The sequence below is a fragment of the Pholcus phalangioides genome, unplaced genomic scaffold (assembly GCF_987345545.1).
Source record: "Pholcus phalangioides strain wild (caught in Gottingen) unplaced genomic scaffold, Ppha-v1.0 ptg000006l_1, whole genome shotgun sequence".
In the NCBI taxonomy this organism is placed as follows: Eukaryota; Metazoa; Arthropoda; class Arachnida; order Araneae; family Pholcidae; genus Pholcus; species Pholcus phalangioides.
This window is the reverse complement of record NW_028301599.1, coordinates 3,163,964-3,236,052: the sequence shown is the minus strand read 5'-3', so window position 1 is coordinate 3,236,052 and position 72,089 is coordinate 3,163,964. Positions and strand designations below refer to the sequence as shown.

The 72,089-nt window shown below is 36.2% G+C and overlaps 3 protein-coding genes across 6 annotated transcripts; 2 read left to right on the top strand and 1 right to left on the bottom strand.

Moving 5' to 3' along the window:
- Positions 1-12,616: 12,616 nt before the first annotated feature.
- On the bottom strand, positions 12,617-25,669 carry LOC149085674 (uncharacterized). Of its 3 annotated transcripts, none has more exons than XM_089232469.1 (3): positions 25,457-25,669; positions 16,708-16,801; positions 12,617-14,972 (listed from the first exon to the last, which is right to left on the bottom strand). In XM_089232469.1, the coding sequence occupies exon 3, from the start codon at positions 14,923-14,925 to the stop codon at positions 13,225-13,227; it is 1,701 nt and encodes a 566-aa protein (XP_089088595.1). In that variant the 5' UTR covers positions 14,926-14,972; positions 16,708-16,801; positions 25,457-25,669; the 3' UTR covers positions 12,617-13,224. The 3 variants fall into 3 exon arrangements, with proteins under 3 accessions (XP_089088595.1, XP_089088597.1, XP_089088596.1); XM_089232471.1 differs by having other exon boundaries at positions 25,418-25,518; XM_089232470.1 differs by having other exon boundaries at positions 25,219-25,503.
- Positions 25,670-26,255: 586 nt separating this feature from the next.
- On the top strand, positions 26,256-52,907 carry LOC149085673 (uncharacterized). 2 transcript variants are annotated; one of them, XM_089232467.1, is made up of 8 exons: positions 26,256-26,440; positions 31,196-31,399; positions 32,715-32,878; positions 37,270-37,403; positions 41,240-41,363; positions 42,692-42,885; positions 44,484-44,709; positions 52,658-52,907. In XM_089232467.1, the coding sequence occupies exons 4-8, from the start codon at positions 37,327-37,329 to the stop codon at positions 52,865-52,867; spliced, it is 831 nt and encodes a 276-aa protein (XP_089088593.1). In that variant the 5' UTR covers positions 26,256-26,440; positions 31,196-31,399; positions 32,715-32,878; positions 37,270-37,326; the 3' UTR covers positions 52,868-52,907. The 2 variants fall into 2 exon arrangements, with proteins under 2 accessions (XP_089088593.1, XP_089088594.1); XM_089232468.1 differs by lacking the exon at positions 37,270-37,403.
- Positions 52,908-64,297: 11,390 nt separating this feature from the next.
- On the top strand, positions 64,298-68,640 carry LOC149085672 (uncharacterized). Its single transcript, XM_089232466.1, has 2 exons — positions 64,298-64,369; positions 64,557-68,640. Exon 2 carries the CDS (start codon positions 64,603-64,605, stop codon positions 66,217-66,219), a length of 1,617 nt encoding a protein of 538 aa, XP_089088592.1. The 5' UTR covers positions 64,298-64,369; positions 64,557-64,602; the 3' UTR covers positions 66,220-68,640.
- Positions 68,641-72,089: the final 3,449 nt, after the last annotated feature.

Here is a 72,089-nt window from a genome sequence, read left to right as displayed (position 1 = left end):
AGGCAATTTTCCTTTATTTTTGATAGATTTTGTGAGGGAAAAACTTTCACCCCTATGAAATTTTGCTGGCACCTAAATTTTTTCTTGATGCCGCAAACCCTGTTATATATAGATACTTTTACATTATAACCATATCATTCATTTTTAAGCAGGCGCAGATCCGGGGCAAATCGAGTCTATTGGATCTTCCTGCATTTAACAGGGCAGACAAAATTTTCTACATTATTCAACTCTTGAGAAGGTGGTAGTTTCTGTGTTTCCCCCCACCCACCCACCAGAATTTGCACTTGAGCGAAAACAGAAATTTTCAGTTGCGAATGAAGCAGGGGCGGACAGACAACTTGATTTGAATGGAGCAAAGGTATCTTCAGGTGAGAATGGAGTAGTGACAGGCACGTTCAGTTGTGTATGGAGTGGAAGCAGGTATTTTCAGCACAAAAGACTGTGCCACAGTGTCATCTATCATCTTAATTCATTACAACCAGGGTTGGGTTTTTGAAGTCAAAAACCTTAATGAATGCTTTTTGATAATGTTTTGAACACAACAGGTATACATAACATGATGAAAAACTTACTTGCTTTTGTAAATTGCAATGTTTTAATTTTAAACATTAATTTATTACTATAATTAAAACAAAATATTAATTATAATTTACAATTTTGAATTTTTCAACATAAGAATCTAGAACATATAAAATCTAGTTTTGTGGTTCATTTTATCTTAGCTACTGATTACCTGTGTTCAATTTGCTAAGCAGAATAGAGCTGCTTATTAAAATTATGTATGACAGGAGCATCACAGAGTTAGGTTTTAGACTTCAAACTATAAAACAGTAAAAAACTTATTGTCAATGTTGTCAAATAGTTTTTTTAACCTGATAGATATGCTAAATAAAAAAACCCTTACTTTTATGTAGAGATTAAAGGGTTTTATGTTCGGAATTATAATTACTGCGAATCTATTTTGATATTTTAAATTTTCTGTTCTCTCCAAAATTTTATTCAATGTAAAAATTCTCACGCAGAATCTGTTATATAATGCACTAATTATACACATTTATTTTTATCTAAAAATTTCTTAGAGCTCAGTGTGTATAAATTCAGAGTTTTAAAAAGCATTTTCAACCAAAGCAGAGCCAACAGGACTTGATGTACCCAAAGCATTTGTTTTGCACATTTAAAATTAAATACAGCTTTAATTGGAAAAACCATTGCATTATAAATGCTAGTAAATATACCATATCATAGTGCAGAAGTAAGAATAAGTTTGACTAAGGATAAGTTACAGGAGTTTCTTAGCTTATGTAGAAGCTAAAATGGAATTTTAGTTCTACAATTTAGTATTTTGCTAGATATATTTCAATGTTATGCACAATAAGAGTATCGCTGTAATTATCTAGATAATTTAATAACAGAAATCACAGCATTACACATACATGGTGTGATAAACTTTTCTACACACTTATCTGTTGTAAAAAGAGTACAGCAGATGGTTTATATCAAATCACATATATAAGCAGTTGAAGAAATATTGGAAGGTCAAGAATCATCTTGAATCAGAGAATAATGTCAAATCATTCCATAGTTTTCCCTTTAGTGTTTGTGTTATGCTTTATTCAAATTGTATATTTTATAAGAAAAAAACCATATATATTTTTGTGCAAAATAATTCTGTAGAAAGTAGAAAATTATTTTAGAATCATATTTAAATATTTATTCTTTGTATAACATAGTCACTTTAAACATTACATGCAATTAACGTGTGCATTTCCAATGGGAGTTTATATATTGAAAATCAATATTTAAGGTTTTTGATGTGACAGTTTAGACCGTCAAAAACTGCCAACCCGGATTACAATATCTTTTGAAAACAAGAGACAACGAGCTGACTCAAAGATTAATGTGTGTCGCTTCTCCCTCTCTTTACACATACTCAGAAGCCCTTTCCCCCAATGACAACCAAGGTTATGCCCTCCATTGTCTAGAGCAGTGGTTCTCAACCTGGGGCCATATGGGCCCTAGGATATTCCAGGGGGGGCCACAAAAAAGTTTGTGAAATTAAATTTTTTTTTAGTCACTCTAACTAAAAAAATTTAATTGCAAACAAAATGCATAGAATAGCATATATATAGCATGTCTTTTTCACAAATTTTCCCCTATTCAAGTAACATTAACATGAGGAAGAAAATAAAATAAGTTGTTCATGTAATCTCGGTGGTTTTTTACGACTTGGGGTTGATAGTAGGCCTTGACACAAACTATAGAAGAGGTTTAAGCAAAATGGAGTAACTGTAAAGACAGAAAATTGTGTGTTCGAAGACTTTTCATTCAAAGAGGGCTGCCATAAAGAAAGCAGCCAAAGATTTGTTGACCATTCATTGACATTCTTTTGAGTGTTGGTAGTAAATGGAATCCAAGAAGTCGATGGGTGAAAAATGAAAGCTTGTAAAAAAAAACCCATCATTTTCATGCAATTACAGATGGATAGCCATCTAGTTAGTTTAGCACAAAGCTATCTTCAGCAGTGGTCTGATTGGGAATATATTTATAAAAATCGAATCAAGAATGATTGTTTTGAGGTATTTTTTTATGAATTTTGAGGGGATGCCAATTCATTGCCTCTTCTGAAAGCAAATAAAGTCGAATTCAGTTATAACGAACTCCAAGAGACCAAATCATACATGAGAAAAAATACCCGCGAAATTTAATTTTTTAAAATACATTGCTGTATAACTCAAGAAACTGTAATTGCATAAAATTATTGTTGTTTCAATCGCAAGTGTTCATATGCCATTCCTTTCAATTTAACAGGAAAAACGTAATTTTAAACATATTTAAGACGGTCTTAACGTCATTTGGTTTGCTGATTGGTGTCTATATGCAATCCAAGAAGATAATGTATTGGGACTTTCTCTAAGACTGACACTACACCTTTAAAGTTTTTTAATCGATACTGCAATGCTTCCTATTAATTTACTGGCCTTTGACGACCACACACACCCCGCTTCCCATCTCATTCAGATATCGAAGCGTTCCCGGAGGATGGGTATGTCTGGAAATTGTATTAGATATCTTAAGGATAATAAATAAAAATATTACATATAGATTGCACATATAAATTCACATATAATCAATGTTCGTCAATGGACGGATCATAATATACGGAGGAAAAAAAAGCAACTATAAAATCTACATCATAATCTTCGGAAAGTTCTTGATTCCATCCGAAGATGAACACTAGCGTCCCTTGACACTGTGGTCATAGCCTTGTTGAGATATAATATATATATAATCTCAATTTTTACAAGTTGATCAGACATTCATCAGTACGAAATGTCGATAGGCGCCTACTACTGGACTACAACATCCCAAATAATTTCAATGCAATTTTCCAAATCCTGCAAGAACAATGTTGTGGACATTAGAAAAAAAAAATTCTTAAAGGGCGTATGACCACATTTAAAGCAATTTAAATCCATTTCAGACTCACTGCGTCTGCTGATTTCTCAGAAAAGTGCAATAAATTCTCACGTAAGTCTTCACTTTGAAATGTCCGTAACCGGCTGAATTCATCTCTTTGTATCTGTCAACCTAAAATTTTTGGTTTTTAGTGTTGATAATACATATGCAAAACCAATTCAGCGACGCGTTTTCACAATCTGCAAAAACTGCATGGATTTGATAGTTTGAAATGATGTCTAAATGCCAAAGATTGGGAGAGTTTGAATCAAAATGAAAATGTCAAATAATTGAAATTGTTCTTCGTATAAATGAAATATTTTAATATTGAAAGCTATATGTAGAGATTAATCGTGACCGTAGTCAAACGTCTCATAAATGTCAAATTTTGTCATAAAACTGAGAGCGAGGCGCGAATCCCCTTGCGCACAAGTGGAATTTCGAGACATTTATGCACAACCGAGACCCTCTTGGTCATTTTTCTTTTTTTTCTCCCAACCCTTTCTTCCTTTTGTTTCCTTCCTAAAAGTAAAAAGGACATAATCATTATAAAAAGGACTGTTTTCAGATCAAATTGCCGAAGTTCAATTACTTTAGTGCAAAAATGTCAGATTTTTTTTTGGGGGGGGGAATACAGTCAAACCCCATTATAATGAACTCCAAGATACCGGAGAAATCACTTTGTAATAACGAAATTTCGTTACAAAGGAATTCCAGATTTTTATATTGTTCCTATGTAAACATGCCAGGGGATTAGAAAAGTTTTCGTTAAAACGAGAGTAGACTTTATTTCGTCCCAAACTATTTTTTTATGTGTATATGCAGGCTCATGGGTAACAGGGCATATGGCACTTTACTGGCGGGCCGTTAGTCTTAGAGACATACCCAACTAGAAAAAGAAAAAGTATCCAAATCACGTGTCCACACACAACTCAGATATGTCATTCATGTTGTAAGGGGTTGTACAGTTATAAAGTAAAAAAACTTTTTATACCGTCCCCGTGTGCCAAAGAACCCAATTAAGACGTTGTTGCTCTGTCTTTCCCGATGCCAACTAAAATAATTTCACGTTTCTAAGTGCAATATTCAGCAAGATATGCAAATTCGAAAAATTGAGGAAATTTGGGAAAAACCAGCAATGGATAAAATGGTTTCCCCGCATTTAATGCTGGTTTTTTTTTCCAACTTTCTACGAATATCTCAGTGAAAATATTGCACTTAGAAACATTGAATTTTTTTGTTGGAGACTGGGAAACAACTTTCACATTGGGTTTTGGGGCACAGGGTGTCCGCATAAAGAGTTAACATTTTTATTTTAATAACTATGTAACCCCTGGCAACATGAATCAAATATCTGAGTACTACACATTATTTGGGTACTTTTTCCAACTGGAAGTATGTTTCTAGGACAAAGGTTCACCAGTAAAATGTCATATATCTCCTTACCTATGCGCCCTGTATATTAAATATAATACGGACTCTTATGTGAAATATTGCCCTGTGTTTAAGCCAACTCGCACGTTGCTTCGTCCGCCTGCAAGAGAGCAGCCATATCATGAACCAAAAAGCCACTTGAAGGTAGCTTGTCATCCAACAAAATATCAGATTTTCACCGTATCGAAATTGAAGTCAACAAACTGATAATTTTCTTATTTGAAAATCTGATTATTTATATTTTCCGATGAGCTTGAAATCCTGATGATGAATCATTATTATGTTCACATGAACAGCTTTGTCACTGCGTACATGGTTTCTCTGGAATGAATGGTTCAAACAAATATTCAAAAAAATTTCACACGTATTTTAGTTCATTTTTTTAAATTCATAGTAGGGCTACAACATAAACCTATATCCTTGATATATGTATTCTTGTTAAAAACGATGTGAAAGGTTGAACTTTTCAATTCACTTGCGTGGCTACTCCCTCATTACTACTTTTATCCGCATGAAGGGAATAAAATTAATATAACTGCATGCTACTACTTTTTGTGATGTTTATCATTATAAGAATGCTATTTTTCTATGAATGCTATTGCTAATTTATTCTATTTTGGAAGCTACAACTGACAATTCTCAATGAAACCATAACCATTTACACACAAAAAAAAACTAATTTGGAAATAATATAAATTTCATCCAGTACAGTAACTTGATGACATTGTGCCGTCTTCAAGCGCAGAGTTGCATTGTTACATTGATTGAAAATAATTTATTCTATTTTTTACTGTATTCTATTATATTTGTTTTGCTTTCTCTAACACCTTTGTCAGGGGCACCGCGGAGCAATGACACTGACAAAGGTGTTTTGAAAATATCCTTTGTTAAATAGCTCCCCAGAGCTATTTAACAAAGGAACAGAGCTTCTGGATAAGCATTAAATAGGGAAGAGGGGCGCTGCGGGTGGGAAATGTTTGAGAACCCATGATACACACACAAGACATTACTACATGTACAAATATGAATTAAATAATCTTACATTTTCAAAAATGGTTCATGGTTTATTACAGGATTTGTATTTAATGCTCAAATCTATATTTCTTTTATTTTTTGTCGTTCACTACGCCTCGACATGACAGAACCACGTTAAAGTTGCACAAATAACAAGAACCATTTAACCTGCGCACTGAGCAGCCAGTTAAATTTTTCTTCAGCTATAAGCAGGGAATCATTAATTATATTCTGAAAAGTTGATGATTGTAGGTTATGAAAATCACTGATGATTCAGCTGAATCAATGATTCTAGCTACTTCTGCAATTTCAACATAGTTCTGGCAAGCATTTCTGGAAATATTTACGTAATTATGACCAAAACAACTTCTTTTGAAGTTCAACTTTTTCCTGCCCCCATGATATATACATATACATTGGAACCTTGATTATCCGACCCTCGTTTATTCAGCAACAATGACAAGATATCTCAATGCAAATGCAAGACATACATTCCAGCTCTTGAACAAGGAAATCAGTTTTTGGAGATTTATCATTGATACTTCAAATACGTATCGTCCAAATTTGTTGCCAAAAGCCTGTACGTTAAAGAGGTGACCAATTTCCTGTGTGTGAGAGATAGCTTTTTTTTTCACTGTGAGAAGGATGTGTCTGTGAAATTCTCCAACAAACGAGGATGAAGAGACTGTAAGTGCAATCAAGCACCGATAATGCCTTTTAGGGGTTATTTTAAATTGCATTCCTTGGTCAAATACAAGGTCACAACAGGCAAAATACCCAACAAGGTAGATGAGAAAAAGATGTCGTAATAAATATGGATATCATACTTCTCTAAAACACAGCAACCCAATTAAAAATGTGATCACAAAAACTAAAGACTATATACAGCATGCATGATGAAATATACTGCAATGCCCATAAATAATATTTATACTAAACGTTAATAGAACATTACTATTGCAAATCCTCGGAAATAAAAATTGTCCAAAAAAATCGAGATTAGACTACTGCAGAATATTAGGAAAATTTTTAGGGCACCCATGAATGTAAATTTGAAAAAATAGAGAGTCTGATACAGGATAATAGTCCTCGTAATTGATACCTATTCTATTAGCTATGATTTTTGATCCAACAACACAGTATTACTTCAGTTACTTCGGATAATCATCTTACTGAATTAGTAGGTTCAACTATATATATATATATATTTATTTATTTCTGCATTGACTTTCGTGTCTTTGGTTCTTAAAATTTTTTCTTCTTTTTTTGTACATGAATTCTATTGAGACTTCCATTCGGTTGGTCAATAAGTCCATTTGTTTTTTTAATAGGAAATTAATATAACTTTTTTCAGAATATTAAACACGCTGATGAAACATGGGTTTTGAAGAGCTTTGGGCTGGCTCACCATGCTTACTCAGTGATCTTATCATCTATGCAACCCATGCGAAATTCCATCTACTGAATGGCCTTTGATGTTGATAAGTATACGGTCACTCATTTCGATTTGAACAACCCATTTTTCACTTGCGAGTTGAATAGTATTACTATCACAGATATAACTGGGATCACTGATCTGGATATTCTTATTGATGAGCAGCTTAGGTTTTCTGAACATTGTTCAGCGGTGGTCAAAACATTGAATAGAATCCTCGGTTTCATTCTTAAAAATGTCTTTGCATTCTCCAAGTCATTTTTCTGCTTTTCCAAGGCTTAGTTCATTCTGCACTGGAGTATGACATAAGGTTTTAGAGACCATATCTACAGAGCAGACAGACTCTGTTGGGGGGGGGGGGAAGTGCAGAGAAGAGCGCTACGCATGTTTTTGTTGGCAAACAAGGCTTGAGTTGTTGAATATGTTTACATTAGAGGAACACATGTGACTGGGGTGGAATGATAGAAGTGTTTAAAATTCCCAATGGATGGACCATGAGTTATCAATACACCGTTAATCAACCGCTTCAACAAAGGGACACCACTATGGATTGGTAAGGGACAATGTTCTAAGTTGTGGTATAGCAGGGAGTTTTTCTCTAATAGGATTGTCAATAAATAGAATAGTTTACCTTCCGGGGTAGTGAATTGTAACACAATTGGCACGTTTTAATAGAAGTATGATAAACATATTGGGATAAATCGAGCAGCTATCCATACTTTAGAAAAAGACAACTATAATCTTGTTCTTGGGCAGTGTATTATATAGTATTAATTATTAGTTTTTTCTTTCATGATATATGCTTTTTATACTGAGTTGCTGTATTTTGGTTATGTTTGACATCCACATTTTTTTCAGGCATCTCAGTGGCCTTTGTTCATCCATATGCAAATACAAACACAATCTCCAGCATTGAACTAAATTAACATACATTCCACACAGGATTGGGGATTTGGACAGGACACGTGGGAAAAACTGTCCGAAACTGTCCAAAACCTCCAAGTTTCAAGATGTTATGTGGAAACCTGTTTTTTTTCCATGATACCAACATATTAAAAAAAGTACTAGCAGAAAATAAAACTAACTAAATCAAAAATATTTTAAAAAGATGTCATTTGGTTTTTTTCTAAGTTAATTGTTCCAACAAATTTATGGTTTTAGGCTGGAAATCTGATAGTAAATTAATATCACTCATATAACTGTTTAAATAAACACTGTTCTCAATTTTTTACTTTGTTGTAAATGTTATTTCTACTTCACATTTTATTTTTCATGTATGATTATGAAGCAGGTACTATATTTAGGACAGTGCTTGTCCAAAACCCTCCCGAATCTGTCCAAACATTTATCTTTAAAAAATACATTACATTGAAGGTACCAAATACGCAGTCACAGTTATAATCATTGCATTATTGTGAAACAACATAAATATTATTTTTTATTAGATACCAATATAATGATGTGAATAAATATCAATGGTGTAGTGTTTATTTAATGCAAATTGTTCTATTTTGACTTTTCAAACTTGTGCCGGACATTACAGTGTGAGCCAGGTTTAAATACGGTGGAAACTAGATACACAGGCATAGCTGCCAACTTTTGAAAATGAAAATTAGGGAGACTTTCGAGCGGCCCCATATTTTATACTAAAACCCACTCCCTAATAAATACAAAAGGAATTTTTCCAAATAAAATAGAGATTTTCTACACACATGGGAATTTAGCCCTTGGGAATAAAATCCCTACACAAAAAACAAGTGAATTTGGAGGCCAAAACTTCAATGGTGATCTAAAAAAAATATCGTGTTCAATCAGAAACGAGGTGAACAAACATTCTGTGCGAATGACCCCAAAATCATTGGAAGATGAAGAAAAAACGTACATTTTTGAAGAACACTGACTTTTTGTGACACTCGCTTGATGTTTTTTTTTTATTTCCCATGGGTGATGATGTCAGTCTTTCGACCATGACTGATGTTTATGTCCTTAACACAACCCTGTATAAAAAAAAAAAGTCTGCCTTTTTCTGGAACGTTTGATGAAAGGAAATTCATCCGAATAAATATCTTTAAAATTGACTAAATATTTTTTGCTTATCACAGTATTCATGTTTTTTTATTGCACATACGTAACTTCAACAAAAGAGGAAGTTTTGACCACATGCACGTCACTATAATCTTCAATTATTATCCCAGACTATTGGCTGCTAAGCTATTTCCCTGCATGATAAAACAAACAACTTTTCTTGTTACCATCAGAGGGTTTGTAAAACTTCCTTAAAAAGAAATTTCCCCCATTTACGACGTGTGCAATCATTTCGAAAGGGAGGAAAACAGAGGCAAAGGACTTTTTGTCCCAGAAGAAATTCCTTAGGGATTGCTTCAGAAGCAGGGATTCTTTTTAAATGAAGTAGGGAATTTTTAGGGACAATTAGGGATTTTTTTGAAATTTTTGTAAAAATTCGAAGGATGAAGATAAAATTCGGAAGACGGCCGCTATGCACATGGTGTTGAATTGAAATTTTGAAACTTACAGGGGATGATAGCCCCTCACAAAAAATAAATGTTTTCTGTACTCATATTTTTTGTCATGCCTGCTTGAGGTAGGACCCTGCATAAATATTTTGGTGATTTTCACTGCCTAAACACGTTATCTTAAAACATGTTTAGTTCATGAAAATCATTAAAATACAGGGTGATCTAGAATTCTAGACCCATTTTGAAAAAAAAAGGCTATTAAGGGATAGACACACAAGGCGTAAAAGCATTTGAAAAGCATTTTTACTTTCATTCTTTGTAACATCCATATCATATAGGCTTGATTTGACATCCTCCACATCACTGAATGTGTGTGTGTGGTCATATATAAATTTTGTAGCAAGTAAAAAAACAAAAAAGCTTTGAAACCTTTGCTTTCAAATGCTTTAAGCCATTTGTCTCGATGTTTTAAAAGTTCTTTTTAAATATTTTTTTCAAAACAGGTCCAGATTTCTCTCTTCGGGGTGTACCACCCTGTATTAATTCAGGGTCTGACTTCAAGCAAGGTGTTATCATGGATTTTCATTATGATAATGTAAAATCCAATGTGATAATTATGATAATTACAAATAATTTACAAAAATAAGTGCAAAAAACATTGCTATCATGCACTTTTGTAACACAGCTTGTGATGCAAAAAACAATGCAAAATTAACAAGTGCATAACATTGCAGCAGACATCATTGCACAGTTCTTCCCAGAGTTGGAAAATTGATTGTCAGGTGTTCTGTTTATGTCTGCCAAAACAGCAATGACGCATGCAACAAGATATTCAGTGTATGATATCTTCACAGGCATCTCATAAACAAATAATTTAAAGTGTCCCAAAAAGTCATTGTCTACGGCAGTGTTTCCCAACTGGTGTGCTCCGGCACCCTAAGGTGCCGCGATATCAGCTAAGGGGTGCTGTGAGATATTATGGAGATAAATAAAAAAACATATTACAGTCTACTTAAGGTCTTAAACTAAATCAAGTCGAATTACTCTCAACTCTCATGCTTGACAGACTTATCGGATAAATCGCCATCTGTGGTTGCAGTGTCAGCAATGTGAGCTTTTGCCTGAGTCTGGCTGTCCATGTACGGTCCCGTTCAGAGCACATGAGCTCTAAGAAAAGATGATTCATTGGCTTTGTAGTCTAGTGTGCTCACCCGGCAAGTGAGAAGATGTAAGTTCGATTTCCCTCAAAGACAGTTGAATTTTTTTTATTGGATTTATCTTCGTATCAGCCAGTTGTCGAAACCTTCGTAACAATAGTGGACGGTGAGGTCATCTTCAGATAAGCTGAAAGACTTCATTTTTCAACACTTATCAAGATCGCAATGTGCAATAGACATGTACTTTCCATCTGTTTCCACTGAGAATTTCGACTGGGTTGTCTCACCATTTCATTTCTCAGACAGTGCGGAAAAAATATATTTCACTGCCTGCTGAACCAGATGAATTTATCGATCTTTGCACTGATTCCACACTAAAAGGTAAGCTCACCAAGAGTGAGGCGTCAAGTGGTTATTTTTTGGCTTGGAATGAGAGAGGAGTATCCTAATCTAATGAGAAAGCAATTAACGCACTTTCACTCTTTTCAACATCCTATCATTCTATGCAAGCAAGCCTTTTCTGATTATGGGGACAATAAAATACAAAGCAATAAATACACTGCAAGGCCTTGAGGACAATATGGGTGTTTCGTTGCCAACTGTAAGGCCCGATATCAAGTGTCTGTGCTGTAAGCGTCAATCAAATGTTTCACATTAATGTTTATCGAACAAAACTCTATTGATGTATTTCCACTCAGTGATTTTTGTTGTAGTAAACTCTGTATTCAAGGAAGGGTGCCCCAAATTTTGATGTTATTCCCAAGGGTGCCGCGAGCTTCAAAAAGTTGGGAAACACTGGTCTAAGGAATTAAGGGATATGTAGCATAGAAATTGCTTCGCTGAGAAATAAAGGAAAAATTATGTATGTCCTCTAAGGGAGATTGTAACACTTAGGCTAAAAAAATTTGCTGGGACATCAAGATGCATGGACCATATCGGCACCCGCATGTCAGAAGCGCCAATGTGTAAATTTTCCTCTTTTTTTTAACCAGCTGGTTGGATACCCTATTTTGCTACCTAAATTTTACCTGAAACATGAATGTGTATCCCTATTGAAACACATTACAAAACATTTTAGGGAAAACAACTTCCATAGAGTAAACATTCAAATGTCATTTCCCATGTTATTATTTTTTTCCCACGGGGACATTGCACATTTGTGTTTCTGACATGAGGGAAACAATATGTCTTGTAGCATTATGAACAGTGCACACATAAAAATATTTCTACAATTTCGACTAAACATAATTTTGATTAAAAATACCATTATGAATCGATATTAAAGAAAGGTGGGAAATTTCTAATTCATGAATCTCATTTAATCTGTTTTTTTAATGGTAAACATACTTTTTGGAATTTCTGCAAATGAGGGGTGTCCAGATTTTATATATATAAATATAGGGTTCTGCTTTTGTCAAAATTGCTAATAATTTTGCAGAAAGGAAAATGATCTAATTTTTCACCAAAGAAATGGAACGCAAAATTTGTTTTGTTGGCAGCAAAAAAATGTGTGGTGCCTGAAATTGGAAATTTTGTCAGCATCTAAACTTTTTTCTGATTTGTCATGCCCTGCACTATATATACAGTATTCTAGGATACAACAAAACATAGTGCCATATACAACATTAAAAAGTCACCAATTTCCATTGGAGAGATTTTAATTGAACTCATAAACATTTCACAGAAGATTCAAACTGTGTTTTATATAGAATTGTTATTTGATTCAGCTTAGCTAATGAACGAAGACTCCAATATTAAACATGTATTTCATTTTTCACCTTTTTGGATTACAATTCATTATCCACTTGGTATCGCTAATTTCAATTAGTATTACCTTGAAAACTGATTTAGCATTTGACTGTGGTTCACATATGACAGATGTATACAGTGGATGCAAGTGATAAGATTATGCCACTAAAATAAAATTTTGTACTTGAACAAAAAAAAAGTAATGCTGAAAATAAGTTACTTGAATGCAATTTCGGCTGCTTAATATATAACATAAGATTATTCTTTTAAATCATTTTGACATCAAGAATTCCGGTAGCCGAGTTCAAACAACATTTTGCTGCATAGACACATTTGGAATAAGCAAAACAGTCAATTTCATCGATTGATGAGAAAACATGGTCCCATATTTTCTCCTGTTACAATTCATTCTATGCATATTTACATCGGCAGAAACTACTTGTTACTTTCCTCAAATAAGAAGACATGCCAGAACATCAGATCATAAACGGGGAAAAAATTATACACTTGAGCGACTTTTCACTTGCGTGTGAAGTTTCTTATGCATGTTGAGCACAGACTTTATAGTGAAACTACTTTTGCATATGTCACACTCATATGGTTTCTCACCGGTATGTGTTCTTCTATGTTTGTTCAGAACATACTTTGTGGAAAACATTCGAGAACAAACTTCACACTTATATGGTTTCTCATCGCAATGAGTGGTAAGGTGGTCTTTCAGGTTGCTACTTTTTGAAAAGCGGTGATGGCACACATTGCATTCGTAAGGCTTCTCCCCAGTGTGAACTCTTCGATGGGAGTTTCTTGCCGACATGTCGGAGAAACTCTTTCCGCACTGATCGCATTTGAATGGCTTTTCACCTGTGTGGATCCTCACGTGTACGTTCAGGTAGCGTTTTTCTGAGAATGTCTTCGAGCAGAACTGACAAGTAAATAATTTCTCTCCAGTGTGTAGCCGCATGTGCATTACAAGCCTGTAGGGTGTGGTGAAGCTTTTAGGACAAACTTCACAAGGAAATATTTTCTCACCCGTATGCTGTCGCTTGTGTACATTGAAAGCAAACCTTGTCTGAAATGTCTTGGAACAAACATCGCATTCATGAACATTCTCACTCGTGTGCAGTGACTGGTGTCTCGTCAGATGGAAAGGACGAGAAAATTTCTGATGGCAGAGGTTACATTCATAGGGTTTTTCTCCCGTATGTATTCGCTTGTGGATGCTGAGAGCAGATTGATTGCTAAAATGTTTCTTGCAGATATCACACTGGAAACGTTTCTCAACAGAATGCACACTTTTATGTACACTCAAGTAACGTGAAGCTGTGAATCGCTTCCCACATACCTCACATGCGTATGGTTTCTCACCAGTATGGATTCGTTTGTGAACGTCCAGTCTTTCCTTTCTATAAAATGTCATAGCACACGTCTCACATTCATAACGTTTGTCTCCTACATGAATCCTACGATGCTTCACAAGATCTGAAATCGTGAAAAATTGTAAGTCGCACATCGTGCATTCATACGTCTTATCAGTAGCATGAGCTCGTTTGTGATGAGCATTAATAGCAGATTTTTCTGAGAAGCTTTTGAAACAAATTTGACATTTATATGGCTTTTCCCCAGTGTGTCGCCTTCTGTGAAGGTTTAAATAATGTTTCGCACTGAATGACTTAGCACATATCTCACAAGTAAATGTTCGTTCTTCGATATGCAAACGCTTGTGCCGGGTGAGACCTTTCTTGTTGTAGAACACTTTATCACACACCTCACATTTATATTCCCCACCCTCATCATCATTTTCGTTTTCGGCATCCTCATAAAATTGCTCAGCAACATTGTAGTCCCAAGCGATGTTTTCATTCAAATTGACTGTATCAACATCCTCTCCTAGATGCATCATTTTGTGAGCTCTTAACATTGCTTTGGTTGAGAATTCTTCATTGCAATCATCACAGGCATAGAGGGACTCGTAGGTGTGCGTGCGGGAATGCGCAATCAGGTGACTACTTTGGGAAGTCTCAAAAAAACACAGCCTACATTTGTAAGGCCTAACATTTGAATGATTTTTTTCATGTTTAATTAGGCGAGCTTCGTCGGAATAAACGAGGTAACACGTAGAGCACTGATACAGTTTTGGGGTCATTTGGTCATCACCTTCAGTGACCAGAACTTGCTCGATGATTTCAGTGGGTGACTCCATTTTTTTTTTTATTTCAAGAAATCTGTCACAGCACAAAGCAATCAGAACTGTAAACAGACAAAAAAATTTAATAAATCTATGTCTCAAAATTTCAGAATCAACTCTTAATAAGCAAGCTAGAAGTAATTTTTATTCACCGAGGTATACTCACCAGTCAAAAAAAATTTTAATGTCTATGTGAAATGTAGCCTAACATAGGTTCATGCTTGTCAATGCTTTATCAGAGAACGTTGCTTTTTTTTTTAAATTGAAAATTCACAAAATTTTTGCAGAATTATGAAGCAATCAGTACTCGCTATAAGAGATAAAAAAACATCTATCTCAATTTGTGGGGATTTTTATCGACCAAGATTTTCAAATCTGTTTAATGCGACTAATAGCTGTATGAAACATCAGCAAATTCATCAATTTTATTTATGCTGAATTCTTTTGAATGTCCAAAAGCAAGCACTTTTTGCCCCCTATATATGATGCCCAATTTGCCCGATATATGATGAAAGTCCCTTTCTTCATATATCAAGCCTACCATGTATACGTGGAAAGTTTTATTTCTGACACTCTGCACCATTAACACCTCGAGATATGAAAAGAGGTTTAAACAATCTCCACACATATATATTATTTGATTTTCATTTAACTTTTACACAATGTCATAGAAAGAGCCTTCTTTTCTGTCGTCGTCAAGGAAATGCAACTAAAACCCTAATTTGATATATCTGCATTTCAAATGAAAATGAATAAATGAAAATATAAGAAAAGATTTCTTATAAGAATGAATTCAGTATAAAAATTTTGAGTAAAAAAAAATTGGGGTCATCTGTGGCATAGACATGAGCGCAAATTTTGCAGTGAATGCAATCTAACTGCATGGTAGTTACTGACTTAATAAAATGGGTATCATCGGATTTGTCTTCAGAATATGTATCAAACAGTTCAGAGCTAGACAAATATTAAAAAATTTATATATGCATAATCAGGCATACCAATGCTGCTAATGTTCAATGTAACCGATGTGATGACTCATAGGCCTATTATTTTTCAGAAATATTAATTAAGATCATGTTTTCAAGTTTCCTTGTTTAAGTGATTTTAAGCTTACAAAAGTTTTCTAGAAGAGAAATAGAGGTATATGTGGAAAGTGATTCTGGGGCAGATATGAATCAATCGGGCTCAAAAGACAGTGTTCAACTAAAAATTCTAAAAAGTCAGCTCACAACACTGCTGTGTTATGTAAGCGTATGCACTCATATGTACCAAAACATTTATAAGTTCATCTAAAAATATATCATGAAAAAATCTTTGTTGGCTAAAAATCAGTAAGCAGCAGTTTTGCTCAATAGTTGTGGGTGTCTTTTTCTTCGAAGTCTTGTTTTTGTGAAAATTTTCTTGCTTTTGGTAAAAATAATCCATAATCTAATAAAAATCAAGAAGTTTTGTGGGGAAGATAAACAATCTCTAGTTAATTTTGTACAAAAGAAATGAAACTTCAAATTTAAGGTTTCGTTACATTTTTTATTTTGGGAAGGGTTAGTTTTTCAGATTTGGAATTTTGTGGAGAATCTGGAGAAAACTGAACCAAATTTTGGCAGAACACTCCTGAGTTGCTAAGAAAAAATGGCCAATTATTAACTTAATAAACACAGGAAAAGAAAAATTCAGCTAGTGTAATACAATTGCGTAAATAAGATTAAATTCCACAGAGGAATGTGTATGAGAGGTGCATATATGGTTAAGTAGTAGTAGTTTAAATAGGATACATGTTTTCATGAATATAGGACTAACCTTTCAGCAAATATCACTTATCATTTATGTTCAGCTCTGAAACTACTTCGCCATTTTCTGAAATCTCTTTTGCTGCCAGTTTCTACAAATTCATCTGTAAAAGAACAGTAAAATTAAGTTTTTTTTCCTTTCAATTTTTATGATTCATAATTAACACAAGGCACACCATTAAACATATTTGGATCTGAATAATATTAGTAAGGTACAAAAGTTGTTCACAATAAAGAACAAGACTAGTTTTTTTATGGTCTTGTAACTAACCTGAACGGGAGTCATATCTTATATATAAATGTTAAAGTATTTATTGTCTGTATGTTTGTTCTTTATACAAATCTACAATTTTATACTAATCATCCCAACATTTTGCACATACACCAAACAGGACCGAGATTGAATCGTAGGCTACTTCAAAAGTTTGTCAGAGCAGGGCAAATGCCCGAAATGGGCAAAAACCGTCAGGCAACAATGGTTCCTGGGCTCCAACATTCACTTTCAGAATGTTTGCTTCAGTTACTGTGGTTCCCTAACAATGTGTTTCAGATATGCATATGCCTTTACAATGGCAGGGGTGCAAGCATCCCTCATCCATTTTGGAGCAGAAACTTTCATTTTTGGAGCAGAACTTTTGAAAATGGAAAAGAACTAAAAACTACCTGTATCTGCAATATAAGGAGTAATTTTTCCATGAAATGCCAAAAGTTTCACCAAAAATGGTTGGAATGAATAAATTCTAAATAAATTTCCTTCACAAATTGAAGCCTATTTAAATTTTTTCTGAAGTATCTTATCTGTCACTACTAAAACATGAATAACTGAAATGACGAATAAAAGTTATTAGACTCTTTTCAAATTAAGCACCATGCATACTGAAAACCTAGGCAGCAAGAATTTCTGCTGCTTGAACACCAAAATCTTATTCATCCTGATATGGCAAAAAAAGTGCATGTAGAATATAATAAGGGTTTCCGTGAAAAAAGTTAGCTTCTCACAGAATTTAAAGAAATGATTAAATTTAAAAGCGAAATACAAAAAATGAGAAAAATATAAATACCTTATTTACTTAAACGATTTCTCAACATAATAGCATGCTAATAAATTAAAAATGTTTTTTTCTGCTGTTTTTCTCAGCCTGAAGCCTCTTACAATATTTTCTATACGAATCACGAGTAGCTTTCAGAAGTTCAACATCTTAATGACAATTTTTTTCGAATTTTTCATAGCATTGAACATAAGATTTTGTGTGTCTTATTCTTTTAAAGCGTTGGATGGACAGATTCTTTGCTGTTCAAACAGAATTTTGTTAACATTGAACTCTCTTTCACTGTCTGTATTACCATGTTCTAAAGATAAAAAAGCCTTCACCAAAACTGGCAAAATTTTGAACTTTGTGCTGCTTTCAAGGTTACAAAGTTTCAATATGTCTGCCCAATATCTATCTATTCTCTGAACTGATTTCACTTCTTCTTTGCATTGTGGTGCAACCCTTTCATCACTCATAATTGCATGTGAAATCCAACAATCCCAGCAATGGACGAGAGGGAGTGCAAAAAACAAGAGAGGGTGCAAATATTTCATTCTCTCCAACAACATGTTTTGGAAAGGTAGAACATTTATATATAATTGGTATCTCACAGAAGTTATGTACACTGCTCAAAACAATTACGGGAACACATGATTTTAACAAAATTATGCAAAGATGTATACCGATAAGTAACATAAAATGAATCATCCATAATTTAAAGCCTAGCAGGAAACGGAAGAAGAAACTTTATATGCAAATCAAAGTTCATGACGTCAAAAACCAGAAAAAGAAGATAAGGGCAGAAATCGGGATGTTGCAGAAACGTCAGTTTTACTGCCGTAACTGTGAAATTCGATTGCGCAGTATTTTTGTTTGAGACAAGGTGACTTGAGGATGTCTCAACAATGTTTTTTTCCGGAATCCATGGCATGGCGTGTTATAGGCAGACTGGAATCCGGGCAAACACAACGTAGTGTCGCGGATGCTGTTGGAGTCGCCAGAAGTGTTGTTGCAAGGCTGTGGAATCGATTCCAAGAAACAGGAAATGTTAGACGTCGACCAGGGCAAGGTCGGCCACGCGCCACTACAGCAACTGATGACCGGTATGTACGGTTAACAGCTAGTCGAAACAGAACAGAGAATGCTATGCAGCTGCAAAGACGGTAGCTCTTGGCAACAGGACGAAGGGTGTCCAGCCAAACAGTACGTAATCGGCTTCATGAGGGAGGGCTCTATGCACATAGGCCAATAGTCTGCATTCCGTTGACCCCATGCCACCGTGCGGCCCGAAGAAGATGGGCTGCTGAACATCGAGATTGGGAGCAACATGATTGGAGCCAAGTGCTGTTTACAGACGAGTCCCGATTCAGTCTGGAGTGTGACACCCGACGTGTTCTGGTATGGAGGGACAGGGGCACATGAAATAACCCCGCATCCGTTCGTGAAAGGTCACAATACAGACGAGCTGGTTGGATGATATGGGGTGGAATCAGCATAGACGGACGCACGGACCTGCATATCATTCGGAATGGCACTTTGACGGCCCAAAGGTATGCAGACGAGATACTGCGACCTCATGTCATCCCTTACGCTGGAGCCATTGAAGATTCGTTTGTTTTCCAGGATGATAATGCCCAACCGCATAGAGCTCGACTGGTGGAGAACATGCTTGAAGCTGAAACAATACTGCGTATGGAATGGCCAGCGTGCTCTCCTGACCTGAATCCAATCAAGCATGTCATGCTCGGACGACGCATTGCTGCGCGACCAAGGCCGCCTGTTACTGTCCGAGACTTGCAGATTGCACTTCTTGAGGAGTGGAACAGTATTCCCCAAAGTCTGATCGATAACCTCATCGCATCCATGGCAAACAGGTGTGCAGCAGTCTTAGCTGTTCGAGGAGACCACACGCCCTATTAAAACTCATGCATCATGTCTAAACAGTACTTTTTTTTTATCGTTTACATGTAACCAAATTGTTGCCCTAAATCATCTTTTCATGTTTTTTCCATATTTTCAAAGAATTAAAGCTTAATTCCAAATTTTTTTACGTCTTTTTTCTGTATTGCGCATTGATACGCGTGTACTATCCATTGTATGCCAATACGTGGCTGTCTCGCACGGTTTTCTTCACTTTTTTGCTTGCTCCCCTAATTGTTTTGAGCAGTGTATATATAAAATGAGCAAGCTCCTAGTATAAACTCCTTCCTTTGATTATTGTTAAGAGCATGCCCCTCCCCCACCAAAGCAGGGGCGGACCGTGCGGCCATATTGGGGGCTGCTCTAGGAGAGGTGCCAAATGGAGATGAAAGGGTGAAAAAAGCTTTTTCGACCAAAAATAGGTTCTGCATGGGTAGAGATTTTTTCCTCGAGCAGGGCCCTGTTCGCCAAATATGGATTTTCGCAATGTGAAATTGTCACGATCGGCAACCACACGACCGCATAGTGGCTAGACGACACAACTATGGGTATTTTAGCTGAAGTTTTTACAGATCCCGTTTTTTCCCAACGATCTCCGAAAAATTTCGGTAATTTAAAAGAGTAAACCAATGTCCCTTTTAGATTTTTCGCAAAGGCACGGGTGCAATCTTGCGGGAAATAAAGAGAATTTACACCGTAGATACAAGGTCTTTGAACGCAGGTTGGTAGTGGAGAAATTACCGTTATTTTCAGTATATAACCCGCAGGAGAAAAAACGCTTTTCGAAATCAAAAAATTTGACATATTCATTCAGGGACTTTGATAGCAAGCGGGTTATACCAACAATAATGGTACGGAACCATTATTGGGCTACTTCAAAGTAGTACTACTTTCCAAGGTCACGAGATGACGCGATTGTGGTAGATGGTGAAAAGTCAAACAAATTGAAGTTTCCCTTCCATATCTTTTTCCTTGTCTCGGAAAGAACGTGTCCGTGAACAAAATTTTCATGCTTCTTTTTCCTAAATTCCGGGTATTTAACGTACTACTTGCATTAGCGGTACCTCTGCAAACCACAAACAAGAATTGGCACAAATGCGCAGGGATTCTGCGTCTTGGTGCACCAAGTAGCAAGAGAAACATTTCGGCGCAGCTCTTGCACCCCTGCAATGGTTTGTCACTTCTTTGATGCTGCCAGTATTATAGTTCATTTCTTTATAATGATTTGTCACTTTTTCAATCCTCTCAGCAATTGAAGAAACACCAGGAAGCGCCAGGTATTATGGATAGTATTTTAATAAACTGAACAGTTCTCTCCATTCAGCATGCACATATACATTAAGGAAGGAAAATGGAATAATAATTTGAAATATAGGTGGCAGCAATGAAAAATCAAACACTACACTAGCTAGGTACTCAGACTGGTAGGTACACAAGCTGACACTTCAAGCACAACTCATTATGTATTAAATTGCCCATGGTGATAGATTGGAGTTGTGCTCGGTTTGAAAAAAAGTGAAAATGTGCTACAACAATAATCAACGTAATGATAATTCACTCTACAAGAACATTTTTCTAATCATATTTGGAATTGTCTATAGTCTAATGTTAAACTCCTCTCAATACACAGCTATCCTTTACTACGGTATCCCTCTATAATGATATTTTTTAGGAGACATAACTACTTCAATAATATTTTTTATGTTTCACTCGAAATCACCTTCAATACATTTTTAATTTCCTCACCAATGTTTGTTCTTTCGAGGGGGTGTGTATTTACTTTTTGAAAGTGTTAACCCATTTAGAATGATTTTAGCATTTAGCAATGGCACTTTGTTTAAAAAAAATTTTCCTACAAATTTTTGCATGAAATTAACATTTTTGGGAACTAAAAGGTCTAATGAGTGCCAGTGTTGTAACAAAAATTATGTAAATAGTGATTATGTTTTATTATTTGTCATTTTGCACCTGTAAATAATCGATAACAAAATTATTTTTTTTTTGTGTAAAGCCCTCAAAATATCGCCAAGTTAGAACGTTTGGCCACAGCTCCAATAAAGCAATGTGGTGTTACCAATAGAAATGAGTGGAGATCATGAGAAAGTACCAGCAATTTCCAAAACCCTTTTTTCCCCTGTATAAAGTTTGTTATTTTCACATAATTAATAAATTTCCGGATACACCCATCCCCCGGGAAAGCTTCGATATCTCTCTGAGATGGGAAGCGGGGTGTGTCCGGTCCTTCAATGTATAAAGTGGTGCCCCGACATAAGAGATATAGTCAGTTTGTTGGATTTTATGCTTGATGCAAGAACTCCTATTTGAAGGCCGCTCCCTGACTAGTGTATTAAGCGAAATCGCTGCATGTAAATATGCATGGAATAGCTGTTTTGTCAATAAATCTGTGATGTCCTGCATTTTGTTTCATCTTCTGATCATTTCAAGGTCTTGAGAGAGAAATTGTATAATAAGATATTTTTTATTTTTTTCAAAAATTAAATTTTTGGAAATTTGTTTCCCCAAAATCATAATTACTAATTATTTCAATTTAATTATATACCAGTAGACTCTCTGTAATCCGGAACATAACCAACCTCAGAGGTACACCAGTCTTTTGGGAAAAAACAATGCATTAAATTTTTTTAAACTACTGTGCACCAGATTTTTATTAATAAAATGCTGTATAAAGCCCCAAATGAACTGAACTAAAATCAATTTAGAATATTATATACAGTGGAGATCTGGCATTGCATGTTTTCCTGCTTCGTACAACCTATTTCCAGGGTTCCAATCTTCACTAATACTTTTTTTAGATTTCCCATTTAAAGAGTTTTTCCCGCTTACAATGGTTTTCATGGCGATTCTTTTAAAAATGTTATAAGCGTTATCCACTGTATTTTCTAACATTACTGAGAAATGTGTTTGTATAATAAATTTGTACATTTCTTTTTTTGCAAAAAAAAAAATGCAATTGACCTCGTTAGTGTATTACTTCTATTGCCGTAAAAAAACTTGGGGTGTACAGTGGGCATATTCCTTGGCAAAGTCAACCAACTTTACGCCTTTTTGAGCTTTTTAATAATCTCATTTTTTTTTAAACAAGAGTTAATGTTTCATGCTTTCGTTTTGACTGTTTGTTTGCCTTACTGTTTTTATCGTGTCCATACATTTGTGAAACATGTTTATGTAAAAAAACAATATGCATGTTTTTCCTATATGAACGTGGTCCAGTGCGAGAACAAAAGAAAAATGCTGAATTATCGAATCCACTACTACTTAACCGTACATGCACACTTCGTACACATTCCTCAACAGAATTTAAAAAACTTACAAATTTATCAAGCCTATTGTAATTAAAAATTTAAATGGAAATTGACATTAATTACAAATAAAAACATACTAAATTAATATCCAATTTTTAAAAACTTCTCAAATATGTTAGGTACTAAGTTATCAATATCATATTAAAAAGAAAATTGTGAAATTTTGTCATGAACAGAAGGAGCAGTCAAAAATGGATTAGGGAAATTGCCATGAAGCTACTTTTGGAGTTGTGAGGTAAACTACTTTACAGGGTGAAACAACCGAATTTTATTCATCAACTAAGTAGTCACAATTTTTTGCTGTAAATAAACACTCATAAATTCATTTTATGCTGATAATAACGGCAGTTCATAAAAGATGCCACCAACACCATAAATTTGATGGCACCTGATAATGCCACCTCTACAATGATATTATTTCTCTCCATCCACAGATTATCATTATATATCAAGGTTTCACTTTATAATTAACACTTTTTATAGCTAGCTGTTGTACTTTGTAATGCACGCCTTGTTGCAACTACATCCCTGAACAATTATTTGACCAGTCGGAACAGATGCAGTATCGTTCGCCATGACTTTGGCGACTTTTTCTTCGTGATAAGTTGCCAAGACCAGTAGAATGGGGCTCTGGGTTGCAGGGTTGTCTAGAATTTTTGATCTTCTAGAATTTTCCATCTCAGATGGCGCTCACTTTGCAAAACAGGTTTTTCTTGTTAACCACGTTTTTCAAAATTTTGATATAGCCATTCTGTTTTCAGCGTGTCTCTTGGTTTGTTAGTTCGTTTTTTGTTTCTCACTTGGATTATTTTATACGTCTTTCCACTGGTCGGGTTGTACCATTCCCTTTATATTATTTTTTCATTCATTATTTCATTTACCCGCTGTCATGCCTTCTGTTTGTAGCGTAGTAAGAAATATCCGGATATAATTTCTAAAGACCTTGATGAAATATTTTCTAATGGCAACCTTGGGGAAAGAGGGAGTGGGCAACATCGTGTTTTATCTATCTTAATGAACGACATATAATCAAAATGAACAACCTTCAGCTACGTTATAATGAGATTTTACTGTCTCATACTATTTTTTTTCTCATAGCAATACAACTGAATAACAAAAATACCAATTTAAATGCATAAAAGGAGCAAGTGAATATGTCCCAGCAAATGCGGTAGCAATCAAAGATACAAAGATGTAAAGTGAAACTGCACTACAACAATACTCAATATAACGATATAAATCCCTCCATAATAATATTTTTTCATCTTGTTTGGAAATGTTTATACTCTAATGTTAAACTTGCTCTACCTCTCGATATAATGATAATCCTTCTGCAAAGACATTTTTTTCTTGGTTCTCACAGTATCCTTATATGGAGGTTTCACTGTATATAATATATTTGCATATGTACCGTATATACTCGTGTATAAGCCGAGTTTTTTTTGTGGAAAAATTCGTTCCTCAAGTGGGGGGGCCGGCTTATACTCGGGTCAGTTTTTGATGAAAAAATTTCGACCCCACAATCAGCTGGCTCAATCAGTTAGAAACCCGCATTATTGCTTTGGGATATGTTCAAAACCCTGATAATGTCAAAGACGAGGTAAAGAAATTGAAAACATCATTGGCTTTGACACCAGGTGAACTAATGTCGATTGTAAAGCCTTATGTGAGCATCAACAAGTCTTTCAAAGACTATTTGAGGAATTTGTGCATCAAATGGATGAGTTCAGATGATAAAGAAACTACAAAAAGTGGTGCCTTGAAAAAACCTGACATTGGCTTAGTGTGCCAATGGGTACAGGAGACGTTAAATTCTGTTTCCACCGAAATTATCACCCGATCCTTCAAAAAGTGTTGCATTAGCAATGCGATGGACGAAACTGAAGATGAAAACAAAGATGCTGCACTCCCTATGATGATCTGATGGATTACGATGAGCTTGCAGACTAAGAAGAAACGGATAAAAAAGTTTGAATCATTTTCTATTGTAAATTTCCGTAAACTATTAATTTTGCATGAAAATATTATCTTTTTTTTTCCTGAAATGCATTGATCTTTTGGGGTCGGCTTATACACGCGTTTTCAATTTATTGCGGTTTTGGTGGTCCTAAAGTGGGGGGGGGGGGGGAGTCGACTTATACACGAGTATATATGGTAATTATTTCACCTTGGTATATAGTTAGTTAGGTGACATTAATAGGGTTAATTAGGAAACTCTGATTCGCGATGAATATCAAAGACACTTACACGATTCCCGGGTGAGTAATACAAGTTTCATTTGTATAATATTTAAATATTACATGTTGTATTATACCATTTTATATAAAATTAACGAAAAAAGTAAAAACCAAGACCATTATGCATTGGGGAAAAAAAATCATTAAGACTTCTCCAGTGTGGGTCTTTCCACCTAAAATTCCCCGAATTTTAACAACTAACAACTTACATTGATGGGGAAAAATACACTAAAATTTGCGATATTTACCAAATATCAAAATGTAAATAAAATAAATAGGAACGGATGAAAGCGTCAAACGCAAAGGAGATGGTTAACATCGAGTCACCTCCACTTCTACACGGCTACATTTCTCCTTTATCTCCTACTGATAAGAGCTGAGAAGCACTGACCAACTAAAACCTCTCTCTTGTTGTAAATTATCATTTTTTGAATAAGAAGCGTTTTGTGATTGATCAATATGATTGGTAAAAAAATTGAAAATTTTGTGGAGTTCTCGTCCGTATTTCGTCAGGATCGGTAGCATATAATTATAATGACCATACGTCCTTTATTTCCCAGGACAGGGGACAGTCCCATTTTTTTCTTTTTCTAGCCATGCCATTTTGGCAAAAGTGTCCCGTTTTTTACATGACGCCTACTTGGATTTTTATTCTTTATTGAAATTCTTTTTCAACGCATGTTATATTATGTTAGTTACAACTATAAATAGCAACATTGATCTGCCCCATTTGTCTTGGTGAACGTTTTATTTGGTGCAATTCATCTTAATCGCTGCAATTTGCAGTAATGCAATTCTAGTCAAGTGACTTCACTTGACTGGAATATTATTCAGGGCTTTAGCAGTAATGCTTCATTCCCCACCATAGCGATTTTTCCGTAATTTCAGCAGTATTTGGCAACTTTGTTTACTTTTGGCGTCATTCTTGGCAATAATTAGCAATAGTATTGTTCCGTATCTGGAAATCCAATTTCCCGTATTTCTCTCGAGGATATATGGTCAGTTTATATATATATAGTTCTCTCTCCCTCAGTATCATAACGGCAGTCTGCTGAGTTCGGGGAATGGACAGAAATTTATGTATGTTGAAAACCCATAATAATGAAGTCAAGTTAAGTCAAGTCAAAAATTCTATGACTGTCTCCAGTACTATACGTCTGCCCTCTTTTAATTTTTTTCTAGTCACAAGTGTTAATTCTTTGGATATCCAGCCATGATATTTTTTGGAATGGGTAAGTGGTTATTGTACATTCATAATAATTGGTAAGACTTGTCCATTTGCAAGCTCTAACTTGGCTATAGAATTTGATATACAGTCGGCTCCCGTATTCGTGGTTTCCGTATTCGCGGTTTTTTTTTCCTTTATTGGAAAATGTTTTTAACATTCAGCCAGCAATCGTCATTCATGTGTTTTGTTTAAAAAAATATGAGTTGTGCTTGTTTAGGATGGCTCCTTCTAGTGCTTTTTTTTTTTTAACCGAGCACAACTCAGGTCTATCGCCATAGGCAATTTCCTACCTAGTGAGTTGTGCCGGAAGTGTAATTGTGTGTACCCAACAGTCTGAGTGCGTATCTAGTGTTGTGTATGATTTTTGCAGTGCTGCCATCTATATCTCAGAAGTGAAGTGAGTGATGTGTCGTGACTGAATATTTGTACTGTTTGTAAGTCTGTTGCTCTCTGTGGCGAGACTTTTTAACAGGGAGATCGGCTCGCATTTGCGCCTCGAAGTTGGGAACCCCGGTAAACCAACTTCAGCCGACCATCACTCCGGCGACGGTGGGGCTCAAACCCGGGTCCCCGCGATGGGAGTCCGTCACTATGACCACTCGACCACCACAGCGGCTTCTGGTGCTACTGATAATTCTGTGAAAAGACAAAAAGAACAGCTGTCGTATGGTCCGCCATTTGGCGATTATTTGGTGCCACACATGTCTGATGGCCCGACGAAGAGTCGCCAAGGCCGTCAGACACTACGGACGCCGAAAAAAAAACATCAGCGTGCAAAACATAATAGAAACCACCAAGCATAAAAATCGAAAAAAATACCAGTTAAAAAAAAAAATTTACACCTGGCCCATTAATAATAAAAAGATCGGGGCATAAGGAATTCCGGGCATAAATATTCTATGTATTAAAACAAACCCGGACTCTTTTTTTTAAATAAACGGATCCGGGCATGTTGAATAAATAAATATTCTATGCACTAAAACTAAAACCCGGACCCTTTTTTTAATAAACGGATCCGGGCATGAAAAATTCTGTAGGTTCATTTTAAATAATAAACCGATAAAACGGAAGGCATGGCAATGGATGAATAACTAATAAATACAACAAAATAATAAAACGGTATGATACAACCTGAGCAGTAGATAATAATCCGTAATGACGTAAGCTAGGAGGAAGAAGGGAGGAATAATAATCAAAGATAGAGAGACGCGCTGGAAATGGAACAACAGCTGCTTAGAATTTTTGAAAAAACGCGGTGAACAAAAGAAAAATCCTGTTTGGCGAAGCTAGCGCCATCTAGTATCACTCAACGAAACCGGAAAAGTGTTAAAAAATACAGCAACCCAGAGAAGCATTATGACGATCTTGGCGACTTATCGCGAGAAAAAAGCCACCCCGAAGTCGTGGCGGACCATACTGCATCTGTTCCTGCTGTGGTCCGCCATTATGGAATCAAGGAATGTAGGGTGAGATATATCAAGAAAAAGGAATTTGAAATTCGTTCAGTCGTGGCTATCATTGCACCCATGGCAGTCAAAACTTTGCAGCTCCTACGGGATCCATGATATGTTTCTCTTACAGAAAATGCTATTTTTTTGTGGGTACAAGACTGATACCAAGATATTCCAATTGATTGTAATATTATAACAGAAAAGACGATATAAAAATATTACTCTTCCATAAGGAAAAGGCTAGTGAAACGTCTATTTCATCAGAATTTTATGCGAGTAAAGGTTTCAAGAAAACATTTTATTTTCTGGATATTATGCTGAGGTGAAGTCGGAAAGAAAAGTAATCTTGTCCCATGGTTCGAACCCTGGCCCTCTTGCATACCGGGCAAGCATTCTACCATCTACACCCGGCAGAGACGAGATGACTTTTCTTTCAGACTTCACCTCAGCATAATATCCAGAAAATAAAATGTTTCCTTGATATCTTGGGTTAAGAAACCATTCTGATCACGCAATGCAAAAATCACTGGCGATCCAGCCTCTGCCGACCATGAGGCAGCTAGAAAATTTCCAAAGACTTTGTAAAAACTTATTGAAGAGAAGGGTTATGCATTTCAGCAGGTGTTTAACGCTGACGAAACTACACTATTTTGGAAGAAAATGCCGCAAAGAAGTTGAGCAAGAGAACAAAGCGAGCTCCTGGTTTTAAGGCAAGTTGAGGTAGACTTACTATGTTGTTTTGCTCAAATGCGTATGGGTACATGATAAAGCCCACCATCATTTTCAAATCTGTGAACATTGAAGGAAAGGATAAGCCAAAGCTTCCAGTATTTTGGACGAACAATAAAAAGGCTTAGACTATGAAAATACTTTTCCTGAATTAATTTAAATGGTGTTTCGTTCCAGATGTCAGGAGGTACCTTGAGAGTGAATACATGCTATTCAAAGCTCTTTTGATACTGCATTGACCGAGGAGTAATTAATGCAGCTGACTGGTCCTGAAACCGAAGCTGTACCAAATGAAGAAGATCAAGATAAAGAAGTGGACAAGTTTTCACCATGTGTAACACAGCGGAAAAGCTTCACAATCAGCAATAGATTATTTTCATGGCATAGATCCCTCCATGGTACGCTCTCCAAATGTGGAAAAATTAGTAGAGGAAGCCTTGTTACCATATTCCATCATACTTAATGATATGAAGATGAAAAAACGGCATACAGAAATCACAATGTTCTTTCAGAAAACATTAACAAAATCGCTGCACCCTCTTTTACATTCCCTTCTACCTCTGCGTCACCCTGCTCTTTCTCATGATGTTGAATAAATGAGATATGCAAAAAAAAACCTATGGTTTAGGTTATTCACGGATTTCCGTATTCGTGGTCACCCCCGGAACTTAACCCCCGCGAATACGGGGGGGCCGACTGTAATAATTATTTCTGATTTTGTATGCTGGGAAACCTCTGATAAGGAGAGTAAGGATGAATTGTTTGACAATTTCATTGGTAATGCTATCACGTATATTGATTCTTTGAATCTGGAATCATGTAAACACAAACAATCAGCATCTTTCAAAAGGAACTTTAGTAAAATTATGCCAACTTCTACACCCAAAAATTATGTAACTAATGGTGGATCATGGTCCCCACATCCTGAAGAAGAGCCCCAGGCTGGAATCTTTTACGGAGGCCCCCTTTATGATGAATTTATAGTGTGAAAAAACAAAAAAAAATATTAAAATCCTCCCGGGGCTGGAGCCTTGTCAGCCGACCCCTCGTGGGGGCCATGGATAGGATCAAGCCCAAAAGGAAAAGGAAATCAGATAAAAAGAAAAAAAAAGGTATTGAAGGAAGGGATGTCAAAACACGCTCAGGTAGTGATAGTAGTAGTGAAACATCAAGAGGAATCTCACTTGAAGGGGTAACAAATAAGATTAAACATAAAATTGGGAAAAAAAGAGATATGAAAATGAATGATACTAAAATTGCTCATGACGCTGATGAGGATGACGCTTCCGGCTTTGAGTGTATTTCAAATGCAACACTTAAAAACCTTCCACCATCTATAATTTTTACATTAACAAATATTTTTAATGCAGCACTCTCGCCAAATTGCTTTTCAACATCTTGGAAGCATTCAATAGTTAAAACAATTCACAAGCCTGGTACAGATCCAATGATACCAAATTCTTTTAGGCCAATCAGCCTTTTATCTAATATGAGTAAAATTTTTGAGCGTATTATTTTTTAGTGCGTTTTTAAAAATTTCATCTGAGCTCAATGTAATACATCCAGAACAGCATGGTTTCAGGAGAGAACATTCATGTATCACTCAATTAGTAAGTCACTGAACACATAACTAATCATTTCAACAATAGAGATTATGTTGCAGCAATTTTCTTGGACATAAGTAAAGCTTTTGACAAGTGTGATCATCCAACTCTCCATGTCAAGCTTATAGAATACAATTTACCACCCTACATTGTACTATTGGAAGATCATTTAGGTCAAAGTCAGGGATAAAACATCAGAGAAAAGTTTGCATGGTTTACACATTGTAAAAAAGTGTTCCTAGACAAAGAAGAATTCATATTAATAATTATGCTCTCAGACCTCTTTTGCAAGTCAAGTATCTCGGCTGTATACTTGACAAAACATTGACATTTACACGTCAGAAATGCATGTAATAAAGTTAATAAAATAGTGGGAAGCACTCAATAAGATAACTTTTTTTCAATTTAAACTTTCAATCAATAATAAGATATTACTTTTTAAATCTATTCTTCGTCCAACATCACTTTATGCATCTCCGACATGGGCTCATGCGAATAAAAATAACATAAAAATTCTTCAACGTTGCCAAAACAGGTTTGTAAGGTCTCCCGTGGTACATCAGAATTAGAAATATACAAAAAGACCTTGGAATTCCACATATTTTCACATATATCAAAGAGCTTTATAAAAATCAGTTTGAAAACATGAAAAATTCTGAATTTGAACACAGAGAAATAGTAAATTATGACCAAGCACCTACACCATGTTTTTCAGCGAGAAAGAAGTCATGGATCCTACGTGTGATGACGGAGTGCGCAAGAAAATAATGGTATTCTGAGTAAAATAAGCTTTTCCTGGGGAACTGTAAATTGCAGTATTTTAAAACTAAAAAATGTTTTATGACCCCAAGTTTTTTAACCGACCACGGCAATAGTGGTCATCAAGATGGAGATGTATACCATTTATTAAGAAAATGGGTCTAGCGCTATATTTAACTGTTTCACGGTCCTACATGTGTTGGTTTTCTGTTCTAGATTAAATTCTGGGACCATGGCGGATATAAGAAGCGGGGACTTTCAAAGCAGATTTCAAGCATACTGCAGATATATAGAGAAAGATGAGGCCAAGACAGAAAGAACTATCAGTATGGACAACATTGTAAAGTGGCTGGAAGATGCTGACCTTGTTAATGTCTTCACATCAACTGATATATCTGTCGCCTTCAGGAAGGTCATGAAGTAAGTCGATAATTTATTAAGTATTAAATATAATAATAGTAATTTATTATTTAAGTCGATTTTTAGTGTAACTTGCATTTGTCTTTCGTTAACAACATGGACTTGTGCATGTTGCATGGTATCATATAGAACATATACAGTAAAACCTCTTTTGCGGACACTGGAAACACAAAAAAAAATTTCGGTAAGAAAGGGGAGGGGGTGACCTTTATTCAGGAGTTTCAAATTATGTAAGGGGGACAATTATTATTTGACCATAAAAGAGGTGATCGCATCGGATGGATTTCCGTTGAAAGAGTTATACTGTATATGTCCAATAATGTTTGTATGGAATCTAGGTGGCCAATAGAAGATGTAGAAGTTGACAGAGTGTTCCCGGAGCCACTGGGGAGAAACTTCCTGATGTGTATGGTGTCATGCTGCCCTGTTGTAATTGTCCAAGCACATTGGAATGCATACAGGACATGAACGGAGGTAAGCAGGCATAGATGCAGGACGATGTGGCAAGAGGAGCGAATTGTATTAGCTCGTTCAACCATCCTGTATTTTATGTGCTGGACATATTTCCTCATATTACTTTGCTCTTTGGAGAGGAGGGTCATTTCTATCGGTCTTTCTGAATCTTTGCCTGAGTGAAGGAACTCATGGTTGGGAGAAACGATGTGACAGTCTTACTCTCTGGCCGTGGATGGGTTCCTGAATGGGGCCCGTGTATGGTGTTGGGTACTGCATGGACTGTGGAAGAGGAGCGGGCCTTACTCGAGGAGAGGCCTGGGTTGTCTGCACTAGTAGTATACGCTATGTAACTGAAATGATGGTAAGAACTGTAAGGAGTGATAGAGAACTCGCCAAAACAAACAACTTTCACCATATGATGTGGGAGTCGGAAAGCAAGCGGCGAGACATGAGAGGGTACTTTATCTTGAGTGGATTACATTGTCTTTTGCAGAGCAAGCCATTCAGCTGCTATCCATTGCAGAGTCTATATGGTCGTTCATTTGAGCGTTTGTTGTAAAGTTTTCCATAACAAAGATTGTGTCACGCAGGCACCCTCTTGTGGCTTGCTGATTGCTTTTCAACCGGCAAAAGTTGTTTTGGCAAGTGCTATCACCTCTTATAGTTCTGATGGTGAATTTAGTTGAATCTTGTATAAGATGCTGCTGACAGCATTGAGCAACGTTGATAGATTGTGTTCCATATAGATATCATTTCTCCCTTATTTTTCTCAGTGTACATAGCATGAGTGAATACCAGGATTTTCGATCAGGGACTAACAAAAAAAAAACCTTTTTCCTCTTTCTTTACAATTTCTAAGGTCATACAAATCCATGAACTTCTCATAATTTGAAAAATTTATTGAGGTCCTGAGTGAGATCAGCATAGACTTGAGTGTGGATGATATAAAGAAAAAGTTTTGAAGATGTGACCAAGAAAAGATGATCGGACAACAGAAATCCTGGAGTCACTGGTGTGGAGAAGGTATGGGTCATAGTTTTGCATATTCTCTTTCTTTGCTTCTCGTGTATGTGCAGTGTAGAACAAAATAATTTGATCCGATGCTTGTAGTGACAAGATAAAACACAATCAAAACTTAACGATTTAATATGATATATTAAATTATAATATATATAATATATGTCCCATCGTTCGGATGGGATCCATCTAAATAAGAGGGTGGGGTCTGGGAGGTTTACAATGGTCTTAGGTCAGGTTTTTTACTCCCAGACCACATAGTCGGGAATGCGGGTTAGTTAATGAAAATCACAACAGTACTGACGGGGAATTACCCACCTCTGACTTGGATGAACTAAACTAAATCACCAGGCAAATTAAAATGTGTGTTAATTAATGCCAGGAGCTTGGGTAATAAGAAAGATTTTTTAGAAACTATGATAGTTGTGGAGGGCCTGGATCTTATAGCCATTACAGAATCTTGGGCAAACGATGGGGATGAATCTTTCTTACACATCTCGGGATACGATACTTTTTTGAGAAATAGATCTGATAGGAAAGGGACTGGAGTGTTGATATACATGAAATCCTGTTTGAAGGCTAGAGAGTGTAACGTGCAGAGAAGTAATATTGAAACTATATGGGTTGAGCTCGAGAATAAAAGACGTCATAAACTTATTGTTGGGGTTTGTTACAATCCATCCAATAGGGATCCAAACTACATCGCCAAATTGCATGATGAAATTTCCTACATGTGTAAGCGTAAGAGGGTTCTCATACTAGGGGATTTCAATTACCCAGATATTGATTGGGAGAACCTTTCATCTAGAGATCAGTATGAAAGAGACTTTCTTAAGTTGGTGCTCAAAAATTTTTTGTATCAGCATGTATCAGAAGTCATTAGGGGTACTGCTATTTTAGATTTAGTTCTTACTAGTTCTGAGGACCTAGTTGAACATGAACATGTTTCGGTTGGGGAAGAGTTTTCTTCTAGTGATCATCGTATAGTCAGATTTCACTGTAACTTTTACTTGGGTAAGGTTGATAACAAATTCCTTGTTTTCAGAGAACTAACTTTGATGTTTTGAGAGGAAGGTTAGCGGAAGTTTTCAAAGACCGGTTGGAATCAGTAGGGATGGTAAGTCAATGGGTAGAATTTAGTACGAAGTTGTCCTCTGTTTTGCACGACGTCATACCCTTTGTTCGAAAAAAGCGTGTTTGCACATCACACCCTCTATGGTTCACGGATAGCGTGCGGAACCTTTATCTTGAAAAGAAAAGAGCATTCAAAGAGTATAAAAGCGGATGAGGTGACCTATCATTGTTTACTGATAACAGAAGACTGTTGAAGAAAGCGATAAGAGATAGTAAAAAGGAAGTTGAATCTGGATTGGCAGATAACATTGGCTCTGACCCAAAATCATTTTTTAGATACGTCAATAATGGATGTAAGGGGACGGTTGGCCCCCCTCTCGATAGGAGGCTCTAGGTTAGAGAGCACTGTAGGCATGTGTAATGCTTTCAATGACTTTTCCGCGTCGGTTTTTAATGGAGATAATGATATTCGATATACGGATGTTGCATGGGGTAATAAAACCCTCGACGATATTCAAGTAGAAGACATGGAGGTCCTAAATCTTCTAAGAAATGTATGCAAGCAAAGCACCAGGACCAGATGATATCTATCCCTGGGTCCTCAGGGAATGTGCTAATGAATTGTTGGGTCGAGTCGCACAGATATACAGGAGTAGTGTTGCTGAGGGTATCGTCCCAAGGGATTGGAAACTTGCTAATGTTGTTCCGATATTTAAGAAGGGTAGTAGAGAAGCTGTGTCCAATTATCGTCCAGTGAGTTTGACGAGCTCCCTCTCGAAAATTTTGGAAATTATCATCAAAAGGCAGTTTGTGAAGTGGATAGACGAGAATAATGTATTGTTGGATAATCAGCATGGGTTCAGGAAGGGGAAGTCATGTGTAACTAACCTCCTTTGCTTCTATGATCATGTGACTAAGGCTTTGGGTAAGAGCAAAAATGTAGATGTTGTTTACCTTGATTTCCAGAAGACATTCGATCGGGTCCAACAGGGTAAACTCTTGAAGCGTTTACACGAGATTGGAATGGGGGACAACTTGATGAATTGGATAGAATTGTGGTTAAGAGATAGGTTGCAACGAGTTATGGTGAATGAGGAATTCTCTGGTTGGACAGACGTCACAAGTGGAGTTCCTCAAGGAAGTGTCCTTGGCCCCATACTTTTTTCACTTTTTATCGATAAACTCGATCAGGGTATCGATGGGATTACTAGCAAATTCGCAGATGATGTGAAGTTAATGGGGGTAATCGGGAATGAAAGGGATAGGGAGTTGCTCCAGACCAGTCTAAACAGGATTGCAGCATGGGCAAATGAATGGGGCATGACGTTTAGAGTTGATAAGTGCATGGTCGCTCATTTTGGTTCGAACAACTTATGGTTCTCTTACGAGTTGAATGGTGTCACTATCCCGGATGCAACTAGGGTCACCGATTTGGGAATTCTCATTGACAAGCGGCTTAGGTTTTCTGAACATTGTTGAGCGGTGGTCAAAAAAGCGAATAGAATGCTTGGTCTCATTTTCAAAAAAGTCTCTTCGCGCTCTCCTATAGTCATTCTTCCGCTTTTTTGAGGCTTAGTTTGTCCTGGACTGGAGTATGCTGTAAGGTTTTGGAGACCATACCTACAGAGGGACATAGACTTGGTTGAAGGGGTGCAGAGAAGAGCTATGTGTGTCCTTATTGGCACACAGGGCTTGAGTTATGAAGAGAGACTTCATTTTTTGAATATGTTTACATTGGATGAACGCAGGTGTCGAGGAGATATGATCGAAGTGTTCAAAATTTTCAATGGGATGGATAGGATGGACCATGAACTTTTAGTATACCGCCAATCGACTGCTTTTACAAGGGGACACCAGTATCGATTGGTGAGGGACAATGCAAAGTTATGGTGTCGCAGGGAATTTTTCTCTAATAGGGTTGTTAATAAATGGAATAGCTTACCCCTGCAGGCAGTAAATTGTAACACAATTGACATGTTTATAAAGAAATACGATAAACATGTTGGGGTAAATCGAGAAACTATCCATACTTAAAATAAGACAACCATAAGTATTCTTTATGGGCATTGTATAATATTTTATTCTGTGTATATATTGTTTATAATTTTTGCTTAATTGCATTTTTAATTGGGTTGCTGTATTTTTGAAATATATGACATCCATATTTTTATGGGCTTTTTTTTCTCAGCCACCTTGTTGGGCATTTTGCCTGTTGTGGCGTAGCGTTGTATTTATACGAAAGAAACATAAAGGAAAGGAAAACTCATATGTATACAAATTGGTGTTATAGTTCCAACTGACATTTTTCCTTTTTTTTACAATCACCAGGAGCTTGAGGAGGGTGTGCCATCTATACAGATAAGAATGCACTACAGCACTCCCTCTCCAGTCAAAGATAAAACATTTAAGAAAAGAAAAGTTCAATAATAATCATACAAGTAAAAAAAATTGCAATACATATACAGAGATGCCATTGGACTCTAATTTACCTGGTTCCCAGGATCCAGGTTATTTGAAAAATCTGGGTCCTTTTTGAGTGAAAGTGGGTCCCTCTCAAAAATAATTAATCTTGAAAAAGATTGCCCCCCCCCCCCATAATTCACTGGTATCTCTATGAATTTTCTTCCAGCATGTCCCAGGTCTTTCATCACCTGCTTACATTTCTTTGTTGAGACTGTGCAGTGGGTCATGTTCCAGGTAAGAGAAGAAGGTATCTGTGAATCAAGTATAAAATTCATTTCTAAAAACATGTTCTATCTAAAGGTTCATTTACTTTCATTGTCTACTAGTAGGAAAAACATTTTAATGTATGGAATTCCGCACATGTAATAAATCTAAAGCAAATATACAGTTGATCCTGCTTATAATTCTCCTATTTAGAAAGGGTTTCCACTTAGTACAACTTATTTTCGTGGTCCTAACAATAAGTATGAAGAATAATCCCTTCTGATTGATTTTACATTTTGTTAAAAAAAATCGTATCACTTTCAATATCTTCTGATTAAATTTAAAACAAAATGAATTTTTTTTTTCTCTCTCGGACACTTATCTTCTGATTCCCTATGTGTGAGACACACACACACACTCTCTCTCAGACACTTTTCTTCTGCTTCCCTATTCATACTTTCTGACAAACACAAAGTAAGCAAATGCCAAATATAACTAATCATTTCTGTATCATAGTTCATGCATTTTGTGTTTTCTTTAATGAGATAATGGAGTCTTGGAAAAATCTGGATTCCGCAAGGGTGCTGAGAATTGAAAAAAATTGAATCCCTGGTCTATATATTGATGTATATCTTTGATTGTACACATATTTCTAGCATGGCCACATTGATCAGCAGTTGGATTAAGTCGACACTAGTCTGCCTGAACTTAAAATGTGGTTTGACAGAGCAGGTCTGATAGAGACATTTCAGCAAAGTGTAGTAACCTCTTCTTTTGTAAAGTTTTCACAGTAAGTCGATGTGCATACTTGAATAGTTTCCATTAGTTATTTAAAGATGTTATGCAATAACGGGGGGGGGGGGGACAAAGAACATGTACTCAATGTACGTATATATATTTTTATATACCATTCTTAGTGTATTTTAAGATGTTTGAAATAATTATAGTTCTGACCGCCCGTTGGATGATTTTTTTTATGTGTAAAAATTTACAATTACATACGTCAAACGCTTTTAACACCAGAATAATTGAAGCTGTCATTTAACACTTACTGAGAGGTTGAAATTAACGAAATTCTGAATAGAAAAATTTCATAATCCTGGAATGTATTTGAAAGTTGTTTCACTTTGCAATTCAAAAAAGGAAATGAGTATTGCAGACAAATAAAAATTAAAAATTCTCATGTTAGATCAAGATTCCATGAAATCAAAATAGTTTTTAAGCCATCTGGGTTGAAAACTTGGATAACAGGTTTGAATTCTATGAATGACATAACATGCAAAAACTTCCAATGATAAAAAAAAAAATTATACTGTGTATAATGGTTCACACAAAAACTTGGATAACAGGTTTGAATTCTATGAATGACATAACATGCAAAAACTTCCAATGATAAAAAAAAAAATTATACTGTGTATAATGGTTCACACAAAAACAAATTACAACCCAAGTTCTGATGAAGCAATGGACAGTTTGATTTGTCTCTATTTTAAAGGAAATGAGAATACATTCTATAAAGATGAAAATATACTTTTTAAATGAATGCCACTAAGAGCCGTTTTCACTGACATGGCTTAAACTGTAGTCGCAATTTTTTTTACTGCGTTTTCCAGTTTCTAGGTGCGAACGCGAGTCAATCTCCCTGTTAAAAAGTCTCGCCACAGAGAGCGACAGGCCTACAATGTAATGATTATTCATTTATTACACTTCACTCACTATGAGTTGAGTAAAAAAACTCAGTTTAAAAAATTGGTTGCAGATGGCAGCACTGCACATAACAAGCATTACACAGAAACAAACGTTACGGAAGGTTCACTATACATACACACATACATTCCAACATGCACCAATTTGTTAGAAGTTCCAAAGAATATGGACGAGGTGCATTTCTGGTGAAGAAGTAGTAGTCACAATTTTTAGGTAATAGATCAACGTGGATCGGTTAAAAACCTGAATTTTACCAATCTGTGTCAATCTCTTATCAAAAAATTGTGACTATAGTTTAAACCATGTCTGTGAATACCGTCCTTAGGGAAGAATTGATTTGTAGAAGAACTATTACATGAATATAAAGGAATGAAAATGACAGAATTTTTTACTAATATATTAGTGGGTGCAGAATAGGTGGGTGATAACTTGACTTGTTCCCTGTCATGATGTTTCATATGGTTTTCAGTGTTTCGATTTTGATCAAAACACTGTGAAATCTAAAATTATTTTTTACAGTTGAAAAATTACCCCTCAATTTAGGAGAGAAGTGAAATTATTCGTCATAAAAAAAATTTTGAATAGCATGGCTGGACTACTTAAAATTATACCTAAAAGGGCCACTGGCAGTCATTTTGACTGCTTTTTAATGCAATGTATTTAATCACAATGAATTTTTACAGTTTAAAAATTACCAAACATTATCCCACATGGTTAATTTTGAAGAACTTTACTTTTTCTTAAGCCTACAGTATGTCCATAAAATTACTTTCCAACTTTAAATATGAATATTTAAAGGGCAACTCGGGGTAAGATTTACCATGAAAAAAAAAACATTGCATTTACATCGCTTCATACATTGCTCCATTTTGATGTACACTTTGTTATGTATATCAGTCTTTTTTTTATTCGCACTATTGAGAAAAGCCAGGGCACTATCAAAATTTCATGCCAAAAATTAATTTATGCATCTTTGTATTTTTCATCAATATTACTATGATTTAGTCCAGTCACTTCCGGAATCAATACTTTCTCTTTTGGGTAGATGTAGCAGAAAATTGTGATTTCTGTTGTCAGAGTTTCCATCTTAAGTCACTTCAGATTTATTGTCCAAAATGTCATTTAGTAGCAACAAAATACTTTGTTCTAATACATCCTTCTAATACCATTTCTGCACACTATGAATAAACCTATGTATCCCAGGAAGCTTTTAAAGCAGATGGTGGCATGAAAAGTTATGAAATGTCAAACTAAAATAAAAACTGAACTTGCCTGGTTAACGATCATACAGAAAAGTTTCCTCAACTTTGATAAGAGACTATAGCTAAATAAGATGGTGTTTTGATAGTGAAAACATACTGCCCCTGCCAATAGACTTGGAGAGGGCTACATACCATAGTAGCCCTCTTTATTGTTCGCCATTGGGTGACAGAGGGACCCATTATGGCCCCTTTATAGTTTGCCTCTGGCGACAGGGAACAGCCCTGGCCCATCGAGTTGGGTGCCCTGCACCCAAAGCCTCCCATCTTCGGCTCTCTTCAAGCCTTGTCCACGAGAGGGAGAAAGTGGTCTTGGGTATCCTCTCTCGTCGATTTTAGATATCTTTTAGATTTCCCAGTAACACGATGCTACAAATAGAATTATTTAATTTCTTTTTGTTATTGCCATGTTACTCGGGAATATATGTTGTGTTATTTATTTATACAATATTGTTGGCTCCAAGGCCTATACAAGAGGACGCACTAGATTATATATATGCTTTGGAACATTAGACAAGAAATCTGAGATTTATAGAACCAAAAATAGGTTTTAATTTTTTGGGGTGGTCAAGTCTATTGGAAACATAGGAAGGACTAGATAAAATACTGGACGCATCAAAATTTAAATTACCATGAATAATTTTATAAAGCAAGGCTAAGCGGGAGATAAGTCAGTGGGTGGAGATTAAGTTCGAGTTTGAGATCGGAAACTGAACGAAAAGATGACCAGCAGTCGTGAATAAAGCGGGCAGGTTTATTTCGGATAGATTCAAGTTTGTCAATGTTACTAGAGGTATGGGGGTACCAGACCTCATCTGCATAAGAAAGAACGGGAGAAATATAAGTTCGGTAGCAGAGAAGTCGGACGTCACGAGTAGAATGTTTGAGGTTGCGGTGAAGGAAAAAAGTTTGTTGAGGCATTTCTGGTAGACATAATAGATATGATTATTCCAACAGAGATCAGCCGAGATTATGACTTCCAGATATTTAAATTGAGAAACTTTGGATATGGTTATGTTACTGATCAAGTATGAAAATTTGAGGGGAAGAGTTTTACGTGTAGCTCAAATGAAAACGGTTTTAGATAGGTTAATAGGCATGTGCCAACATGAGCACCAACCAGAGATGGAAACAAGATTACATTGGAGAATTTCTTGATCAGATCTGTCATTAATTGCGCGGTAGATTACACGATCATCGGCAAAAAATCTAATGGTTGTGTGTCATCAGTGAATGATAGGGAATAAACATAAAAGCAAAAGTATAAGTTAACGCCCACCATGAGAAAACATATGGAATTTACATGTAACAGTCAAAATGACTACTCTTAGCCATTCTAGGTATAAGTGTCAGTATCTCCCAATCGAAACCTTCAATGTTTTCACAGACAAGTGCAGAAATAATAAAAAGTCGCCAAAACCTGATTGTGTGACGTCAAATATTGTCAAGGTTAAAGCATTTTTAAAATTGAAAACTGTTAAAATGACTGCTTTGGCTGATCTAGTGTCAAGTAGGGTATGGTATAACAGGGAAAAATATAAACATGAATGGGCCAAATTTCACGGATTACCCAACAATGTTATATCCAGAGTGTATATTATATGTGGGGTATGTGATAAAGTGTATTAGACTATATATGTATTTTTTTTTCTATTCCAAGATTCAAAAGTAGGATAGGCATTGCTAAGTTCCAACAGTTGCTTGAGTATATGGTGAAGAAAAAAAAGCTTAATTATGATGCTGTTCAACGCAGCCTTTTGGATGCTAAATGTCCGGTCTACGAGGTGCAGAATTTATTCAAAATTAGAATATTTCGAATAGGAAATTGAAAGTATATGTGTGTAATAATGACTACACTTTTAGATACCCAGACCTCGCAACGCTCCTGTTTTTCTTACTTTTTAGAAATGTCCTCCAATTTTCCTACTTTTGTTGCAGTCATCCTATTTTATCCCAATTCTCTCCCGCTATTCCTATTTTATCATTTCCTTTTGTTTACAGCCAATATCTCACTATGAAAATTCCGAGAAACCACAAAATATCACTGCTTGCCATCTCTTTTTGACGTGTTTCATTCACATCACAACTTGTTACTGAAAAAGATGGGGGGGGGGAAGAAATTTTTTCAGTTCCACTGGGGAGCAGGGGACAACGGCAATCGTATCTTTTTGCCCCCACACCGTATAGACAAATTTTACAACTTTGAAGTCCAGTGGAGAAAGCAAATTTGTTTGGGAGATCTGTTGCTGTAAATAAGAAGGCAAAAAAAATAGGGAGGGGGTAGGGACAGGCTCTGTCCACACACAAGAGATTACATGAGAGACTATAAGTTTCTCTCCCGGTATCTCGTAATGAGCATTCAAAGTGCCTTGTAGGCATTTTATGCCACATGAAATGAACTAGATCATTTCACTTCAGCAGAAATGTGTTACATAATCATGCCACACATTTGTGTTTTCCAAGCGTGCTGATCAGGGCGGCTATATTATAGTATATGGCCCTGGAGTCAGCTACTCTATCGGCTGCATGCTCCGGTTTGAAGAGAAAGAGAACAAAACAAAAATGAAGAGAAGATCAGTGAAACGTGCTGCACATGACGCATTCAGCTCTTCTAGAAGCATTCCGCCAATCACACCCGATATAAAGCACTGTCGTGAGCTGTATTGCTCTCTGTAGGAAAACAGTCACACTGCTTTTCTTATTGGTAAGTAGACGCCGTGTCACGCTGGGTGATTCACATTGTTCATGGCGTAGAAAACCTGCTCCTAGGAAAACCAGGCTTTACCGCACAGTGCCCGAGCCACAACTGGTTTTACAGGAGGGGGGCTGGATTAGCCACTCGTTAAACCGAGTTTTTTTTAACCATCAGGAAATAACTTTCAAGTGTTGCTATGACTAATCACCTATTATATACAGCTATGCTAATCACCTATGACTCTCTTTTACGCCCTTTTTCATCTGCCCCCCCCAGAATATCCCAAGACCCCAAGAAGCCACTTATGGCTCCCAGTTGAGAACCACTGCCTTATTTCATGAAAAAACTTCTGTGATATACCCAAGATGTTTCTACAAAATCTTTGAATGCATTTTGGATTGTCTTAATTCATTTCAGGTGAAATACAATGAAAAACAGAGATTACAAGAACTGCTGACTGATAATTATAGGTTGTACATGAAGCACAAAACCAAAGGCTTAAGCATCAGTAGTTTCCAGACATGGGCGAAAGATGGAAAACTCCAGATTTCTAAAGAGGACGTTAAGAAAGCTCATCAAATGACATACAAGTTGCATAAAGATGACACACAGTGACTGAAATTAATCATTTCAGTGGTTTTTAAACTTTTCCAATCCGCATTTAAAACTGTCACATATGGTGTATCACTGAATCTTTTAGAAATTGACACCTATTTTGAAGAATATTCCTTCCGATTGCTAACTGATAAATGCTTCCCTCTCCAGAACACAAAATAAAAATAAGGAAGAGAAACAAAAATACAATTATTCTGTGAGGCCAGCTGACCCCACAGGTTTGTTGGTTTCTTAGTAATTGAGTCAAAAAGTCACGAGTAAGAATAAAGGTTTAAAATAATAAACTATTCTATTCTCTTGATTAGAACATGTAGTTATTTACATTAATATTTACAAACTGTATAGATTAATGCATTCATTTCTTTTCCTTTGACTATCCAAAAATCCATGACCACCTACTTAGGTCCCGAAAGTCCTTCTGTCTCTTTTCTCTCCCCTCAAACCAAGTTTTTTTCTTTCCTTTGGTTCTGTTTCTCTTCCCCCCCCCCCCCATGTACCGTTAGGAGATCATGGGAATGGAGGAATCGTAACATCACATGTTCTGTTATTTCTGCTGTGAGCACAATATTTTCTACCTCAAAGGGAAAAGAAAAGCATTGTCTCCCCCCCCCCCTCTGTTATCAAACCTTGAATAAGAGCTGACTCTGTCTATGGGCAGTTGATTGACAAGACAGGAAGGAAAGAAAGCATATCTCCTTATTGCCACTGCAAAGGTAGAGTTATATCTATATCGCCTCCCTGTATGCTTAGATTCCATATTAGTAATATATTTTTTATTTATTTTTTAAGGAAGTAAAGACTTTTATTTGTATGAATAAAATACATGCAATGACATAACAAACAACACACAAACTGAATACAAGGGTATGATCCTTCAAGAGACCTATGTCCGTCCAGGGTAGATCCATGAAAATAACACCAAAATATTTTCTCGTGGCAACACATTATTTTATATATACATAAATGTGTGTACACATGCTCGCACACACACACATAAGAATGAATATTGTTTATACAGTATATACTAAAAATACCAATAGTCCTAAAATTTATCCCTGAGGAATTCCTTTTCTTATTATCTTATAATCACTTATTGAACAGCTTGCTTTCTATTTTCAAGATAACTCATTAGCCAGTTTAAAAATTCCCCCCCCCCCTCCCCAATTAAACCTGCATTGTAGAATTTTTCATTAATATATCATGATCAATATTTTCAAACGCTTTCTTTATATCTGACAAAAGAGCTAAGTTTTTATTATTTTCGGTGTAGATATATTCAGCAGGCCTGCCAACTCTCCGGATTTAGGCGGGACACTCCGGATTTTTCATCCATCCTCTTGCTCTCCAGATTTTGGCAGAAAATTAGATTTTATGCAAGCTTTCACGTTGTCGTGCCGTCAATTACTCGTTGTGGTTACGGAAAACACCCATAGAGGACAGCCGTGGTCATTTCCATCGAGTAGTTGTAAATAACCTGTCTATACAAATGTACATAAATTTCAAGTAATTTTTAGTGCCTTTTTTTTGCCTGTCTATTTTGACCATTTTTAGTATCTGAACTTCCTGGCTCTAATAATGGATATTTTAATTTCAGAGCGAGGTTTGTTGCCCTAGCAGATTTGGGAGAATTTATTAGACATCTCTCTCATATAACTTCAATAGATTTGTCAGTCATCGAATCCAAGCTGGCTGCTGAAGTGAAAATTACTGATAATGAACATGTGAAACTGCATGCCTGCCATCCTGGGTTTTTGTTTTTCTTAGATGTGTCAGACCAGAAAGCTGTTCATTGCTGTAGTGGTGCGGTCCAGGCTCCAAAGGTACACAAGACTAAGATCAATATGATTAATCCTCCCAAAAAATGACTTAAATACATAATTTTTGAAATATAATTACCCTAACTTTGTTTTTGGACCTTTGTATTCATAGTTTTACTACAATGTAGAAAACTAGAATACAAAGAAAATACTGGAATTTTAGTAGTTTTTTTTGTGAAGAATTAACCATGTGGCAACTGAATTCTTCATAGATTTGGGCTGCCATGACCTATGGCCTCTTAAAAAGGGTGAATCACAGAGGCTATAGGCCTGAATGAATGAATGCCAGAACTTTGCCACAGGACTTATCCCGTTGCCAAGATCTCTTCCAGCCCAGCTTTCTGGTAGAGTCTGGAACACTTTATTTTGTGTCGAAAAATGTAAACATTTTGTTTGGTTTTTTTAAATATTCTCCCCGGACAATTGGGTACTGTCACGATTAAAAAATTTTGTGGTGATTACAGATGAGATGGGTTTGGGAGTTGGAAAAAAGTTTTGGGGTTTCGTTAATACGGATGAATGTACACATATTAGAGAGGCTTTTGGCCTGGGAGGCCAATATGAATGCTATTATTGTGCAGGGGTGGGAACTCTGCGCCAAAACTAATATCTTGCGCCATCCTGCTCCAATAGCATATTTTCGCATTTTTCTGTGCCAAATAGCGAATTTTGCTTCAGTATGCCCGGAATTTCGGAAAGGACACCAAAAATGTTGAATGTTCAAGCCGAGATGTTTCTTCAGGTGATTGATTGCAAAGTTCATGTTGAGTAACTTCATGTTGATCAATAGTTGGTTGACCATCTGCAGTTGTATAACATAACATAATTTATTTGTCCCCAGTCAATTTCAATAATACTATACAAATTAGAGTTTACAATTAAATTACATATTTTACAATATTTGACAGAAAATGCAAAGAGAAAAATGTTTGAATGGACACGGTAGAAAATAGTTGATTCATAATATGGTGAAGAAAGCTGGGACAGGGAAGAGAGCAATAGCTAAAAGCTAGTAAAATGCTCTCGACCCTATGGCATATTTGCTCTTGCGATACACGTAAATCTTCTTATCTCTTTTGACCTGAAAGAAAGATAAAAATAATGAAGTATATCGGCCGAATAGGTGCAAATATATTTATTTATTAAATTTAAAAATGAATTGTGGCAACCCAAAGCTGATATAAGAGAATTTCATTCTACACGTTTTTTTTTCACTTTAATTCAATGGCAAATTTTTAATAATACAGAGAAAAAGCTAGACAAAAATAACAATTAAAATAAATAGCATCTTCACTTGATGTTAACGATCCATATAACCAAATCGAATTATTGTTTCACTTAAATTTACCTGTCGGAATTATTTATTATTTGATATAGAAAATTTGATATCAGGGTAAATTAATTTTTCATTGCGTAATATTTGTTTAAATTTCATTTGTTGACTTCCCATTCATTAATTTATTAATGTGACATTGCTATTGCAGTACTTTGCTAACCACAGTTAATGAGAAAGAAGGAAAGTTGCTTTCACCAACAAAGGAGTTTATATGAGTTTCTGTGAAAAGTTCATAATTGTTCGTGTAATTAGTTCAGAAGAAGGAGCCAGCAAAAAGAATTAATTTTTTAAGAAGGACCAAGCAAGTCACTTTACAAGGGTCGTTGATAGGGGGGGGGGGGAGATGAAAAAAAAGTATGGATAAAGTAGAGGTGCTGATAAGGACACAAATGGGAGACCCCATGCCAATTACAAAATCCGGTAATGTCCCTTCAACAGTTTGGTTATGGAGAGCAGGTGTTAGAAAAAAAGAAAGAAAAAAAACCAGAATGTATAAAGGGAGAAACATTTACAAAGATTACAAACACATTACAAAGATTGGATTAAAAAAGAAAATAGTTTTTGGCGAGAGGAGAGGGAGGGGGGTGAAGGAAAAGAAAACCTCTTATCAGTGATAACAAGTGCTTTTGTACATATGTACAGACGAGCACGCACGAACTGTTCATTCCAAGGGATTTTCATCCAGAAGATGGTTAAATACAGTCATTTTGAACAATGCGAAGGATTTATTTCGAACACTCAATGGCAGAGAATTCCAAATGTGAATACCCCGGAAGAAAACCGTATTTTTCTTGAAATTATTTCTCGCAGTAAGGGACGGGATACAGTTTCTAGAGGAGAATCTTGTTGGATATCCGTGTGCAGTGATAGGAAAAGAGGGAATATGTGTTAGTTTATGTAGTGATTCATACATTATTATAGCTAATCGATATCATTATTATAGCTAATATTTCCATTAGATTTTAAAAATTGATCTTCAAAATAATTTCTTTTGGCATTTCGTAAAGTAGACGTCAGTATATTTCTATAGGTTTTATATTTTTCTCTTAATTGAATGTTGAAAGGATTGGATTTTAATCTACTATAAAGCCTGTCTTTGTTTTTAATAGACTTGAGAAGTGAGCTAGAGACCCAGGGTTGTTTGGGGATGCTGTACTTTTTAATTCTAACTTTTTTATTTCTGCTTCTTTCAATATATCCTCAAAATGTTTAGAAAAGATTTGATAAGCAGCGTTAGGATCACTGCATGAAAATATATCGGAGACCCAAGGTGGATCAGGTAATAATAAATTTAGTTTGCTATGATCATAACGAGTGTGGATTTCTTTACGGCTATCAATAGTATTTTTAAAATTATCAAGATAAATAAAGATCGGATGATGATCTGTTATATCAAAGTTTATAATGCCCACTGTAGATATTTGTTTCTTTGTTCTTATAAAAATATGATCCAAAGCTGATGATTTTCTAGTGGCATTGGTTATAACATGTTCTAGTCCGTAAGACAATAAAATATTATTGTAATCTGAACAAACTTTGTTATTAGCTAATAAATTTATGTTGATATCACCACAAACTAATATTTCGGTAGACTTTGTGGACAGCGAGTTTAAGACAGAATCAAGTGACTCTAAAAATCTATTTACATTAGAGCTAGGAGGTCGATAAATTGATCCAATTATTAAGCTGTCCTTTGAATTATTATAATTTAGTTCAATCCATATTGATTCACATTCATCGATAACTATTTCTGATTTGCATTTGTAATTCAACTTATTATGCACGTACATTCCAGAGCCACCATGTGAGCTATCTTTACTAGGTGAAATTAATAGTTCAAAATCTTTAATACCCAAGTAATTACATTATACTTTATTAGTGACCCTGATTTCACTTAACGGGATAATTTTAAAAGGTGTTTTGCAGCACGTCAAAATTTCAGATAATGAGTCTAAGTTCTCTTTAAGGCTTCGTATATTTGCATGAAACAATGATAATTCACAGCGTTTGTTTTATAATGGATAAATTTCCTCAGTGCTAAAATTTCTACAATTAATTAACCGCAAAGAGTTTGTACTATTTATTTTTTATTAAGTTTTAAATTTAACTGAAAAAAAAAATTCTATGAGATCAGAAAAAATTCGGAATAATACTTATCTTTCATAAACCTTGTCTTTCGTAGACCTCCTTTATATCGTATTTAGAGCATAGCTGGAACACTCTGCTCTCCTCGTCCTTTCGGGTGTAGATAGCTCCATTCTTCGTCCATAGGAAGCGCCAATCGTGAGTCTTCTTTGCTGCCAGGGTGTAGATCTCTTGCATCCTTGGTGTCAGGTGTTCACCGAAATATAGCCTTGTTGCTTCTCCTGGAAATCCAAGATCCTTTGTTGTAGACTGCCTCTTTTTCGCCTTGGTTAGTATCTGCTCCTTGTGCCGACGGTTGACAAAACGGACTATAATTGGTCGACTTTTGCCTTTGTCTTTTCTGCTTCCGAGACGGTGACTTGCTTCGATGTTGCTTTTGTCTACTGTCACTTCCATCTTCTCCGCAAGTTTCAACACAATCTCGTCTGTATCCTCTCCCTTTCCTTCAGGAACATTTCGGATGACGAGGTTATTTCTTCGTGCATAGGCATCCATGTGTTCAAGTTTATCTTCCAACATTTGGTTTTGGCGCCAAATCATTTCGTTCTCCTCCCATAGTTTCCTATTCTCGTCTTGTAATTTGCTGATGGTTAGTTTCAGCTCCTCAAATTTCTCGCTCATGAATTTGACACTTTCTGATAAATCACTCAGTGAATTCAAGCATTCTAGTTTTCCACTGATGGTATCCAATGCAGTCAGCTTAGCCTCAATTCGGTCGACGGCAGACAGCTTATTCTTCATAGCGGAAATCCGCTTATCAAGTTCGGCGCAGGTGGGTGCCATTTGTTTGATCGGTGCAAAAGAATGGAGAAGAAAAACATGCGTCTTATCTTAACGAAGTCTCAGTGGAAAAAAAATGATAATAAATGATAAAAATATAAGACAAAGGATCTGTTCGATGCTGTATGACTGCAGATTTCCATAGAGGACTTGTTCCTTAGCGTAACCATACTTTGTCACCAGTGTTTAATTTGCTGTACTGTGACCTTTTCTCATGGTACAGTTTGGACTTTAGGCTTGGCACATCATTTATATGATCTCATTTCAGCTTATCAAATAAAGTACACAGTTCTCTGTTGAGGAATAGTTTAGCTGGAGTGGTATTTGTGGACAGTGTACAGTTGCATGATAGTTAAATAAGAAGACTTGTAGTTGGTGTTCATGGTCTTCAAACTGATTCGATGTTTTTCTGAATCTAGTCTTGAAAATGTGAATTACTCGTTAAGCCAAACCATTGCTTCTGGAATGGTATGGAGTTGTTCTGACATATTTGACTGCATTTCTGTTGCAAAACTCCTTGAATTCAGATGTGAATTGTGGTCCAATTTCAGACGTAATTATAAAACAAATTCCATATGAAGCAAACAGTTTTTGGAAACATTTAATCACATGAGTTGATGTGACCTGTTTTAGCTTGAATACTTCTAGCCATCGAGAATGAGAGTCAAGGATGAAAAGCCAATTATCACCATTCAGCTGTACTAAGTCAATGTGTACTCTATCTGAAAGTTTGCCTGTCTTATTCCATAACAATAGAGGTGATTCGCAAATTTTTGGATGATTTATGTTACAGTCCAAGCATGTTTTAGCCACATGTTCTATGTCACGGTCAATGCGTGGCCACCATACTGACATTCTGGATACTGATTTCATTGAAACAATGCCAGCATGACCTTCATGAATTTTCTCCATCACACAGTTCTTCAACTTGTTTGGTATTACAATGCAATTGTTCAACATTAAAACCCCTTGTTCATAAGACAGTTGATGTCGTTTTTCATAAAATGAACACAGGTTCTCATCCAGTTTGTTCTTCTGTGGCCATCCACGTTCTGTGTACAGAATAACTTTGCTTAGAATAGTATCTTTTTCTGTTTGGGATTTGAGAATTCGACATGTTAGAAAGAGCTCGTTCATTGTATGGTTCACAATTCTTTAGACAACTGCACTGCTCTCAAAATCACTGATGCTTTTCTCAGGCAAAGGTAGTCGAGACAATGCATCTGGAACATGCATTTCTTTGCCAGGTAGATGCTCAATTTCGTAATCAAAAGCACTCTTGTTAGTGATAGCCCATCTTATTAACCTTGAAGCAGCCAAATGAGGTACTTCCTTATAATTACCAAGAATGTGTGTTCAAGCGGTTTGTGGTTGTTTTGTATAGTGAAATGGTTGCCTATCAGGTACTTCACAAACCTCTGGTTCAATCATCACAAGACATTCCGATTGGTTTTGCTGGATCAAAATATACTAGCAGTATATCATGATATTTGCTCTTGGATGTTTTCAAAGGACAGTTGATGAACCTTGCTCCATTTCTAGCTTTTGTTCTTTTGCAGAAGTTCGTGTAGAGGTGCACAAAGCATTTGTAAGTTCTTGACAAATCTACTGCAATAGTTCACTGAACCTGAAAAAGATCTTAGATTCTGAAACATTTGTTGGTGCCGGCAACTCACTAAGAGCTCTTATTCTGTCACTATCGGGCAGAATACCATTCTTGTTGATTCTGTGTCCCAAGAATTTGATCTCTGATTTGAAAATTCGAAATCGTGACAAATGTTCTGTTCTACTGGATCCACCAACTGCAATATCATCCTGGAACCAGGTTACTCCCTCCATTCCGACAAGGAACTGATCCATGAGTTTCTGGAAAATAATTGGAGCACATAATATTACAAATGGCATGCTGGTGTAACGGTAATAACCCCTGTGTGTCGAAATTACCAGATATTTTGACCTTGACTTGAAGAAATGTGTCCTTCAGATCGATGACACTAAATTCCATACAGCCATTCAACTTTGCAACAACATCCTCAAATGTTGGATATGGATACAATTCAGTTATCAAGGAAGAATTTATTGTGGATTTGAAATCCCCACATAGATGAATTTGTCCATTTTTCTTTGTGGCGTAAACTACAGGAGAAGCCCATTCGACAATATCATTGTTTACATCTACTTGTTCTAGTGTTCCATTTTGTACCAGTCTGACGATTTCTTTGTCTGCATCAACACGCAAAGCATATGGAATTGGTCAAGCTTTCACAATTTTAGGCACTACATTCTCACTAAGCTTGATGTTGACTTGAATGCTATTGACTATTTCCATGTGTGACTGATATAAAAATGTCAGGATATTCCTCGAGGGTTTGTGACACAGATTCTGTCAGATCTGAAACTACAGTATTTACAGAATAGGTGCAATGTTGAACACCTTCATGAGATCTTTTCCTAGTAAAGGAACACTCTTTCCAGGTGCCACTGTGACGTAACATGTTTTAGTTGTTGTGCTGATTGTAATGTTCACTTTTGCTTCACCAAGTGTAGCAATAGGCTGGTTAGGGTATGCGCACAGTTGTTTTGATTTAGACAATCTTGTTTTCACAATTTTGTTATAAAAGACTTCCGGGATGAGTGATTTGCTTGACCCAGTGTCATATACTGAAATTTGGCATGACATGTCTTCACTAAGACATTGATTTCATACCTTTTGTCACCTTGACTAACAAGAAAAATGTTATGCACAAACTCTGCATTTCCACATTTCACACACACTTTCTGGAAATGGCCTTTTCGGGAAAATGCTTTACACAGAGCAGTTTCGGCTTTACATTTCTCCCCTTTCCCGTGTTTCGCTCCTCCGCAACGGATGCAAACTTTCCGTTTGTCTATATGAAACATTGTCTTCTTTCTCTTACGATCAGGCGTCATCTCAGTTTCCTTCGGTCTGTTCACCTTAAACTCACCGAAGGGAAACTTGGTCAGATCGTGTTGAGTTACTGTTTCGTTCTGATCTGTACGCGGCAGTTCATGTTGTTCGATCGCCATCTTGTTCGTTCGTCTCGTCGCCAGAAATGTGGGATATATGTTTTATTAAACTACTTTACATAATTATACAATAATAAAATACAAATGGAGATGTTCTTGGAGACCGGCATCAGGTGGTTATTCTCGTCATTGGCAATCTATGTTCTCCCTAGGTGTTGCCATCACCTGCCCAGTAATAATGTTCTTTTCCAGTGTTGCCAGATACCCTACAATTACTTTATTTTTTCACTTATAAATTGACTATAGAGCAGGGCTTGTTTCTCGTATAGGTAAATGAGAGCCGTGCCATACAAAGCAAAATTTTCTGGCCCTGAAAGTGTCTGCCTTTTTTATTTTTTTCCTTATAGGCACGGCCTGCATGCCCCTGTGTACGCATCTCCTTTTATATTTAAGAGGCTCCAAAAAATTTATATTTTGGAGGCAGGTCCTGCCATAGAGGGTCTGTAAAAATTAGTTAGCACAGGTCCTGCCATAGAGAGTCTGTAAAAATTAGTTAATAGGGATACTTTTCCAGGGAAACATTCTTTTAAGTGGATAAGTTCTTCCCGAAGGTCAATGTAGTACACAACACACCATGACTGCTGAATATATGTTATAAAATAAAAAGACATTACTCACCTTTTTTTTTGTCTCTCTGGACAGGCTGAAGAGGAGATGATAGAAAAGCACAATTCTTCTCTTGAATTATCAAGTCAACCAGGAGCAAAGCAGCTGTGTCAATTACCTGAAGTTGATGAAATTGAAGAGAAATTGAAATGTCTGAGTCTGCAGATGTCCCAAGAGAGTGCAAAAAAAAATCTGAAAACTTTACCTATTAATTTAGACTGCTTTTCTTCAGAAAACTTAATGTAGGTTACTTGTTGAAAGTTCAAATAAAATAACTTTGTATCTAGTCATTTTCAAACATCTTTTCTACCTAGCGCTGTCAGAGTAATCAAATTCTTATTTTCATTCAGTATAAATTTTTTTTTTAATTCAAATTATTTTGAAGGTTGTAGCATATTACATTATTGTAATATCCTTGATATTACTAGAGGTGAAAAAATTTCATATTTTTATTCAACATTAAGGAGTCACTAGACAACTTTGTGATTTTCGCATTAGAGTTTCTTGTTCCTCATTGTTTATGTTGACAATGGGAGATGTTATATCTACACCTTTGTGTTTTAATTCACGGCTGATAACTCTCATTTCTACATTAGAATTGGTCAAAGCAGGCATATGAACATTTAAAGGGGGCAAGAAGAGTTTTTCTTTTTAACCCTTCAATCGTCGAATAAAAATTTTCTCAAATGGGCAAGGATGTGTTGACGTGACCAAAAAATTCTATCTGAAAACGGGTGAGGATGGGTCAACATGTCCTGTCAGACCAGTGCCTTTCCCCTAGCTGCTTTGTCTGAGACTTGTCACTGACTTGGGTAAACGTAATTTTCGATGTCATTTTAAATACAGTGTATAGTATACTACTCTATATTGGTTTTTATTTCTATTTTACCCATCAGCAGAACTGCAATTTTTTTTTCAATTATTTATTTGTCGCCGGTCCACAAATTATTTGTCATTTACTTTTTGTTCGTCCGAAAAAATTTCTTATTTTTGGTCGGTTCACAAATTATATATCCCAATTTTTGTTTTCTTTTAGCAAATGCAGTATAAAACTGAACTGGGAAAAACAAGACTATGCTTATATTCTCACTTATCAGACATATATTGTCCTCATTTATGAAGGTACTTGCATAAGAAAAGAAATATCTTCCCCCTTTTTCTTCAAAACTATTCACGAATCATTTCTATGCTTTCATCCGTATTGAACCAACATTCTCAAAAGAACCCTTCCCCTTCTTTGGGGGCGTTGATTGAGCTCTTGATCCTTGAGTCCTGATAACAGGTAACTTTTGACAATGGCAAAGATAATCTGGCACTGTATTTTTCTTTTTTCAAGACGATTGATACACGCCTTAAAGGCCCTACACATGCTCAGTTATGCCTGTGCAGGCGTTTCATTTGTTACGAACTATCGACGATAGATGGCGCGATTCGTTCGATGGCTCTCAGAAATATCGAAATCGGTTGATACCGGTTTCGGTTTGGCGGAAACGACTGTCGCCGAAACCGGTATAAACCGAATTTGGCGAAATGACTGGGCACGATCGCCTTAAGAGCATCGTGGGCCCTCACGTAAAGTGATCTTTCTAGTGCCCTCTACGTGTTTACTTTCGAAAAGTTTAACCTGATTTTATTTTCAGCCCCCCCCCATCGAAGCTATAGTACTAAAAAAATTGTCAGATAGGCCGTGAGACCTATAGAATTGGAGCTAAAAATTGACTGTAGAAGTTAAATGTAACACCGCTCCATTACGGAAAATTATAGCTATTGGTTATACATTTTTGTATACGAATTCGCATCAGATATATCGCTAGTGATACGTAATTTAATTATTTTTAATCGAATGTTATGTGAATATCACAGTATAGCAGATTTTGGTCCGATGATATTGCTGTAATTTTTATAATCACTATAAATGGGAAAAATTTTGTGTGAAACCAAAGAAAGAAGTGGAAATGACGATTTTACTGACGGAAAACTTATTTCCTGAATTTCATGGACCTTTTACACTCAATAAGGCTTATCGTCAACTTACAAAAGACCTATTCATACCTTTGGCCTTGTTGCAGTGGGAGGAATCCTATCAGTGAAAATCCGGCACCCTACTGTTGACAACTAGGGGAAGGCATCTTCTTACCTCAAGAGGCCCTGCCGTTTTTCAAAGGATTTTGATAAAATCGTGTGCCCGATTCAGAAGATTTTCTTTGAATATGCGTAACTTTCGAAGGGTTTAGTCAAGGATATTTCTTCCCCGTTCAAAGTTGTTGATTTTGCTCCCATCTGGAGATTTGCAATTGGTAGTGATGACATTAAATAGTCAAACAAAATTGTTTTTTATGCCAATTATAGATTGCCTACTTTTCAGAAAGACATTTCAAAAAAGTCTGATACCCAGTCAATAATTCACATTGTGTGACAAAAATTTCAGTTTGAATTTTATTGTCGTTATTATTGTTACAAAACATATAAATCAAACAAAAGAAAAATCCATCAAGGAATCGTATAGGATCCATATGTCCCGTATTTCCCGGCACATTCCCGGTTTTTTCTGTTTTTTTGATCGTCCCGACTTTTTAGCGAAAGTGTCCCGGTTTTTCCCGTTTTTTACACGAAGCATACTCGAAGTTTTATTCTTTGTTGAAGTCAAAAAATCAAATTATTTTCCCACTCATAAATTACAATTATAAATAAGAATATAAATCTCTCCACATTTGTCTTGGTGAACGTTTATTTCGTGGAATTCATTTAAATCTTTTCTTTCTTTCTTTCGAACCGAGCACAACTCAGGTCTATTACCATTTATGGGCGATTTACTACCTAGTGAGTTGTGCCGGAGGTGTAACTGTGTGTGTACCTAACAGTCTGAGTGCATATGTAGTGTTGTGTTTGATTTAAATCCACTGCAATTTGCAGTAATGCTTTATTTCCCGCCATTTTGATTTTTACGTAATTTCTCCGATATTTGGCAACTTTGTTTACTTTTGGCGTCAATTGTTGATTTCCCGTATTTCTTTCGAGGAAATATGGTCAGCCTAGGTAGACACACCGATGAATGAATGAAAGAAAATAATGAGGCTCTCCACTTGTTAATACAAGATATACAGAAGACTGGATGTTTTGAAGATATTTATTATTTGAGATGTTAGTTTTTTTAAGGAACGAAAAACTCATCTTTGCCTCAACCGGGAGTCGAACCCGGGTCCCTCGATTGCCGGACGAGTGCTCTGACTACTAAGCTACAGAGGAGATAGAGATTTTCCTTCGGTAGAGCGTATATGCGCCGAACGGAACCGTGCAAAGGACGGTGAACCGATTAGCTAATATCTCATGGACGACTCTATCTCCTCTGTAGTTTAGTGGTCAGAGCACTCGTATAGCGGTATTACCCTCAATCAAATCAGAATAACAAGCAACTGGTTCAGGGAGATAGTAGTGTTTTGATAAAGTTTTTCACGGGAAGAAATTAAATCAAATGATTATTTTTTTCGTTTTCACACATACATAAAGATTTGAAATTAATTTATGAAAAATATATTTACAACCAAAAGTATATGATGCCTGTACTTCCGTTTAAAAACTTGCATGAGAATTAGGAATAAAATAAAGAATACTAAATGAACACACAGAAGCATTAAAAAAAGGCACACATACAAAATATGCGTGAAAGCACAATTCTCACTGAAACCACTGGATATTAATAATATCAACTACAAAACATGAATATTTTTTCATTCATTTAAAATTAAATTATAAATTAAGTCTGCGGACCACCTCTGGTCCTCGGAAAATAGGTTGAGAAACAGTGGTGTAGATCAGTGGTTCCGAACCGGGGATACGCGAGAGACTGCAAGGGGGTACGTGAAAAGAAAATGGTAATGGCGGCCACCCATCAAAAAAAAAAGAACAAAAGAATTACAAAAGATTAAAAAGAATTTTAAAAAGTAGGTAGAGGTTTTTACTAATATTGTCAGTAGCAATATATTAACCTCCCTATCAATAAAATCTTCTCTATAGCAGAGGATTGCGTCCGCTGAAAGGATCGGCCTTCCCTCCTCCCGCCGCGCCGTGAAAAACCTATGATCCAGATTCGTGAACTCCTTCCTCTCGGCTCATTTTTCTTTGGAATTTTAGATTTGATTGTCGACACATGCCGGGCTGTGTATAAAAACAAAGAATTAATTAATTCTTTTTGTGTTTAACGTTTGTTGTGGGTGTTTGTATTGAGGCGTGTGCGTTTTATTCCTACAATTTTTTACCTGAACTTTTCTACCAAGCACCCACTACTCACGTGATTTAGGCTATAGATCAGTGGCTAAAAACTGGATCTGTGCGGAAGCGGAAGTTGATTGAAACACCAAAATGAAGTACCGTCCACCTGTAAGCGTGAAAACATATTTTGAATCTGCCAAAAGTGATTCTGTCAAAGCTACTGAGGCCTCCTACTACATTAGCTATCGTACTGCAGCTTCATTGTCGATTCTAGAAAAGGAGAAATTGCTAGAGCTCCCATCAGATACCTTTCTGAAGATGATTCTCTTCAATGGCGGAATTGTGAACCTAGTCAGTTTTTGGGCTGGCCGCGGTCGAATACAGTGAACTTTCTAAAAAAGCCATAATGTTTTTATTGCCGTTTGTTAGCATGGAGCTTGTTGAACGGGCGTTTTCTTCGTATACTTACATAAAAAATAAATATAGAAGCAAATTGAACGCAGATCCAGATATGAGTTTGTATTAATCCTCTTTTGAGTCTAATTTTTCAAACTTTGTAATTCAATACAAATACAACGCCACAACAGGCAAAATGCTCAACGAGATGGCTGAGAAAAAGATGCCCATAAAAATATGGATGTCATATATTTCAAAAATACAGCAACCCAATCAAAAATGCAGTTAACAAAAAATTATAAACAATATATACAGGTCCCAAATACACATTGATTTTTCTTTATTCCAATCTTCGTGTTAATTTGTTTGGTTACTTCAAAAATAAAAACTATATAATGAAAAATAGACCATTTTTAATTTAATTTTCAACATATACTTATTTTAGAAAATTTTTCGGAATCTGCAATGGGTGAAACAGATTGTGGGGGGGGGGGGAAGAGATGCCTGGAAGATTCGGGGTCGGGGTTACGTGGAAAGGAACCAAGCCAGCTGGGAGTACGTGAGCTGAAAAAGGTTGGGAACCACTGGTGTAGATCAAAGCTATTTGAAAACGCTTGATGCATCTTTGGTGTATACCATTGGTTCCGTCCGGCACCCCCAGAGAAATGCGACTTACCTTCCCGCACCCTTTGGATAATATGCGTTTTATCTGCTAGAAAATTCAAGTTTTTTTTCCCCGTAATTAATTACACGAATTATCCAATAATTAGTTTCTATGAACTCTCTTTTACTTATTGCCTCTAGAGTTCTCAGTAGATAGATGCTAGTCTCTAGATCCTCAGTACAACAAAACTCGCTTACAACAAAATCGGATATACTGAAATATCCGGCTAATAAAATTTTCTCTTCCAACTTTGTGAACCTCAAGCCATGAAATGTGCCAAGATAAATTAGCTTTGATTTCCAGCGTTATATATCTTTGACTTTAAATAACACTTTCTGATTTACGTTTTTGTGATGTCTTTTTACTTTCCAGTGTTTATTTTTTTACGAAAAATTAATTTCTCAAAAATTTACAGAATACTTGATTGGGTTTGAAGTCACGCCCATTTATAAATTAATCAGATATATATTGAAATATCGATTATTATGAGGTCTCTTCTGTCTTCTTGAGCATGAATCATTGAAATAACTTTGGTACATATAAAAACTTGATGTCCGTTACAAATGTATTCGTACTGATTTATTTATTATGTTTTGAAAGTAGGAACTAGGCCTGGACCAATCTACTATTGTCTCGAAATGCGCGGGAACCAAAGGCATGTTAAATTTCGCGACCGGGCATACATTTTATTCCCAATCTTTAACGGGGATATTTTTGGAATGACGAGAAGAGTGGGGGGGGGGGGAGTTTAGTGAGGAATAAAATTGTATTATTGACATAGGTGTGCAAGGTGGACATTCACTTCCCTCACCCCGATTAAACAGCCTATATACACTTTTGCGGAAAACACATTCTAAAGAAAATACATGTACCTCGATATAACGATACTCTATGGATGAAGAAAAAAACTCGTTTCCTCCACTAATCTGCATTAAGGAAATTTTTTTTGAAAATAAAATTTCTTCGCAATTTATTTTTTATTGTTGTCAGGCCAACAGTAAATTTTATTCGTGCAGCAATATTATCGAGTATTTGTTGTAGGCAATGGATCGTGTCAATATATATAAATGATTTTATTAACATGGCCGATTCAGTAGAATTGTTTCATAATAAAATCCCAGTAAATGGTACATATAAAGTAATTTAGGGTTGGGTTCAATTCAATCTTCAACCGTTGGTAAGATCGAACTTCTACTGAGCAGCGGAATATGAAGGATGGAGGAGGGGTGGACGGAAAATAATCTCTAGAGAACTGCACAGGTTGAATATTAAGGAGAGAAGCGGTTGAGGTATGAAGGTGTGGAATTCTTCCCTGTGCGTCTTCGATGGTTTTTGGAGGATAAGAAGACAACTCTCTCGTCAGTGATATGGTATCAAACCGGAAGGTTTGAATACCTGGGGGATATCTGAAACCACGGAATTCTCTCAAACGTATCACTGTCTCTCACATGAAGAGGTGTTATTGATTGGTTTGTCGAATTGAACTGATCGTTTAAGGGTGGGGATTCAAGTGGTATGATCCGAACTTTTAATGGAGCAGCTAGAACGATAGGAGTAGTCAAACAGTGGTTGAGGAATAGTGGGATACGTTCTATTTGGGAATCGGTTTTTCAAGGTTGATGAGAAAAGAGGAAATGAGGTGTGGTCGCTGGGGGACATTTTTCTGTTTTCTTCCCGCCGAAGTCTTCGCTGGTTCAACGTGGAGACAAATCCCTCATCGGTGTATGTGATTACTCGGAGAATACATCTGAAACCACAGAAATTCTCTCTGGCCAATCTCCGTCTCTCTATAAAAAGCGGTATTACCCTCAATCAAATCAGAATAACAAGCAACTGGTTCAGGGAGATAGTAGTGTTTTGATAAAGTTTTTCACGGGAAGAAATGAAATAAAATGATTATTTTTTTCGTTTTCACACATGCATAAAGATTTGAAATTAATTTATGAAAAATATATTTACAACCAAAAGTATACGATGCCTGTACTTCCGTTTAAAAACTTGCATGAGAATTAAGGAATAAAACAAAAAATACTAAATGAACACACAGAAGCATTAAAAAAAGGCACACATACAAAATATTCAAGACAAAATTATAAATGTCAAATAAAAAAAATAGTGATAAAAATAAACAAAAAACATACACAACATAAAAATTCGAAATTCTTAATGTATTGCAGGAAATAAGAAATAAGCGAAACAAAAAAATATGTAGAAAAAAATGAAGCTCGCACGTACATAGACAACACAACCAAGAGCAAATTTGTTTGAATTAAAAAATATGCATAATTAGTTGCGTTAATTTTAATTGGGTTGTTGCATTTTTGAAATATGTGACATCCATATTTGCTATGGGCATCTTTTTTTCCGTTGGGCATTTTGCCTGTTGTGGCGTTGTATTTCTATTTGCATTTGTATAAACTGGCAAAGCTAAAGTGGATGCATATTCTTGCTCCTCCTTAAATATCAAAATCCCCACATCGTCTATTGAAATAAATAATTTGGATGTTTTTTTCAAATACCGCGTAAGTGAGTATATTCTGTATTTCCAATGGTAAAGAATTATGAAATTTCGAAAGTAAATAATAAAAATGTTTACGAAAGATATCTTTCTAATTAATTAATTATAAAGTAGGAATGCGGTAAATTATATGAGGTCCCCGGATACATTTTCCTTATAAACCTTTATTACGGTTTAAGAAAAGAATAATACGGAAAAGAGCATCACATGACTCAAAGGAAGTGATGCAGGACTGATCACGCAAAGAATATTCGCACCAGAACCACACAACTCTGCGATAATGTTGGCGAAGTGCAGTGTACAGAAACCGCTTCTTACCGAGACAGCATCGGGGGATCAGCGTTTCTCAACTTTTCTTACCCCAAGGATCAGTAAAATGTCTGAAACAATTCGAAGGACCATTTGCGTCCCGTATTACGGGACATTCCTGCATTTTTGTTGGTGGCGACCTTTTTTTTTACACTTGTCTTGTTTGTTCAACGATACTTATTTGGTAATGAAATTGTGAATAAACAACGCTTTTATAACTTTGTAAACTACTAGCTATAATACCCGGCGTTGTCCGGTATTTTTTCAATGGGGCATTTTGTGATCATGCGATATCTCCCTCTTTCTTTGAGGGACATGCAAACCGTGTTCACCAATATGGCGACTTCCTGCGTCACGCATGAAAGAAACAAATCTAGATTTAAAGAAACGTAAAAATAAATATTTATTTTTTTATTTTTTTAAAGGGTGCTAGGTATTTTGATCCCCCCCCCCCCCGCGAACTTCCCATCCATCTGCCAGTTTCAGCTTCCAGAAATGCTTAATTAAAGCTGTGGAATTTTTTCGATGTACTTTTTACGGGCCCATAATTAATTTTAATGCAACCTAAACTATATGAATTTATGCAGTTGAATATTAAAAGACAACACAGAGACATTAATTTTCAGGTTTGAGAAGATATAAATAAACGTTTGAAATCAATGTTATTGCCTGGATATCCAACTCGAAAGCAGGTCCGAGGCTAATTACTTCATATTTAATCTCCTGGGCTTCGTATATCTCTAAGCGAACTCAATATTTGAAAAATCGAGTATTTAATACAATTTTTAAAATTATTGATGTGACAGAAAACCCCACCAAATTTCCGCATTTCTACATTAAAATCGGCAATTTTAACACTGATTTCTATGAAGATCACCCTTTTCCTGACCATCAAAGCGATGCTGATGATGATTAAGACGTCATTCAAAAAACCTCATTACTGAGAGTATATTGAAAATGTGGCAAACCATTATAAAGGCATAAATATTATACATTTACTGACAGCGTTGAAGAAATGGCAAACCATTGTAAAGGCATATACACGTGTTAAACGCATTGCTAGGGAACCCCGGTAACCAAAGTAAACGTTCCGAAAGTGATTGTTGAGGCCCAAAAACCATTGTTGCCCTACGGTTTTTTGCCCATTTGGGGCATTTGCCTTGCTCCGGCGGAATTTTAATTAGCCTATCGTTTGAGTCAGGTCCCATTTGGTATATATGCAAAATTTGACGACGATCGATTTAAAATTGTAGATTTGTATAGAGAACATACACGCCTCACAGACAGAAAATCAATTTTATATATACAGATATATGATACAATTTGCGAAAAATATAAATATTCGTCTCGCGTATTTGTCAGATTCAATGTTTTTTCAGCAATTTTAACAGATTTATGGCAACAGTCTCGAAGACGGTTGGCAATGTGCCATATTTTACCGTATTCGAGATCTCGGTTCCCCGTATTTTTCCTCAATTAAATATGGTCACCAAGTCATATGAATGTTTTTCGTGAAATACCGTAGTCATTTATTTCCTTCCCCTTCATCAATTTTAGCATTAATTTTAGGAAATTTGAAATAAAATACATATTTTTGATACATTTAGTGATATCCTATTCCGTTTTTTGGACCCCATTTTCTCTCTGCGGTATTGTAAACCGTAGCGTGAAAGCACAAAACGCTCACTGAAACCACTGGATATTAATAATATCAACTACAAAACATGAATATTTTTTCATTCATTTAAAATTAAATTATAAATAAAGTCTGCGGACCACCTCTGGTCCTCGGAAAATAGGTTGAGAAACAGTGGTGTGGATCAGTGGTTCCGAACCGGGGATACGTGAGAGACTACAAGGGGGTACGTGAAAAGAAAATGGTAATGGCTGCCACTCATCAATTTATATATATAGATTTACTATGGAAATGACACATGGCACTTCCACACGTTTACGAAACGTGAATTAAAAGAAAAGTTTTTTTTTCCTTCCCTCTTTCTATACTCCAAAATTCGCCGCCCCTCTGAATTTGCCGCCCTGGGCTTTAGGCCGCTCAGCCCCCCCTGTAAATACACTACTGTTCTAGATAAATGTCGCCTCATTATGTTTGTACTTTACAAGATACGTGTGAGTAATATTATGGATCATAAGCGTTGTAATCCAGATCAAGTTATCAAGTTAATCAAGCATAATTAAGAGCCGGGGGGGGGGCAATGATTGAACATATATTTCAACTCTCAGACTAGAATCAAAATTTACCTCCCGGGACTGGCCGTGGCAGGCTTACAAACTATGGCCTCTTGGAGGACCGTTGTGGTGGTTGAGTGGTCATAGTGACGGGGACCCGGGTTCGAGCCCCACCGTCACCACAGTGGTGGACGGCTGAAGTTGGTTTTACGGAGTGTTTGGAACCGTAAACATGGGACATCATTTTTGCTTGCCAAAAATTTTGCCAATTGTCGGCAAAATTACTAGTTATTGCCTATAAATCATCCTCACGCCGGATCCACAACCACAGCACTATACAGCTTCAACCCGCTTTCTGTGGTTCCCAACTTCAAGGCGCCAATGCGAGCCGATCTCCCCGTTAAAAAGTTTCGCCACAGAGAGCAACAGTCCTACAAACAGTACAAATATTCAGTCATTACAATACACTCACTTGACTTCTGAGATATAGATGACAGCACTAAAAAAATCATACACAACATTAGATACGCACTCAGACTGTTAGGTACACATACTTACACTTCCGGCACAACTATAGCACTAGGTAGTAAATTACCCATGGCGATAGACCTGAGTTGTGCTCAGCTTGCAGAAAAAAAAGCCTTGTGGAGGCCACGTATGGGTTTTCAATTGTTATTCCACGAGAACGTTGGAAATGGCTGGGCTCTCTCTGTCCACTGAGCTATAAGTAGGGTGACCATACGTCCCGTATTTCCCGGGACAGTCCCGGTATTTTCTGTATTTTTGGTCGTCCCGACTTTTTCGCAAAAGTGTCCCGGTTTTTCCCGTATTTTACACGACGCTTGCTTAAACTTTAATTCTTTATTGAAGTCAAAGATTGAAATTATTTTTCAACTAATAAACTATATTATGATAATTACAACTATAAATGAGAATATTTATCTCCCACATTTGTCTTGGTGAACGTTTTTTTCGGAAATTCATTTTAATCCACTGCAATTTGCAGTAACGTTTCATTTCCCGCCATTGTGATTTTACCGTAATTTTAACAATATTTGGCAACTTTGCTCCTTTTTGGCTTCATTTTTGGCGATAATTGGCAATGTCCCGTATTTTAAATCTCAATGTCCCGTATTTCTCTCGAGGGAATATGGTCACCCTAGCTATAAGTAAACTTTACTTGTAGCTCAGTGTCTCTCTCCAACACCTACTAGAGAATGTTTTCTAGTGGGTGTTGCTCTCTCTCCCCATATCTGGATTACCGTGTAAATTTTTATAGTTAGTTTGCTGCTTTCTAGATGGCAGCACAAATATTTTGATTTTTTTTTTTTTTTAGATGATTTTGGCTGGAAATGTTTTAAGGATCTGGCAACCCTGTCTAAAAGCCATATTTCTACGCATCATCAACATCATGTTTGGAAGTGGATTCGATGTTCGCCATAGCGTTCCTCATGAGAAACGTTGGGTAATTGAATAAACATTTGTTTTTTTCCCCCTCAACATTTGAAATACCTGTGTGTATTGAACAATTTCACGTGTGATTTCTTGTGATCTTGAAAAGATCTTTCTCGGAACTTTTACGAGAACTAAAATTTATCGATCTTCTCAGTCAGTGTATATTAACGGCTTTAATCTCTCCTCGAACAATCTAGATTTGATTCTCCTTGTTGTCTATGATCCTCCCTTGTTATCTTTGTGATGGAAGGAAAAGTTGTGAAGTTAAAGGGTTTTCCCACGAAGAAAGATCTTACAGCTGGCGGAGAGGCTGGAAGCTCCGCTACCTATACGAATGAGGAGGATGGCGATGACGTCTCCACCTATGAACTGACACTGAATGATGACGAAGAATCTGAGCAACTCGATTCAGTTGAAAATGACACTGGAACGGATGCGGAGGATTCTGCATTCATGTCGGACAGGCCACATGCATGTCCCGTTTGTTTACTCACATTTGCGCATAAAACTAATTTGGACAGACACATAAGAACGCATACCGGAGACAAGCCATATGAATGCCAAGTTTGCCATCTAAGTTTCGCTAGACATGAAGGGCTGACGTCGCACGAAAAAGTACATCCTCCAGAGCTCTTTCGATTCGGGTGCAATGAATGCAGTGAGGAGTTTCAAACCAGAGGTCTTTTGAGAGCCCATAAGCGTATACACATCGGGGTCCACGAATGTGAGGTTTGTGGTAAAGTTTTCACCTTGAAAAAAGTGTTGATGCGTCATATAAGATCGCATTGTAACGGCGTCCAGTTTGACTGTAGTCTTTGCGATAAAACGTTCTCTACTATAAGTGCCTTGCAACAGCACGCAAAAAAACATGAAGATAAAAAACGATTCAAATGCAAGGAATGTCTGAAATTATACCACGACAGGGCCACACTGGATGCACATTGCAAGAAGATGCATGGTCTGGATAAAGAGTACGAATGTAGGATATGCAACATAACGTTCACTCGGGAGAGCCAGCTTAAAGAACACAGGAAGGTGCATGCAGATGACAAAGGCAAACCTTGGGAGTGTGACATTTGCGGAAAAGTGGTCAAGAACCGCAGTCGAATAAGCGAGCACATAAGGTCACATACGGGAGAGAAGCCATTTGCTTGCGATATTTGTGGTAAAGCATTCACGGCGGCTCGTTATTTGACTGTACATAAAGTTTCTCACACTGGCGAGAGACCTTACAAATGTGACGTTTGTGGAAGAGGATTCAACACCATGTCTGCAAGAATCATACATAGAAGAATTCATACTGGCGAGAGAGACTACGAGTGCCCACACTGTCATAAATTCTTTTCCTCGAGTAGCAATCTGAATTCACATAAGCGAATCCATGCGGATGATAGATTCAAGTGCGACGAATGTGATTCTACCTTCAATACAGTCACGAGATTAGAGAAACATAAAATGTTGCACATCACTGGTAATACTTATAACTGTGACAAATGCTCCAAATTTTTCTCGTCCAAACATGGGCTGTTAGTACACCAGAGAACACACGCTTCAGACAAACCGTTCAGTTGTGACATTTGTGGTAAGAGCTTTGTTGAACAGCTCTATTTGAAACGACACATGATGGTTCACAATGACGAGAAACCATATGTTTGCGACATTTGTGACAAAAGATTCATTTGCTCGACTGCAAAAGAAGTTCACAAGCGACGACATGCGGGAAAGCCCTATGCATGCACTATTTGCAATGAGCGTTTCTCTAACACCAGCAGCCTTAATCAGCATAAAGTAGTTCATTATGAGCAAGGGCACTTGACTATAGCGTACATACAAGAATATTCTTCAGAAAGCATTGACTGAAAACGAAGGAACAATTAAAATCTTTCTGTCAAAAAACTAATTTGTTTTTCGCGAGAATCTTTTGTTATGAATTTAGCTAGATCATTCGAATGTTACGATCATTTTGGTGATCTATTATATATCTTAAATCCATTGCATATACACCAGAGCTTGACAAATCCCAGTTGCCATGGTGCCTAAAAAATGCATATTGCATAGCTCAGGCCCGTAACAAGGTTGGGGCAACTGGAGTACTGCTCCGAGCTGAATAGGATATATTTTGCACAATAATAACCCTTTTAAGAGGGGGAGCCCCAAGTAAAAAGTCTGCCCTGGGATCCTGGGAAGGCACACTACGTCCCCGGTATATCTGCTTTGTCTCCCAAATTTTGGCTCCATCTCTCGTACTCCCGAAAAGTTCTTATGTCTCCCGAATTTCTACTGTGATTGTAAAAAAAATCCCCACTATGAGGGAAAAGAAAAATATTCAAAAAGTTCCCCCCCCCCCTCCAAAAAAGGAGTTGCCTTTGTTTTGATCCTTGAAAAACAATCACAAGTGTGAATTTTTGCCATTGCTTCAAATAACAAAGAACGTGGAAGAGGGGGAAGGATGTAAAATTCGCCAAACAGTCAACACTGATTTGGCTTTCTGATATTGGCGAGATGGCTTGTATCATCATACAAGAGTGAGATACTTTATCTGGAGATAAAGGTCCAAAATCATAATTCTTTTGACATTTTCAGGGTGTAGTGACCCTCATTTACGTTGGCACAAAATGCTATAAATTCTGAGTATTTTGTATTGTTCTCAGCCTGCAATTTAGTAATTAAAAAAAAAAAAATTAGGTGCCAATATACCAATTTTTTAGTTGCCTGGGATATGTTCAGCCCCGCAATAGGGTTAAGATTCTGTAACTGGGGTTGCGCAGAATTTGGCAAATTCATCAAAGTTTTGCCCGTTATCGACATAGAATTTTTTGCTCGCCAAACATCTTGAACATTGTGAAAATCAAGATTACTAATAAAAAAAAAAAAAAAAGAAATTTTGCAGTTATTTTTAGCAAGCTAGAACATGGTAAAAATTCCTGGAACCATCAAAGTAAGTATTGGCTACAGGATTTGCTGACCCAGCACATTTGGCGTTTGTGTTCCTATTCTGAGGAAACCCAATGCCAACCAAATTTCTTGGTACAATCACTGTTCAGAACCATGCTAGTGGCACACTTTGGGCATGAAACAATAATTCATAGGTGCCAATGTTTGCGATTTACCCAGAAACCTTCTGATTTTCCAGGCTTATTAAAATCTTCTGGGTGGGGATCTGATTCTTCAGATTTTCTGTATCTTCATAGAAAAATTCCTGAGTCGTCAAATTGTGCTTTGTTTGAATGGAAAGTCCTTAAAGAAAAAATACTCTTTTAGTCATAATTCCAGGCTGACCACGTTTTCACAGGAAAAATATGGGGAATCTGGATTTCAAATATGAAAAATTGTGCCACCAAATATGATGCCAAAAGCAAGGAAAGTTGTCAATTATTACCAAAAAAATTAGGATAGTGAAAAATGCATCTCAAGAAATCAGGACATATATATATATATGGTCACCTGTTGAAATTCCGAAAAATATCCTGAGTTTTCCCTTTTTATTTGTTGGAATGTTGTTATATGTGATAAAATACTGATTTTTCAAGTCTGTGAATTGGCACCTATAATAATTTCTTTTGTAGGTATCATGTCCACTCAAGGGGGGGGGGGTTTTGATTGCCTAACTGAAGAATTCTCATCCATCGAAAAAAGTTTAAAAACTCACTAGCAAAAAATGCATAATGACAAACAGCTTGATTTGTCAAGCCCTGAAAAATGCTAAGTTAAAAAACGCTCTTAAGTACAACTGGTACTATGGAAGTCATAATAGAATAACTTGTTGGTTAATTTTTTGTAATGTGCTGTTATAACAAGATTTTAATTTAATGATGAAATTTCATATTTTGTAAAAATTGTACGTATGTTATTACATTTTAATATTTTTGGTACTTATCCATTTTCTCCAGTCACATTTCTGTGGCAACAGAACATATTGGGGGGGGGGGATTAATTTTCCATAAGCATGGTCAGCACCAAAATTGGCAACCCTCTGACAGCTGCATCAAATATTTGCTTCAGTTTTGGCAAATTTTTATCAACCGCACAATTACGTCAAATGTTACCGTTATGCACTGTTAATTACATATTTTCCAGTATAATTTTTTCTTAGTTTTCCACATTTCTATTGAAAACAGCATATTAGATTGATTCATGTAATAAATTACATGTTTTGTGTGCAATTGTATGTGTTGTTTGTTGACCATCTTGAATTGACCACCATGAAGTGGCTTGGCACAAAATGAAAGTCACCATGTTGGGGCTGATCATGTTTAGGGAAAATTAACAGAGGATGAATTCCCCAAGTTTTTATGTTCACAGAATTATCAATAAATAGTTTTGCACTTTAATATTCTTGGTGCTTATCTGTTACCTCTAGTCATGTTTTCGTGACTATCAAACAGAGCATGGATTCTTAAAATTCGTGTATTCACAGCATTATTGGTAATTCTAAAATGTGTCATGATGTTCCCTGTGCCATTTTAGAGTAATTTAACAGCATCCTTAATCAAAGTGACACACTGGTCGAAAATCCTGGCTAAGAACACAGTGATGCTCTTGAAGACAACCTACTTTTGAAAATCACTATAATACCAGGGGTGCACAATCTTTTGATTTGGGTGGGGACAGATATGTAATATGGCTACAGCAAGCTGACTAGCGTACCTATCATATGTGTAATAATATATTTTTTTTAAAGAACGCCTTGGCAGGCCATATTTGGCCCACCAGCTAGAAGTTGTTCACTCTGTGGCCTAGTGCATCAAGTCCCTAAATGCGGAATTTCTTATATTCCTCGATCTCTGTAATCTCATTGAAGACATTACACAGGTTGGGTGTGTTCAATCTTTTCAAATATCAGCGGGACATTTCTATCCCTCAGGCAAGCCAGAAAGTTGCATATTAAGAGTGACCATATGACCAGTGTGATATCATGTTTTGGCTACTGCAGGGGTCTGTTTTTGTGAAAATTTTCCTTATTTTTGTGTAAAGGATCATTAACTTTGGGAGAAGTGAAGTAATCTATCACAAAAGAAAAATGAAATTCGAAATTTATGGTTTCATTAATTTTTATTTTGTGAAAGGTCAGTTTTTTTTAGATCTGAAATTTCATGAAGGGTCCAGAAAATAGACCCAAACTTTGGCTGGACAAACCACTTAGCTACTGCAAAGGCTTTCATTCAGGGTAAAGATGGCCACCCGCTGCAAAAAACACGTATCGAATTTGAACACAAAAATGGAGGTTTTGTGTTCAAATTTGATATAGAGGCAAAAAAAGTGTTAAGATGTAGAATCTCTTTCACAAAACATTATTGGTTGTTGATCTCGTTGTCACTATTTTTAAAAGATATGAAATTTTTTATTTTAAATATTAAAAATGTTTCACTTTTTGCAAAAGCAAACATTCATTCTATTGCTATTCAAGGTAATATTTTATATTGAAGTCTATTAATATTTCAAATGCACAGTTAATTTTGAAGCAACCAATGTGAAAAAATTCGAAACATACATGGTTTCTGTTTAATACTCATTGCTTTATAGTAGTTAGGTCGATCCCTCCAAAATTTAAGTTTTGCAAAACGATAGAAATAAATTACTGCATATATATTTTTATGTGCACCTTCATAAAACGAAAACCTGTCTGGAACCGAAAATATGACTGTTTCTTGATGTTCCATTTTATGCAGGTTTCACCATATCTAATTCAAGAGGTATGATGCTTTTGGTTGCATGGGATCTGTATTTTGTATGTTGAATAATTACAAGAAACTGTATTTTTATTTGAAACTTTGTTGCTGGTATTTAGCAGAGAAATAAAATTTTAAAATATATAATAGCTAAATTAAAATGTCTTTTGTTTGAAAACAATGCGCAAATTCTGAAAAATTTTGAAAAAAACACACATAAAAAGTTAATTCAGTAAACACTCTTATTTAGTAGGAACACAGGTTCTCCAACAATCTGGTTCTAAGGGACCAGGGGTGAAAAATCCACAGCAACTACAAACTTGGGATGAGATTGGTGACCGCAAGTTTTTTCTTGTAGTTACGTAATTGGTGTGGCAACACAAAATTTCTGGAATTCATATAAGTGTATCCTACCAAAATGGAAGGGCTTTGCCATGTCTTAGAAAAGTTGAGAGAAACTAAACATTTTTGAACTTGTTTTTCCCGAACAAAAATGTTTGACTCCGCGAAAATTTTTCTAGCACCTAGATTGGTCAAGTCCTATAAGGGACCCAAGAGAGGTGACGTCACTCTTTTCCAAGAGCCATCATTGAATCTACTGCACATGGGCAGAGATATGTTCTCCCCCCCCCCCCCAGCATCAATGGTGGATGGAGCACAGACTGATATTTATATTCATATATATGAAATGACATGATTATCATCACACCCCCAGCTTTCAAGTCTATCTCTGCCTATACTACTGGCACATATCAGACCAGGGTGGGCCGGATTACCAAAATCATGAGGTTACTGCAATGGAAAGCCTATTTAAATAAATTTCTGTGCACGGACATGCTTTTCAAGCAAATATACTTGAAGAAAATCCACCTGATAAATGCCAGCTTACTTAGCCCTGATGGGGTGCCAGAGTGGCGCAGTGATAGGATGTTTGTCTTCCACTATGAAGGTTACTGCCAAGGTCCAAATTCAGGCATAGAACATTAGCAACAAGTTCTTTACCTACCGAGCCTGGGGTGACCACCGATAGATGGTTCCTTCATTTCCCACCTAACTTCACTAGTTGGAAAATTCCTGTATGGCGTTATATATGACTGGAGTTAGTGTGTGGTAAAGTAGCTTACAGGATGGGCCAAACTAGCGCATGACCATATTATAGAGTCCACTGTATCTGGTATTGAGAGAAGTAGTAGATTTTAAGTTGCTCTTGTGAAGATAAATGAACAGAGATGGGAATTCTCACAGTACAGTATGCTGAAGGTAAAAAAGAAAAAGTTCGATTAAATGTTGAAAATCCCGGATTTGATGGAAGATGTCATAATTTGAGCATGCTTATAAATAATGTTAATTAATACTGAACTTTGGTTAAATTAGTGAAAATATTTCATCAGAAATTTGATGAGTGGCGAGGTTGTTAATTGTCCAACGGAAAACAATATATGGCTTATTAAGAACATCGTGGAGGACTATACTAATTCCATATAATGCTACTGTACATGTGTAATAACATTAACTTAAAAAATTTATTATAAGCAAAATCAGTAAAAAAAAAATTTTTTTTTTACTAATTTTATTAATGTAAACTTTTTACATAAAATACTTGAGCAACTGAAATAACGGAAAGTAGACAGCAGCTGTAGTTCCAGTCAATTGTTAATCAATTAATGACAAGTTAAATTCAGTTCCTTGCTTCAAGCTATAGTATGCACAGTAAAAGTCTGTTGTAACGAGTGCAGCTTATAATGAGAATCTCACTATAACAAGTGATTTAAAAATGATTGTCAAATAGCTAAAGATATAAGAAATATTCGGTTATAGCAATTTCTTTTTTTTTAATTCTATAACATCGAAAAAATTCTCAAAAATAATAAGTTTTGCCTTCCTTCTCTTCAAGAATTGAACAAAGCATGACTTATCATAGCACATGCTCCTCATAAAAATTATTCTAAAGTGCTTTGAACAAAGAATGGACACAGAAAAGTCAAATCGTTTCAACTCCCTCCCCACTATACACATGGGTGATGTGATGATTTTACTCGGCTTTTGTCTCTTTCAGTGACT

Coding starts and splice junctions, on each gene's coding strand:
- LOC149085672 (XM_089232466.1), top strand. CDS start 64,603: ATGGAAGGAAAAGTTGTGAAGTTAAAGGGTTTTCCCACGAAGAAAGAT.
- LOC149085673 (XM_089232467.1), top strand. CDS start 37,327: ATGTGGTTTGACAGAGCAGGTCTGATAGAGACATTTCAGCAAAGTGTA. Junction 41,364..42,691: donor CTAAATGTCCGGTCTACGAG/GTGCAGAATTTA, acceptor AATTCATTTCAG/GTGAAATACAATGAAAAACA. Junction 42,886..44,483: donor TTGCATAAAGATGACACACA/GTGACTGAAATT, acceptor TTTTAATTTCAG/AGCGAGGTTTGTTGCCCTAG.
- LOC149085674 (XM_089232469.1), bottom strand. CDS start 14,925: ATGGAGTCACCCACTGAAATCATCGAGCAAGTTCTGGTCACTGAAGGT.